The following is a 72089-nucleotide window of genomic DNA, read 5'->3' as shown; positions in this document are numbered from 1 at the left end:
AACAGAAAAATTTACAACACACAACAAAATATCACACATGTGAAACAGCAAGTACATGATGTTCGGGAACAACGTGAAATTCCAGAAAAAAAGCAAATGATTCAGCATAACCATCACGCCGGGTTTCTTCGCTGCCACAAAGTCAGTAACTTTAAGAAATTTAAATTCCGAAAATTTACCTCTTGTCTGTCGTACTAGTATACTTCAGAGTTAGACTTGTAATACAAATTTATGTCTGCAATTGCATGCATTTACACCCAGCAGTATTGGCATGCAAGATACGAATATGCCAAACTTTCTTAGGCGTGCTTCAAGTTCTGTCGCAAGCACAAAATGACGTGCAAAAAAAAAGCGGAAAATCATGATAAAAAAACTAAAAATCAGAACGACAAGAATGAATTGCAACGATTTCACATACGTAACGCATGAGAAGTGTTAATAACAAGCAGCACAACAAAGGGATGGAGTTAAGTGAATTTCCAAGAGTAATTTCATTTTAGGTCTTCGTATATATTTTAAGAACGCGAACCTTTAATACATCTTTTACTTCTTAAAAAAGCACAAAATGACTATTGTGGATGTGATATGTAAGCAAGTGAGACTTCAGGAGTAAGTTGACCCCGCTTGAAAGTAGGAGGGACAGCACTGCTTGTTCAGGTCAGCGTTTCAAGACAATGACTCACCGAATGCTGCGGTCAAGCCGCGGCGCGGAGAAAGTTGAAATTTATTTCCACTAAGCCTTTCAGTTTTCATAGGCGCTATGAAAGCAACGCTATTGACAGTAAAGAGCAGTCGTTAATAATAACGGCAGGAATATGTGTTCATTTATATATAATTTGCAAAAGTCTCGACACTGATGGATTTTGTATGATTCATTCGGAAACGAATGGATTGATATTTACTGATAATATTTGTATTGAAGTATTCCACAGCAGATAGTGCGAATGTTGCAATATGAATAATTAAACATGACACACATATTTGTCTATGATAATTGTACTGTACATTCATTGATATATTTTTGTGTTGTAAAAGCATTTGCACTTGATAATTTGTTAAAGGCAAGACGTTGTGCGACGGAAACGAGAGAAGGCGACACTGGGGCTTCATTTCTTCAACGCTATACTTGAGATCATAAAGATTTTACTGTTGTGGTTTGATTTCATTTCTAAAAAAGTTATTACTAGCTATTGACATGTTCTGGCATTTAATAAGCGTCCAGTTATATTGAGAAACTCACTGCACGAAGTTCTAACCAATAAAAGTTAAATGTTCAACATTCATTTTTCACAGTTAATAGCTTTGCCATAGTAACTAAAACTTGACCATCATAAGAAAATCCGAATTATCAGAAAGGACGAAATTTTTCTGAGCAAATAACAAATATATCAAATTTCAATAAAGACAAATTTCGGAAAAGTAAAAATATACATATTCTTACACACTTTCCGTTCTCCTTAGAAAACTATCAGAAAATGAGGGAGAAAAGAATTAAGTGAAGGGGCCTTCGGCCAAATAGCTCCTCAGCAAAATGTTTCTAAGGGAGTCATAACCAAGAATTTTTTTCTGTGAATGCCAGGCGAAGGTTTTTTTTTCAAGCTCGGCTGGTACATAACACGCCTGGGGCACGTGTGAAAGTAAGCAACGTCAACGCTGGCAGCCAAAATGTGTGAGCCGTCGTCGATGGTAAGCTTGCAATAAAGTAAAGGTAGCAGATGAGTTAATGCGTGGAGTTCATATCGGAAACAACGATCAGACACAGATAATCATCAATACTTTCTTATTATACATACAATAGAATATGAATTTTAACTATTTCATCATCATTAATATACTTATTTGGATATTTATACTCATAAAAAACTCCTATTCATACAAAAATAAACATCAAATTTAAAGAACAAGTCAACACATAATAATATTAAGGAGTTACAGCAATTGACAAAATATACGTATATTTGAGTTGAAGTAAGTAAAGTTCACTTTTTCCAACAGGTTTGGGCATTTCTCGCAAGGTTAAAATATGCAATACAAATAATTAGTACATGAAAGTACTTTCTCGACCCATAATCGATATCATCACAGAGCTTTCTAAGACAACGACAGTGTTTGAGTTCAAACATAAACATTTTTTTGAGCGCCAATGGCTAACTTACCGGAACACCAAAATAATGTCAGTGAAGTATATAAATGACCTAATGCTAACAATTTATAAGGTCATGAAGCGAGCTGTGAGCCCATCTACAGTCATTTTAAGAGGCAATAACGAGCTAAAATTACGATGCTGGCGCGTTTCGTGCCCTAGGCAAAGACAAAAAAGACTGAAAAATATGCCCTAGGTAGATTATCTTGAAACTTGAAATGAAGCCCATGACCGCAGGCTTGACGGTAATAGCAGGGCTTAAGGCTCGTATTAAGGCTTACATGTTTCTAAGTTTTGAGCATCTCAGATTCATGAGTCTGACGAACGAATTAAATTGCACGGCATTACAATCAGCAGACGCCGATACGCTCTAATGATAAAATTGAGAAAGAAATCTTGGAAAGAAAGTCGTTTACTGGTTCGACTTTCGCTGAACAAAACAGATAGATGATTATTAAATTTGTCCGTATTGCATATATAGGAGCTGAAAGCTGACGAAGATACTGAAAATTCAACCCTACTTAAAGCGATCATTGTCATCAAGCTACAACAATTATAATAAGTGAAATTTTAATTAGAGAAACATCATCAGGGTAGTGCAATAAAGTAAGGTGAGCGTACCTATAAGATAAGTCTTCCTCTGACCATCTTGATCTATAGCGGCACCAAGCCAACTTGATATTTTCGATAAACGAAGCTGTGCTCAGCGAGAGATGTCGAAATATCTCTGCATTTAAGCCTGCGATTTACAAGTAGAAAACCAAGAGGCCTACCGTCAGAGTCGAGGTCATCGGCTCTATGTCTCGCATATATTAGGACCTGAAGCTTAATTTACAAGCGATGGGAGAGAGAGGCAACTGGCTACCTCTCACACTCAACTCTTAACCACGTACACGGTAATTCGTTAATATATGAGCCAGCCGATGCAACTTGAATTTATAAGGACGCACACTGTGACCTCAGTTACGAGCTCCGAAAAGACGAAAGTTAGGCTTATGACGATTATGACAAAATTATTATAATTCAAACATAAGGGACTGTTTCTATCAAATTTTATAAGTGAACTTCCATATTTAATTTATAAATATATTGTAAGGAATTTTGCATATTTACTGCTTGAGGCGTATATGATGAAATAGGATTTGTTTGACATATAAATTAAAACCAAACAATTCACAGTTTCCGATAAATGGATTGCTTGATGCATATTTTCAAGTAGTACAGCGGACCTGAATATTTCTCTATAGCCATAAAGCTTTCGACACATAAGTGGATTTCACCGAGTCGAACAGAGTAATATTATATTTCATGTGAAATCCAGCACATTTCCCAGAAAACACATTTCATGTAAAACAGGACCTCATGTAAAACAGGACCTCATGTAAAATAGGACCTCATGTAAAATAGGACCTCATGTAAAACAGGACCTCATGTAAAAGAGGACTTCCAGTAAAATAGGACCTCCTGTAAAATAGGACCTCGTACGTAAAGCATTAATACCCATGCTACGGAGCTGAACAGCCAGGAGAAAGGGAGGGCTCAACATAAGAATTTAGGCAGGCGGTTTTGAGGCGTTCAGTCGGCGAGGTCAACTCCACTCCACATGCCAGCTTTCGGCTCACTTTTGCTACTTGATTTTTCTATAAATGGACAACTTAGCGAGCACTAATTAGTTCTTTAAGCGTAAAAAATTATGAAAATATTTCAATAAAATGGACAAATAGAGTTACTACGTACAGTTTTTTTGTAAGCTTGCGAAAGTCTATATCCGCACAACTGCCAATCTGAGACATGTTTAGTGTATTCAGGGTTGAAGAATAACGAAATATTTCCCAACGAGTACTTTTAAAGTGAAATGTCTGCACAGTTTCAGTATAATATTCAAGATTGTATTTAATGCGGTGAAAATCGCTGAAGCTTACTGGCCTTTAACAAAATATCTATAATTGAACAAAACAACACAATACAATTAACAAAAAGGAAGGTAAAGAAAGCAAAGGTAAATGCACCCAAACATGCATTACACAGCTACAACACGATCGTCAAGGGCCATGGGAAGGCGGTACAAAAGAACCTTAACTTCTCTATTTTCGAGAAACGAAGGCCCCGACACTGGATGCAGCTTAGGTATGTGAGCATTCTCGTATATACCCACCCGGCCAGCCGAGGCTGGGTGAAAGTGCTGTAGTGCAAAGCTCCAAAGCTGGAAAGGCCTTGGATTGTACGTCACTCGGCGCACAGAAAAAAGTGCAGTTCCTTCCATTGAGTTTCTTCAAGGCTTAGGAACCAAAAAAGAATTTGAGTTGTCGAAAGACTGATAAGCGTGGGAGTCTCAGCTGATTGCTGGTTGTGGCCGCTGAATGCCAGTTTGAGCGTTGCGTCATGCAAGCCGTTATTAAGACGTTATTATTGGTTGCTGCACGTTCAATAGTATAAGTATCGTCGTGCCTATGATACTACGATTAAAAACATGATGATATCTGCTGATAGGTGAGGCTAAACAGCTCAATCGAGCTAAATTTTCTCAATATACATTGGGACACCGGAGGAAAGCTTTCACATTATCATTAGGAGCGATGATGTCGACTAAATTTTGATGCCGTGCTGCTGATGATTCTTGTGCATTTAACAGCATTATGCTCGAAGTTACCCGGATAGAAAACTATAGGTGAACTACAAATAAAAGATATGCGAAATATTTTTCATATTGTTTTATATGTCTTGGATAAGGGTTGGAATAGAAAAGTATTACTCCATTAGCTGTAACGGTCATAGCATGACCAGTAATTTGCGAAAATTTATCGAAAACGATCGTCAATTGACCAAGAAGCGAAAGTTAATCGAGGCATTGAGTGAAGAATAGAAATTTCTCCAATGAACTAGCCACCATTAATTGAAGGTTTCTCGGTATTTTTGGAGGCATTAAAGACTCGTACTGAAGGCGTGACCGAGAACAGACCTGCGATTGACCTTCAAGTCATTGATTCAAGAGAAAAAAAGTAACGGCAATTACGCAGACAATCGGTGGATTTAACTAGGGAAGATCACATAAAATGTTTAATTTTAAAATTAGACACGCCGTTTATTTTTGTAACAAGGTAAACTTCTACACTTGATTATAAACCAAAGGCTAAATGTGCTGATACTATCTCCATAAATTAGCCTGGCAGATGTTATATTTTTTATTTTGAATGTTGCAATGAACTAAAGTGTTTTGCATAAAACATAATAATCAACAATATTAAGGCAACGCAGCATTAAGAGCATAACTTGAGCGATTGAGTATTGACTAACCGGTTACTGAAGCAACACCACATGCATGTAGTTTTTTCACAAGCTTTTCAATTATCAACCCAGCAAAACATACAAGTTACACAAGAGCGACATCCACACCAGCAACATCCACACCAGCAACATCCATACTTATTTCAGCAACGCCACACTCATCAGCACGATCGATATTTATGATATCAACACAAAGTAACAACAACAACATTCATTCTTATACCAGCTTCACCACGCAAGCAGAACCAGCACGAGCAGCACAAGCAAGAGATCTGAACTTCAATGGTAAATTCCTTCAACATTCGCCTTAACCTACACCACCACGTACGCTCAGCAGCACCACCAACACCATCAACGACCCTTCATAAGCTAGCACCATCTTTGCTTTACCCATCATATCTAACCATCAACCAAGTTGTACCTTCATCAACCGGTTCGACCACGTCTATTTCATACTTCAGCATCACAAACATCAGCAGCAGCATTAAAAATTACCATCCCTGACTGTTTGGGACCGGGCATCACAAACATTAGAAACCCCATAACAAACACCATCACCTGCCCTCAGTAACACAAAGAACAGAGATAATAAGAACAAACACTTTCAACGGCTTCAACAATCATTAAAATTAGATGCACCATCACTTGTCCTCAGCAACACAAACATCAGCGGCACCATTCTCGCACATGCAGCATCACCAACATACCAGCAGCGCGGTATAGCAATTAGAAGCAACAACAAGAGAGCCAGCATGGGAGGCCTCTCATCTCGGAGGCCAACGAACTTTCGCCGAGACCAAATCTTCTCGGAGGCTCACACACAAAAAATTCTTCGCTCAAAAATGCGCCTATGAAAAAAACTGCCACTGATCGATGGGTTGCGCCGCGGCGAGCCTCCGAACAAGGGTCAGGATGCACCCGTGCCACCCATACACAGCGGTAACTTGCGGGCTTCAACCTTTGATTATAATGATTCAACCATTGAGCATTTCTACCACTGATGCTCCCGTGCCACCCGTACACAGCGGTAACTTGCGGGCTTCAACCTTTGATTATAATGATTCAACCATTGAGCATTTCTACCACTGATGCACCCGTGTCACCATACACAGCAGTAACGCGCGGGCTTCAACTTTTGATTAGCCAAATTATCGCATTGGTTCACTAGCTTCAACTCATCGTTCGAGTAAAGTAATGCAAATGAAAAGTGATGATACAAATTTTGACTGAGAAAATCTAATAATTATTTACAGTAAGTTGAAAAACGGGCTGGAAAGACAGTTCATAAAAAAAATCTGGGTGCACAGTTTCATTAATTTTGTTAATTAGCACGAAAAGTTTTCGAGACGGGCAAATTTTGAGACCCACGAAGAAAGTAGTGCTGAGAAAATCGAGCGATGCCATTGACTATAAAACGATAAATAATAGATATGACTATGAAATATAACAACTAGATTATGCACTCCTGCCGCTATCTTGATCTAAACTCAAGTAATTTACTGAGTATGAATGGCTATATAATAGCGCGCGCAAACTAGGAACGCGGACTGGAAAAAGCTTAACCTATACAGGCCAAAAAAGCAACAGAATGTAAATAAGTCCTGTCATATATTATTTAAGTTAAAGTTGGGCAATCATTGACAAAAAAATATTGAGAGCATCTGCCCCTATATAACGGCTTAATGTTATGCACGCTCTGGAAGAGCTTTTCAACAATCGTTCGCTCTCGTTGAAGCTAACAGGCTCTTTAAGGTAAGTCACGACGCCCATTCAAATGTGCAATAAAAACTTATTTTTATTCGAACGCAATTGGATCGTGACGATCAGCCTGTTTCTGCTATAAAAGGGAAAGCAGGGAAACTGCATGCACATGAAAAGGATGACTATAGAATACAGAAAGGAAGGAATATCATTAGCGCAGATGAAAAAAATCTATTTTTTAAAGTCAAGCAAAATAAAGAGTAGACGTCCGTTCGACGGCATTGCACAATTCATATTTCATCATTAAAATTAATCCTTTTGAGTCGACAACCAAGTTGCGATTTTCGGATAAAGAGTACCGTATAAGATATTTATAAATTGGCTCCCATTACGCATTAGCCTTTTTTCAGGAGCCCTCAAAGTAGTAAGCATCTCCTGTCAATATAATGACCGTTGGAAATTTGGTTTCCAGCCGCCCAATGGCAATAAAATAAAACTCCCGTTTAGCGCCTCACGCAATTTAATCATAGACGAAAGTGGAGGGATTGGAAGGTTACAGCAACGGGTCGGAAGTTTAATCAAACGTTACGGTCATTATAGTAATAGTCTCGCTGATCACGCTCGCATATTGACCTCACGACAAGCTCGGTGTGTGCGAAGATGAGCTTTCGATTAGTGCTCGCAGCTATCGGGCGTTTAAGTTCTTTATATTAACCGATCGAGCATTTTCAATTAGCGAAATGAAAAAAAATAATAAAACCACCGTCACGCGGCGTATTTCTTCCTTCATTTTTATGCTCCAAAAACCATTTAATTTTATAGGTGCTATTAACGATCGAAATCAACCGATTCAGAAAAGTGATAAGCTGGTCTTCAGCGGAATAGATTTTGTTTGAAATTAATCAGTCTAAAATCAACACACAATTTAACAAATATCGTTGCGAATGTTCACCCGTTCTTTCCTATACAGATCGAATGAATCTCTCTCGATATAAAATTACGAATGCACAGCTTTTATTACCACAGGATATTTGAAGCTACAATGGTAAGGTTGAGTAGTAGAGCGGCAATCAGACCATATCCACAGCAATGCCGCAGCCTAACACCAAACTTACTGTTCTGTCTCATGATTTTTAACGATCAATTTTAACGATCAGTTCTGGGGCTGTCAAGTTGTCGCAATATTTAAGTTAACTTTCGAAGCTCTCTAAGCAAAGTACCAGAGAGAGTTGGCACTAACAAATTATTTGATTGCCCCTGAGGGCCACTAATGGATTGATATTGAAATTTTCGAGCATTTTGTGGTTGCGACGTGTGCTCGCTTCCGACTCCAGAGCACCATCAAAACAATGAATAATTAACCACAAAGGTCACTGAAATTTATTATCTGTAGTTGTTTTCAGAGATCTTTTTACTGTTCGTACGACGCATGAAAACTTACAAAGTCTGGGAGAGATAATTCGTAGTTTAGGACCGAATGCAGTTTGTTTGGAGAATTTCAAACATACATCCAATTAAATTCGCGATAATGGCATAATATTTCATAGTGCCATTACGAAAAAACAGTATCAACCTAAATGGTCGTACAAAATTGCCGACTTATAACTTTCATATAAATTGAAACGTACAGACCAAAACGTGGTACTGATACAAACACACCTCCACACGCGTAGTCTTAAGATGTCAAGTGAAACGCTATCGCGACGGAGGTCGATCTCTGAGGTCAAAGTCTCTCAGCACTCAACATTGTTGTCGAACAAAAGGTATCTCAGATTAGCAATTCTCATTTGAACGGAAGGAAAAATAAACTAAAACCCAACTTGGCAGCCAATAATGCAGCTTAAGCTTCAGAATTCTTAGTATTAGAGACAAGTCAAGTTGGAAGTACGAAGTCGTGAGTCTCGCTCTACTCGAGCGTGAAAATTTTCATTTTCTGGGTATGGACTTTTACACTCGCATATTTTTCGGGTAAAGACTTTTACACTCACATACATACATATATTCCGGATAGGTACAGATTTTTACACTCGCATATCAGTTTGGCTAGACGTGGAAAAAATTTCCCACCGGATCACGTTCATTCCATTCGTTTCTTACAGCAAATGCGTGCCCCATGGAAAGAAAAAATATTACAAACGTGCAGACATACAATTTACAGAGAATATGGAACACTACGTTGAAAGGATTGGAACTTATATTAACAGTAATTCAGTAACCGCAAAAATTCATTGTTATACTGGTGAATAAAAAATATTCGGTCTTCGAATTTTTCCATAATTCAGTAACTGCAAAATTTATTGTTATAAAGTAAAGTTTAAAAATGAACAGATACTCACTTTCTTGTATATGAAGATCCTTTGCATGTATATTTGACCTCCGATCTGCACAGCAAATGAAAAAAGTTCGATAAACGATTAGATATGGCCAAAATAACAATACATTGATATTAGATATATACCCAGTTAACATGTTGTCTAAATCTCTCCATATAAATTCATCGTCTTTTAATAAATGGCGTGAATTAACATATGCCTCATGATTGTTCGGATAACATTGTGGCCCGTTTAAATTCAATTCAATTCAACGTAGTAAGATTAAATTCTACTTAGAATGTATTCAAACTGTGAAACGAGAGGTTTTATATCGTTGGTTAAGTATAAAACAATAAGATAGCTAAATTACTGCAGGACATCAATTTATTAGGGCATTTAAACCTTGTAATACAGAGGCTCAAGTTCAAATCACGTTAGCAAGTGGATCACCACAAATTCTTCGATGCAGTTTACTCATCCGGAAAACAAGTTTTTTTTTTTAGATAATGCGTTGCCCAAAGAATTTGAATTGACTTTATTGAAACAGAAAAGCAATCAAGTACATGAGTCATCACTATTATTGACATTAATAGATCTTATCCTAGGCAGACTTGCATGATTGTGTTCAGCCGTGCGCGTCTCACAGTAATACGACACAAAAATTAAAAACTGAAGTTTCCTTCGCATGGTTGCGTACAGTAATTCTCGAGACTTTCGCCTTCACAAAAGCAACATTCTCGTCTGAATGGAAGGCAGGCCCAAGTCTAGAAAGCTGAGCCGGTGAAGAAAGGCCAAGTCAAGTCAATATTGATTCCTTCTCAGCAAATTGACAGTCTGCAAGCGTAGCATGCCGCCGGCTTCGCGTGATGACGCTTGCATTGCGTTCGTCTCAGTGTTACGCTTTAACACTTATAATGTTGGTTAACCCTAGTCAAATTGAAAAATTCTTCAGCGTTATTATCTTACCGAGTGTAGGTACATTTGTACATATATGCAGTCTGTTTTGGGTTAAAGGCAGCATCAGGTATACTATCTTCCTTTTTCATGTGCAATAAAAAAAGCATCGAATGCCTATAAAATTCAGAATATCGAATATTTCTGTCGCATTAAAAAGGTTAGTACCGCTTGTTAGGTATATTAAATACGAGGGTGCAGTTCACCCGTTAAGTTTAGCTTCTCTCCGTGTAGAAAGTTTGGTTCACTATATACCAATTCAACTCAAATTAATCGAAGTTAGAAAAATACTTAGAAGATCAACTCAAGTGATAATAATAAAGATTTCATCATAGCACAATTAACAAGCCCGCCACAGCTCGCACGGTGTTCTTCAATTAGATAATTTGATATTTCCACACAACAAAGTCAAAAGCCGTCTGGCAATTAGATAGTGAAATTTATCAGCTTACGCAAGAGCTGTTGTGTTTTTATATAGCGGTAACGACCCCCACTCAGCGAGCTGGAGCAGACAACATCATGGGAACAGCGAAAGCAGTTCCGGGGGCGTTGTTTTTAGGAGCTCTGTATTCAATCAATAAATAACACATCAATGAGATTGACCTGAAGCTAATTGAATGTTTGTTTAACTTCAGAAGGAAGTTTAGAGCTGAAATTGATGAAGTTTACAGGATAACATACATTTCTAAATGTCATGTAGAGAGCAATGTGCAATTTTGGTATACTTTTTGTGTGCATTTCTATGTTCCAATCGGTACCAATTATACAATCGAGAAGCGCTGCAATTAAAAAAAATCGAATGCATGAATACAACACAAAACAGTAATAGTAAAGTCGATGCATTGTTATTCATTAAATTATTAGTAAGAAGAGTAACTAACACTACCTATATTAAATATTTAGGGAAGCTCAAACTCTGGACGAAGTAACCAACCGCAATGAGATGAAATCCGTATAACCAATAGAGTTAAAGTGCAATTTATGGAAAAATTTGCATATGCTAACAAGATAGACACAAAATTTAAGGTAGAGAATTACATCTTTACAAATAATACCAAATACATTTGTATCAATCACCCGCGACGTAAAAAATAGCAATAACGGTACCAGCCCGCGACGTCATGCATGAATGCTATGCACGTGGGTCCATCATTCAAGCCCACGCACAATCCTGACATTGCACGCGTGTCATTTGACCGGCAATCACGCATTATTCGGCAGGTTGCAACAATTTGCATCCGTTACTCACTGAATGCGCGCGTCCATGCAGCAGCAGCAGCATCCGCTGAGTCGCTTGTGACTAAATTAGTTCAATTTTCTAGAAGTTTCATGAATAAAATTGTGAAGCGAGGCGTACTTTCACTACGAATTTGCTCGAAAATTACACTGAGCAGCAGGAAGTGAGGTGAATTTAGAATCTCGTAAGTGTGGGGCCGAAATGGGAACTTGGTTTTCCTGTAGTCGCAACTTATAGCGTTAGCATAGGAAGAAAACATCATCTGAATGCACGTCATTTTTTATTAGAAGATTTAAAATGTTAGCAGCAAATAAATACAAAATGTCTTAGAGAGGAAATTTGACACACATTTTTTCCCAGCTAAATACCAGATAGTGATAAATTCATTCCATTAGTGACTAACGTATATTCTGATACAGGAGGAAACAAAACAGAAAACGCTACTATTTCTCTCAAACATTCAAAGACATGCATGGCAAAGAAGGGAAATTCAACACAAGCATTCGACAAGCCTTGAAAACACCACATATCAAGCACATATCCAAGCAACATAATAGAGCATACAAATGCCGTTTGCGGCTCATGCAAGAGAAAGCCTGAAAGCTACAATCAAAGTACCTTTAAATAAGGCGCCAACCAACTTTATAATGAATTCATTGATTTCAACACAGCCTAGCTAGGCGATGAATTAGAAACAAGAACTAGAATTTGAAACAAGAACCAACACCAGGGGCCACGGCTATAAGCTAAAAAATTTGCGCTGCAACTTCTCCACGCGACAAAATTTTTTCTCGCTTCGAATCACCGACATGTGGAACAGCCTCCCCGATGACATCGTTGGCGCTGCAAGTATGAACGCGTTCAAGAACAGACTAGATAAAGCTATGGAAAAATATATGTTCAGATTTGAAATGCCTAGTTCCTTATCGAACCCAGTGGAAGTCTAGTAGCTACTTCAAACTATCGCCAGTCATGAAAAGATCCGATCAAATGATACGAGTTTAGATCTATGAACAAGGCACGAAAAGGAAAAGAATCGGCGACAGGCCACATCAGGCCTACATTTCAGCGCCGACATCATTATGTTATGTTTGTTATGTTATGAAAGGTGTGGCAGAAAGATGAGCATGAGCTAAAATGAAATAACGAGCAGCCCTATTGCACAGCACATACACAAGTTTGATGACTGAGTAAGTATACAAGCTATATCATATGAAATAAAAAAAGGTTGAATTAATGTAGAGTTTAAATACGCAATCTTTGTGGATAAAAGAAATTAAATAAATTCGTGAATATTGTACTACGCTTGCCGTACAATATAGCTTGCTTAATTTTTATCTTCATAAGTAGAAGTAGCAGAATAAACTTTAAACAAACAGAAAGTCATTTCAGTGCTTCAAATTTTACATTTTTCGCGTAGTAGTATCAAAGAATCAAAACAAAATAAAGATGATTTTGAACACAGGAAAATATGCTTGTATGATCTCTACTCTTAACAAGATTTCTGATAATTTGAAGCAAAACACAGATAATGGCAATCGCTCGCAGCGATTCCAAGTCTCCGAATGGGCACCACTGAACGTTACGTTTTTCATGCACTGTAAGAATCATAGAAGTTATCGCCATCTGGAGTTCCGTGCCTCGGTAAACGAGTCCGAATATACGACTCGATACTGAAGCCTTTGACGCTCGCCTACGATGCCGTCTAATGTAGAAAATAAAAATGGCCAGTCAGCACGCAAACAGTGGTTTGATTTAACATTCGTATAAGATTTTCAAATTAATATTGAGAGAAGTGATCGTGAAGAAAGCACGCACTGGTTTCGCTAGACCTTTATAAAAGGAATAAGGATACGGAAAATGTCCAATGAGCACTTGGCTGGCTCGTGCCGAGAACCAGTGGTTTTATTTTCTCAGTGGTTTTACTTACTCCAGCTCCGAAACTTTGTCCAACAATTAAACAGAAATTACTTTAAGATTTCATGTCTGAAAAACTGCAATGGCATATTAGTCTGAAATTCGTAAACACTTTGAGGTAAAATAGTTTTGAAACATTGCAGAGCCATTCAACTATTAATTTCAATTATGGGTGTATCTTTTAGATAAAGAAAACTTACTTAACTCAGCGTTACCTTTAACTAATGGGTTCATACGGATCAAACGCGATCAATTAATGCATTATATCTTCCGCGGTCTATAATAAGACATGAAGAATTTCAAATTTTTAACTGTCAAAACTGTGTATTTTTCAATAACTGTCAAAGTGCAGTGTTATGCCCATGAGCTCCCCAGAATTCCGATCAACAGTTATGTTCGTCAGAAAAAGTGCAATTTCAATTTTCTCTTCTCACCGATAAATATTGCGTACCGGTGCAGCAGATGCAATAAAGATGAGGCGAATAACTGCCAGGACGAAACTTGTACGCAAGTGTTTCAGGTTAAGGTTAGGTTAGGTTAGGTTTTCATACCGAGTGGCTGGAAAATAGAGACAGGATAGCCAAAAATGTGCAACGTTTGTAGATAAATGAGCACTAATGATGGTAAAAGGGGCCAAAAAATTAACTAAAAGAAGGATTGAATCAGAAAATAACTCACAGGTAATTGAGTGGTCACAGCAACAATTGACCACTTCTGAGTGGTCAATTAGTTGAGTGGTCCAAGCAACAAACATAACAAATAACAAAGCAAAAGCAATAGATAAGAGTTTGTTCTATCTCAGGAAATTCGAGTCAAAATACGCTAAAGGTCGAACATTCTTCAAATATTCGATCAATAACAAGTCGACCTTGCCCTTTGACTCGAAATAAGACCACAATTTTGAAATAAATTTCAATGTTCAAGCATCAGACGAACAGTAGGATTAAAAACAACAACAAACCCTGAACTGTACGAATGCTTACCGCACCGAAATGTTTTATAGACTGCTGAAGTCTATAAATGTCTCTCGTTCCGTAGTCTCACCTAATCAGCTCAAATTTTGTTTTATTGCGAGTGAAAATATTCAACAATTATTTCAAAATACCATGAATTCATGTCGGCTTTGCGTAGTCTGCCACGCGTCTATACAGATATGAAAACGCTCCGACTTAGCCCAAACATCTCTCTCAAGACCCTCTTATGAAAATGCGTAGTCTGACCAAGACTCATCTTTCAATTCAACAATATCACATGGACTAGCCCAATCACGTCTTTCAACGCAAACACGTCGTCTGGCACTAACAACAACGCCACTTCACATCCATGCAATAGGAACGACGCACGAGAACCGACGTGCAATTCGTATGACCACAAATTTCGCAGCGGAGAAGAACGGCTCGTCATCGCACCCGAAAGCGAGTGCGATCGATGAGAGTTCTGACGCTTCTTGTGGACGAAGTAAGGCTTCGTCGTCACGTAAACTTGAGCGAACCTCTCACGTATACCCTCAACATTTTTCTTGCGACAGTCGTTCCAATTTCTCCGAAGTCTGGAAATGCGCGACGTCTGGCCGTATGTAGAAATTGGTGAGGAAATACCATTGCTTTCTATAAGGTGAAAGAAAGGGAAACATGTACGTGTTGGTCGTGCGTGCACAGTTACGTAGAAACTTGGTCGCTAAATGCACTATGAAATATATTGCGATACGATACACCACATGGTAGACGACCCATACTTATGGATTGTAATTTCAAATTTGTTGGCGAAAATGTTGCACTGGCAAACAGTGTGAAAAGCTTATCCTTCTTCAAGATTCATGACGGAACTGAATTACATTAAAAAGACAAAGACTATAGAAATGCCCTCGCCACGTTCATATGGTAGCCACACGGTCCCTTAAGGTCAGTTCGATACAATGCAAGCTAAGGAGGCGATAGATTCTCACTTTGGAAGTAATTTAAATCACGAATATTATAACAATAGGTCAATGCCCGATCAATTACAATTTGCGACCGAGCTCCAGATTGCTAAGCTGAGGATGGAAATCTGGTTCCTTGAATTTATCTAGAAATATTATTTCTGATGCGCATTTGAAGCAATACATATAAAGGAATTACTCGTACTTTCAAACTAGTTGCAATTGCAGACGAACGTTGTTGTAATTGTTGTAATTAAGACAACGATTACAATTATCCTTTCCAAATATTGCCCTTCCAAAATGTTGTAATTTCACTTTCCAAATATTTCACACTTGCTTTAATAATAGTACAACCAAAGTTCAACAAATTTTTCTTTGCGATTTGCCATAAGTAGCAGCATATTCGTAGTTTATTCGTACCTATTTGAGCTCATTTCTGCAATCCAGTTTGCCATTCAGAGAATTAGCTCCTGCATTACGGGAACTTGATGAGACCTCCCACACGGAAATGGATTAGAAAGTCTTTGTATGGAAGCAGAATAACCCCAAAACGCCATGCAAATTCTTCACGCATTCCAGACTACGCGGGACAATGCAGATGGGGAGAAGGTGCTTTCTCGCAGCTCCGGTTTCTGTGCAAAGCGGAGCTTGGTAGAAAATATATATTTTGTAGGGAAACCAGAAACTGGGAATTACGAGAAATTATATAAAGACAACAACTACAATAACTCAAACTCAAAGCAAGTTATATAACCTTTATCTGAATAAGATGATTGGAAATAATATCTTTAAAAATATTGAAAAATTGCATAATGTAGATTTGAGATGATTATTTCAATGCACATTGTTCAGATGGCAGCTGGTAATTATAACAAACAATCAATAAAACGATGACTTCTTCAGTAAGGATCATTATGAATAAGCTTTGCGGATTATCATACACAACATGCCGAAGACTGGCAGCAATCGAGGAGTATATACTATATATTGTATATATACTATATATTGTATATATACTATGTATTGTATATACTATATATTGTATATATACTATATATTGTATATACTATATATTGTATATATACTATATATTGTATATACATTGTTAAATAATAATGATATCACATGGCGTCGTTCCATATGGAAGCATTGTTAACATATTCAGTCCAGACTTTTAAGGCTAGTGGTTCCATAGCTTCAGCCCACTGAGCTTGGATATCCTAAATTGAAAGGCATACCTTGTTCTTCGTAGCTCTCACTTCAATATATTCAACTGAGCACTCCTTGCGTCGTAACATACAAATGCAAAACAGTTCTTCCACTGCGTAACTAAATTAAAAGTTCATCAGGATTCAGTGCATATTTCACAATAATTTGGTAAATAAAATTGAGTTCAAATATATCTAGGAGCCTTAAAGACAAAGCAAATTTGGGTATTGTTCACAGTGATTCCAAAACTTTGATATCATCAGCCCCCAGTTGGCTAACGCAAAGTTCAGATTTATGAATATTTTTTGATAATATGACTCAATTTGTATTATACTCAGTAAAATGAACAAAAAATAGGGAAAATTTATCAAACTGGTTGCAATTTTTTTCACAGAGATGATCAAAGATCATTCAATGACATTACTTAACTCGAGCTTTAAATGAGTGTGCGTTGTGTCGTGCGTTTATCGTCATTAGTTTAACTTTAAGCGCATTATTAGATGTATATTAATTTAGGAAGAATTAAACCATTTGTATAACGATAAGTTTGATAAGTAATCAAGCATTTACTAATTAAATTACACAATTCTTTATAATTTTCAAGAGCCTACTTGGAGGTTTTCAATTTGAACTTTAAAAACATACTCTCGGGAGTTTCAATATTTCGATAAATTAATTACGTTTACCTCTAGACACCCAACGATGGCAATCAGGGGCCATACTTTCAAAACTCGCTAAGTGAACGTATGTACTTACGCTCTAAATTCTTGTCTACAATTGGTGGATTTTGCTCGAAAGGCCGTCAATGATTGGCTGATGAACTTACGATCTCTTAACTTTTTTTGAAAGTATAGGCCCTGGACGACGCAAGATCGACTAAAGCTTAGCCTAGATCATGACGTAGGTCTTTGGTATGGCAGAGGCCTGCAAGCCTCCCGGCCGCTCCGTTATAATGTACACTTTCTCCGGCGGCACACATGACTCATTTATTTGCCCTTTCTCACACGCAGTGCCGTTCCCACGGGAGCACTCCACGTTTGTATTTGTAAATAAAACCATAACAAAAGCCAAGGACAATTGCATCGGAATGGCTCCATTGTAAACTACTGTTTCTGATTCTTTTTATATTAGACGGTCTGCAATGGGCAATTCTAAGTGTAAACTGCAACTGGCAAACTAAGTGTAAATTTCTAAGTGTAAAATGAATGCTCTTCGAATGTCGCCTCAAATAAATTGAAAACGAACAGAATAACCCCCTAATGACATGAGAACTGCGCCGCACTGGAAATAATTTACATTTACTGCAACTATGGAAGAAGACGTCGAAAATCGAATTCCTTTGAAGAACAAGATGATCATAAATATGAGTTAGTAAATATCGTTATGCATGAACATCTTAGCAACGAACCAAATATATTCATGAAAAGATTGGAATTTTCAAGAAACTTGAAGTGCCCTTAAAGTTCATGAGAAAGTCACGATAAAGATTGCGTAAATCTGCCAAGCAAGTTCGTCGTAGCCCGACCGAGGGAAAGCAGACGCTCCCTTGCCAAGGGTCACCGCCCATGGAAACGGGGCTTTCACCCAACGTGCGCGATGACGACATCAAAAAATCTTGACGCAAAACAATAGAGCACTAAAGCAATAAGATAATAGGCAGACATGACTACTATATTAATAATTCGATCTTGGTACATCGTGTTGAGGGTATAGAACTCAACATATTTGGGGATGTGAATTTATGAGTAATCACGAGGTAATATGGTATTTATAGCAAATACAGTCAATAAGATATAAACCTAATCTGTTTGGTTAATAAAAAACGAGTAACTCCAACGATTGGGTGATGGAGGTGGATGGAATTGGGCGGATGGAATAGAATTATGCGTACCTTCAAACAAGGTGGGCTGAGATAGCATACTAGCTATCGAGATCGTCGAGTATGACAGATTAACTATAGTAGCCCAAACCGTTGGCATAATAAACTAATCGGTACCTCCAAATCCAACGGTAAGTTTACTAGAGTAGTGAGAAATTCTAACTATTATATTCATAAAAAATAATCACACTCTTGGTGTTATGAAATAATGTTTAACCCAGAAGGTTGGAGGTTATGTTTAATATAATGCATAACTCAGAAGTACTAAATAAACTAAAGATTGGAAGTAACAACGGGTAACAGGTAACATTAACCGGCGGGTAACTGCAACATGGGCACAACATTCCCACTCAAAGGGAAATGATGGAGAGTGGGAATGAAAGTTGCGACGATCATTTAGATTAAAAAAGGCATTAAGTCAGGAAATTAATGGTGAAAACGCATAAATATTGACAAGCGATAAAAAACGGGAAACATATCTACGCTTCCGGCCTTATGGTACGTAGTATCCATGAATTAATCTTTCAAATATACGTGGCACGGAAAGGCCGTACCATACGAAATCATCACGTATAGGGCAACTATGTCAAGCTATCGAGTGGTCTAACCTTTAAAAACTCAGTGTCTATGTGACACTGAGTCAACCATGACAATCAAAGATCTAAATGAAGATTTAAAGGTCGCGTTCGCAAAACAAGGCATTCGCATGTCTGCAGTGAGATTGACTGAAAAAATGGGCGACATCAAATGCGGAAAAGGGAATAAAAAGGCCGAAACTTAATATGGTTTTGAAGATAAATATTAACAAAATACACCAATTTTCTTTGTTTCATGACTGATACAATATCTTGAATACATTCGATAATGCAATTGGGGGCCTACAAAAAAGGTAACTAAACGGTGACTATACAAACGTTCCGACGGTGCAGAATTCAAGAATTTATCAGCATGAAGAAAATCAAGAATTATCAGCATTTCATGAATTATCTACATGAAGAAAATAGAAATGCTTCTATCTGCTGTTACTCAGCAGGCGGTGTTTCTGAAAAGATAAGTATTAGCAAAAAGAAAATAATAAAAATATTTGACTAACCAATGCCAAAGTGTTGATCAGGTGACATATAATAATTCAAGTAGAATGATTTCAACGACTAAAATTCCCAAAACGATAAATTTCAAGCACAAAGCTCAGTCAAAAAGCAGAAAAATCGTTAAAATGCAGCAAAGGTGTCGAATGCTACTGCCAACCAATTTTCTAAACTTTTATTTCATTTTCAAGAACGAATTAATTTAATTCATTATAGAATAATTTCTTCTTACCCAGTCAATATCCTATTTGCATGCGCGGGGTCTCGGGCTTTTGGCTAATTGAGCACCTACAAAATCCAAATTATTTTTGTTGAGTTTCCAACATTAATTAGTGTGACGTTGAAATTAAATTCACGTAAAAACTATTATGCATGAGAAATCAGTCAAATTCTGAGCATTAGTAGGGATTTTTGTGTGGGCGTAAGGCTGTGATGGCTGTGGCTGCGAGTGCCATGACGTGTAACTAGGTAACGGTGCATCAACACACCTTCTGCGCACGCTGCTGGCAACTCCCTGCCTGACGTGCTCTGCATGCGACCCTGCGTTTGATAACACCGCGTCTTGCACAATATCACTAATCAGAATATTGCACAATATCACAAATGAGAATATTGCACAATATTACAAATCAGAATACTACAGAATGTCACTAATCAGAATACTACTACAGAATATCACAAATAAGAATATTGCAGAATATCACAAATCAGAATATTGCAGAATATCACAAATCAGAATAATGCAGAATATCACAAATCAGAATATTGAAGCATATCACAAATGAGAATACTGCAGAATGTCACAAATAAGAATACTGCAGAATATCACAAATCAGAATATTGCACAATATTACAAATCAGAATACTACAGAATATCACAAATAAGAATATTGCAGAATATCACAAATCAGAATACTGCGGAATATCACAAATCAGAATATTGCAGAATATCACAAATCAGAATATTGCAGAATATCACACAAAATCAAGCTGCATGTTCAAAGAGTCGTCAGTATTATCAAAAATGTAATGAGAAAATGTTTTACAATAAAAACAAGATTTATCATAGAGGAAGGACAGCAGTAAATGTATTACCATTCAATCACAAAGCAAGGCTTCATTTATGTTATAATAATGGAAAATAACCTCAAGATGGGATAAAATCATCATGGAGCATCATCCAAACGCAGGTTCTCTGTTAGATTTACAATAACATGTTGAGCACGAAATGACGCAATTAACGATAACGCAAAATAATGTTATCGATAAATAATGTTATCGATTATTTTTATTTGCTGATAAAAAAGATCAAAATAGCAATGAAGACAAGGTTATTTCTGTCGCATCACAATAATTAAATAAATCTCAACGCAATTACGACAATCAAAGTATGACACAATTTCGAACGAATAAATTCCAATAGGATCGAACGATTAATTTCTAACGTCGAAAAGCATTAACCTTTTGTAAATCTAAGGAATGCAGCAGTGTTATATTGTCTCAAATTCAGCTCGGTCGACGTTCATCGTGACACAAAATTAGTATGGCAACCTGACGAAATCTCAACACAATAGATAGCCAGCAGCCATGTACATCGTAACTCCACAACTGCCGATCGCCCACGTATACAAGCTTTCGACGGTCATGCTGAAATGCGCAGCTTCTTCTTATGCGGGCAAGAACGGCAAGTAAGACTTGAATGGAAACTATCAAGGGCCGACCGGAAAGAGCGGAAAGAAGCACGCAAAAAGAAACAATTGCTAGCAAGCGGAAAGCAAGCAACTCATCAAAAATTAGGCAGGTAGTGCATATGTGCATATAGGAAACATGATAGTTAGATAAATCATCATAATTAAATATTAATGGTTATCATCTGAACATGATATAACATCTCGTTCTTGTTCTGAAGTTCAACGGTTAAAGTATTTAATGTATTTAAAAACACGTAAATCGTTATAAACAAAACTTCTAAATAATTCAAAATAAAAGCACTATTCTGCCGAATTTTCAATGCAGCAAAAATTTTTCAGAGAATGTATGTTCGTTATCGAGAAAAAAAGCAAAACCATTTTCGATTGCACATCGTAGAATTCGAAATATCGAAAGGTATTATTAGATTTCGAGCGAAAATCATATAGAACCTAACACACAAATTACTTAAATAAAGCAGTAGAAACATTCGCAGTCAAGATTCGAATCGAGAATCAGGCACCAGAACAGTCTTTTTTTTCAAGTCTCGGTGCCGACGAACGGAGGATCAGGCAGAATCATGTCAACATTTCTTTTATGAGTGATAATTTCCCTTCCCACGAATTGGGGCATATTTCCTGCCAGCCTCAATCGCGGGGTTAATTACGCCGTCATACGAGTTTTGGGGGCTTGAATTAACCCATGCATGGTCTAGCGATGGCGGGTTGAAATATTTGGCGAGACCAATATATCGTTTTGAATTTCAAAAAGATGTCGGATTAGAGATGTCGGTATTAAGTTCCAAAATCTATAAAAATTCATGCATTCAGTGTATGAAATTCAGCCAAAATAACACATTTGGCCAAAATTTGTTTCTTACTTTTTAGATTTATTTAGAAAAACTTCAACACTCATAAATAAGTTTCCAAATGTATAAAAATAGAATATTACATGAACACAGAATTAGTTGACAATTTAGCTGATGCTAATCGACGTCAATCAGCGCAAGCGCGCTGGTATAAATGCAGCCTCATCTTTTCCCGCTGCTTCCGATGCCGCAAAACAGTGTCAAAATTTCTTGCCAACATTTCTGAGGAGGAGGGGTAGGCCTGAGAACTGTTATACCTTGAGCAGCACTTCCTCTGCAGCACTGCAGCAGCAGACCTGCAGCTTACTGCTAGTGAGCACAACCAGAGACCTGCAGCGTACGGTGAGCGCAGTAGCAGACATGCTGCAGACACGAAATTCACATCAAGTGCAGCAGCAGACACGCAGTTCACAGCAAGCGCAGCAGTAGACACGCAGTTCACGGCAAGCGCAGCAGCAGACACGCAGTTCACAGCAAGCGCAGCAGCAGACACGCAGTTCACAGCAAGCGCAGCAGGAGACACGCAGTTCACAGCAAGCGCAGCAGCAGACACGCAGTTCACAGCAAGCGCAGCAGGAGACAGGCAGTTCACAGCAAGCGCAGCAGCAGACACGCAGTTCACGGCAAGCGCAGCAGCAGACACGCAGTTCACGGCAGGCATCACGCAACCAAGCGTACGCGCGTACAGCGAACTTGCGACTCACGCGTGGTGCGAGTCTCGCAGAAATAAGCGCCAGTGAGACCGGTTAAATTTGAAGGCACGCGGTAATCGATAGCTATTAAGCCATGTGTTTTAGGCCCGGTTGCGTTTATAGCGCGTGTTGTTCCAGTAAGTTTCGTTTATTATTCACCGATGTTACCAAATTCAAATTATAATAGGCGTATGAATAGGTATGATATACTTTATTGCAGATCATGAGTTTTCTTTCAATAAACAAAACCTACAGATAACCATAATGCTTCAAATATAATTAACATCAGTACCGTATTAAACTTTCCCATTCCACCGCCTAGCGATAAAGGCGGGCATTAAAACATTGCATCAGCATAAATTAGCGATGCAAAACGGAATAAGAGAAAAGTAAGATCGAGAATGAAAGGTTAACGCGCCTCATGCGTAGGCTTTCTAAACCTGGCTTACGCAATACGGGCAGCGGGGCCTCAAGGCACGACATTCTTTCGCAGCAGAACATAAATTTCTATGCAGACACACACCATGCAACATTTCTTGTCAACTTCAACGAACCCCGAGGTTGGAATAAGAGAAGCATATTGGAAGAAGATTCTATCACGATGGTATCCTCATTTTACTTTCGATTAAACCACGAGTCTTTTCAAATTTAACAAGGGTTTTCATTGCAAGGGGAAATGCATTTGCTCGGCCTATACGCCTATATTCGATAGGTGCTGATTTTCTCTCTTATCAAATTTCTAAAAAAATAAGTTTAGAACACCACTTATAAGATTAAGTGAATCAGAAACAGTATATTTACACATATCTAAATAGCTAACAACTTTACTGGTTCATTTATATCTCGGTTTAAGAAAGGTAAGAAATATATTCTTGAGAACTGCATGCTATGATCGTCAGTGAAAGCTTCCATTCAGAGCGCGAGACAGACAGCGCAAGACAAGCTCAAACTACAACCTATTAAATTTACCTCTTATGAACCAAGAAAACCTGCTATATGTATCCTTCAGTTTAGCCTACCTACTACCTTCGCCTAGTTTATTACTAGTTCTTCGTTTAGCTAACTAAACACAACTACCTTTCGCTTAGCTTACTAAATACAACTACCTTTCGCTTAGCTTACTAAACACAACTACCTTTCGCTTAGCTTATTAATTACAACTACCTTCGCTTAGCTAACTAAACACAACTACCTTTCGCTTAGCTTACTAGACACAACTACCTTTCGCTTAGCTTACTAGACACAACTACCTTTCGCTTAGCTTACTAAACACAACTACCTTTCGCTTAGCTTACTAGACACAACTACCTTTCGCTTAGCTTACTAAATACAACTACCTTTCGCTTAGCTTACCAAACACAACCACCTTTCGCTTAGCTTACTAAACACAACTAACTTTCGCTTAGCTTACTAAACACAACTAACTTTCGCTTAGCTTACTAGACACAACTACCTTTCGCTTAGCTTACTAACCACCACTATCTTCGCCTAGTTTACTACTGGTTCTTCGTTAAGCTTACTAAGCACCACTACTCTTTACCACACTTGAATTTCGTAAATTTTACGTTCCTGCAACGAAGTTGAAGCCTTTTTGCGTTTATTTTGCGTTTTCAATTAATACGTTTTAAATTCTAGAAAAATATCTTGATTTCGAAGGCTTAGTAGAGCATCGTTATGAATAAATACATCGTTACTGCAGCACTAATAGAAATAAGTGAGGGACGAAAGCATGCCTTCTGCGCTATTATTTTTGCGTAGAATAACCTATAAGCACAGTAAGAGGTCACCGCGCAAGACTCGTGAACGCATGAATAACTTAATTCAAAGGAGCATTCCTCGCTAAATACACATTTTTATGCGTAAATGACCTACACTATCAATTTAAGGGGAATATAAGTTCAGTATTTTAAATTGGAATGCTTCGTAAATGAGTGGCAGAAATGCGTAGCAGTGTTCGTGTGTGGTCGGCTGACGAGCGCACATAGGTAATCCGAGTTCAAAATACAGTACAAATATTACAGGAACGCAGTCAGCTCGCTATAGAAACTGCTAACCTCATAATAATAAGATGACGTATCAGGTAAATTTTAAACTTGTAACATTTACTTTATTTTCAACTATTTTTAATAGTATAGTTTGGAATAACAATTTTTTTAAATTTTCACAACGATCGAAGGCATCTCGTTCAAATTCTGTCTTAACAAAAATGAAAGCATGCGTTTTAAACTCGCTCGTATTTTAAAGTCAGGGTATGTATAAATTCTATATTTTTTTCGATCAGCAAAAGGGATTATTTCCGAGTTCCAGGCACGGATCTCTATAGACTGGTGTGCTCTTCTCGCGTGCAAATGAGAGCTATATTCATTAATTTCATATATGAATGAAGCTTGAGTCAAGTTGTTTGTTAAAAAGTGAACGTTTCTTTGAAAATAGACTATTTCAACAGAATGGTCACTAGCTACCTTACATATGGCTCGTTCATTTATGCAGCAGAGAATGATTCAGCAGGAATCAAATTTATAGCGAAGTGAACGTCAACTAAACGATGCAAGTAGCAGGAGGTTCAGGGTAATACTTTTCAAACTTATGATCTATAGCATTAATATGAAGATCAACCTTTCAGTCAGCTCAGTGTAAATGCCTCATAATAATAAAAAAATTTTGCAACACAAGAGGTCAATCTATTCATTTTTTCGAGGTATCAATATAAATAGCGAAAAAAATCGCCACGCAAGAATAAAAATGTTGCACTCGAAACCTGTAGAGGAATACATTAAACTACGCTAAAAAGAAGGAATGGGGAATCAAAATAAATTTTATAAAAATAAAATACAATATTGCTAGTCACAAACATCACTCCGGACAGTGAAAAATATTTACTTCACATATAGCAGTACCCGACACAAAGCCGAGGTTTCGCCCACCTCACGTTGTACATGGCATGGAAGTAGTCGGAAAATGAGCGTCTACGTTGGTTTAAGCAATACAGCGTCTATAGACACGCATGACTGGGCATTCCTTAGCGAGATTTGCACCCCTGCCGAGAACGACGCAGAGGCAGGACGGCGCTGTGTGTACGAGGCAATGGAATGCTCCGACTTCACATTGAGGAAAATTAGATTGAAATTTCAAGTTTGCTGAACAATTTTAGTGGGTGCGTATATAGTTATAAGGTATACGTTATCAAACTTTCTTGGTTGTGAACTTGTGAGGCTTTAGATGCGATAGAAATTTATGCTGGGCAGTGATTGTGGCAGAGAAGTTGCGAGTGTAACATGTGAATGACCTTCAAGTTGTTAGTTAATGGGCATGTATTTGAGCGGCAGACTTGAATGAATTTTATGGAATGTTGCTGAGAAGAGCAAGCTCAAGGCACGAGCCAAGGCAAACATGAATCACAGCCGCAATGAAAGATAACGACAAGTCAAAATTGTTAAGTAATCTTTTTATTTATTTGAATTCGAAGCAAATTACGACTTCGGAGTGACATTGATAGATTAAAGTTCTCGCACACGCGAGAATTGCTTCACAAAAACTGTAGCAGGAAAAAACCCTTCAAAATCATAACATGAATTGACAAGTGGTATATCGAACATTTTGAATATCTGAGAGACATAAATTTCATGATACATGAATAAAAAATTGTAAAAAGAACAGGAGCATTATCGAACTATGAAATCGTTCCGAACAGGAACTGAACTGAGAACTCTAATGGATACATGGAACTAGACTCTAGGAACTTTTATAGGAGCTTTACTCGGTAGAATATTCACGTACATATATAGGCCTCTTTAGTGCTTAGTTGACGAGGCGTAGCCTTTTGAAGCTTAGGTGCTAATGAAAGATGGCAGCTTAAGGCTTCACTGGGAAAGGTAATCTGATTGAGAAAAAAGTCGATGCTAAACACGCCGGAGAAGAAAGAAGAAGAGGAATGCTTTACATGGTTTTTATTGCATCGCGAGTCCGTGCCTCCTGCCTGAGCGTGCTGATAAATAGTGATCACATTTGCCATGGTTCGTTTACAAGCTACAATGAAACACTTTAGCCGTTCACCTTGAATGTACCAGCAACATTATACATGTTATCAAACGTGCATCGAAATAGGTTAAAATTCAATGCACTATTTTCAGACCGAACACGTAGTTTTACAAATAATAACTCAACAGAAGCAACTTCTGAGCAGTGCATGATAATTATCGTTTCTCATAGTGGAGTGCATAGAGTGGAATCGTTCAGCATAACTTCTATCTAGCAAAAGAACGAAATTCATTACGTTAAAAATGAATATTTTATCGCTACATGCATTTATATTTATTTATTGCCATTTCAACTGAAAGCTTCGTCGCAATATTCATTAGTTAAAATAAAATAATTTATATTTTTGCCATATATAAATGATTAAATAACAGCAAGAAATGAAGAACATTTGCAGACAATAAATGCCAAAGATATCAAGCATTACCCCGCAGACTCCGTCACCCGGTGTTCACTCAATGGCGCTCGAGTTCCGCTGTTAAAGCTAAACAAGTTCAAAGAGACCGAGCTAATTTTATTTAAATTCATACCAGCATAGACGAATTCCAAGATCGGTTGGAAGGATTTATGCAACTAAAAACCAAGCCTGCATCCTGGAGTGAAAGTTTAATTGTCGTGTCCATATGAGAGGTTTAAATTTCACACTTATGGGAATATCTTGTTTCATTTTAAATTCGATTAACCCATCCGATATATAAATACATTATATTTCGGAAAAGTTGTTCAAACGACCTCTCTTTAATGTGGTCATTACTTCCTAGGTCCATTACTTGCCGCTGAAGTTAGGGCAAATAAAGAAATTACAGTAAGCCTATGAGCAAATTTTAATATTTCTTCGAAATGAAGTAAAATGAATTTTAGGTTGATAACCGCCGGGTCTACACTCGTGAGCAATAAAACTCGTAAGCAATATAACGTCTTCCCAGTAATACACAAGCATCAGCAACGGATTTGGACGTAAATTCATTTACGTATACACATACATCAGCAACGGATTTGGACGTAAATTCATTTACATGCATAAATTTATCACACGGCTGCGTTACCTACTTCATGGATCACACACGAGTCCATTGAAATAATATTCTCTTAAAGCAGGTACGGAGACAAGAATGTGCACACTCCAGCTATACAACAAAGCTCAGAATGTCGGTCGTCACGCCGAGGTGTGCCATGCATGCAGTCTCAGGAACTGCACTCCACGACGCACGCCATTGTTGACACGTCATTATCAATCAGAGACAACAATCTCTGTTGTCTATAGTATACACTACATGATAAGACAAATATTAGATTCTATATTAGTTTAGATGATAAGACAAATATTAGAAATAAGACAAATCAGAGACAACAATCATAAGGTCTGGACGCGTTGGATGCATATGCGAGTGGGGACGGAAATTCGTGTAGCCATTGTTTTGAGACGAAGGAAAATGTTAGCGATCACTGCAACATTTGTATTACTTCAAGTAATACAATTGAGGAATTGAGTATGAACGCTCAAGGTCGTTTCAGATTTGTAATTTTTACCCAGATTTTTTCAAGGAGTTATCAAGAAAGAGAAAAAAATAAAATATATTAGGGAATTATGTCAGTAGTGGAATATATATAGCACGCTTTCCAGCTTTTAGCATTTTACAGGCTCTCGTGTGTTTGATTCATGTCGTATAGATCTGATTACGAAGTTTTAAGTTATTTAAAATTGGATGCATATTGAACTCAATAGCTTTTCAGAGAGCGTCATGGTTGCCGGATGGCAAAATTATAATACGGCCGAAAAATTCATTGCCGGCCAAATTTTAACATTCATTGCTAAAAATGTAATTTTGTAATTTTATAATTTCTGATGTATCAATTAAGTTTCTCGTTTCATATTCGTTGAGAAATACAACTAGTATTAGGCCATCATGAATTTTGCCGGCCAACGCATTTGAAAAAAGGCCAAAATCGTAGAATTTCGCCGGAAAAAGACTCTCTGACAATCCAGTAGAGTGCACACAGTTTTCATGCAAGAGTACTAAAGTTACGCGCGCAAAGTGCAGTTGTTCCCGAACGGTTTGTAAACACTCCAATTTAAATCCACATAAATTGTCATTTATGGCTGCATCCTAACGTGAGCGATACTTAGAATTTCGACAGTCATGAGCAGGAAATAAAACTCAACGGACGGAAGGAAACGCCGAACAGTAAACAGCTGGCTGCGATTGCGCTGCGCCTGCTTGAACTTCAACACTTCTCAAACACTTTCTCCTGACGCAGTCGGAAGTGCGAACCAGTTCCTCATACGCGCACCAACGAAAGTTCTCGATACAAGCTCCCAACACAATCTGAGAGCTGTGCTATGTACAGCAATAATGACCCTGCTAATGATCCCGGGACTTATCATACAATGGATCAAGGAATTCCGTATACGGGAAATAAATAACAAGCACTACGCAATAGCACTCCACACTCCACGAACTTCGCTGCAATGCACTTCTAAAAACTATAACCAGTAAACCTATATTCGCTGAAACTGGACTGAAATTAATGCAAAAATGCATACATTCCATACTGACAAACACGAAGCAAACAATGTAATCCACGCCAAGTTCGCCAAGTTGCCCGAAGCGCCAAATGAATAATTACCGAGTGACATTTCGACAGTTGTGACTAAAAGCTTGCAGTCAATCGACACGATCCATTTAACGCAGTTTATGTTATAGGTCACATTTAGGCAAACTCGGCAAGCGAAATCGAGCGACATAATATACGTACCACACTTCAAATTTTGCTTCGCTAAACCAAGAAAGTAACTCCTTTTAAAGAATGGGAGAAATTTTATACTACTTCTGATTATATAGTTAATTATAACATGGAAAACGAAAGGCTTTAATGCAACATCTCTGAGCAAACTCGACAAAAATATGAACATTGAACAATCGTTGTCAATGTGTGCGCTTGGTTACGGTGACTTCTTACATTATTCCCGTACGTACACCATCTTATGATGCCTACCGTGTATTGATGAACATTAACAATAATTAACATAAGGGATAACGAAACATATACTCATGTTTTATAATTTTCATTTTATTATAAGAAGAATGACACTCATTAACATAAGGTTAGCTTCATTGACTAATATATGAATTTTTATTCGAATAGTAAATAAATGCATAAAAATCATTGTATTTTGGATGCTTCAATGAGAACATTACCCTTTTTATTATAAAACCAAATTGATATTTCAGTAAAATCATAGTAACTTGAAACATTTAATTCATCGACTAATTCCAGCTAGAGGTCCGAAGTGCAGGGAAAATTCTATCATTGCCTTCGGATATTTCCAGGAGCCAAACGAAATTACAATGATAATTTTCAGGGCACGATTGCTACATGAACTGCACGCACGTATCGGCTTCCTGCTACGGTGGGTGTTGCTGCTACGGTGGGTGTTGCTGCTACGGTGGGTGTTGCTGCTACGGTGGGTGTTNCGGGTGAGATGGCAGTAGTGCCGTATGATGTCGCTAAGATCGCGGGTGAGATAGCAGTGGTGCCGTATGATGTCGCTAAGATCGCGGGTGAGATGGCAGTAGTGCCGTATGATGTCGCTAAGGTCGATAGCGCTACAGGGCCGCAGGTCTCATATGAAGTGTGATGAATCTCACGCAGACAGTATAGCTTTCACTATATCGAAGTCGAGGGCCAGCAAGCACTCGAATTGTTTTCCATTTAGACGTCGCAGTGAAAATCTTCTTTGCTATTATGACCAAGTTCAGTTATCGTAGCACACGCAATTTTAGTCATTACCGTTTTAGAAGCATGGCTACAAATATCCCTAAGTGACATTATCTTCAAGAATTGCGACAACGGCATCCCAAATTTGATAAAAACGAACTCGGTATTAATTAAGTTGAGCCACAGATTGGTAATGAATAAAAATTATTGGAATGAGATTGACGCCATTAATTTGGACCTATACATCATATAGGAGCAAAAACTAACATCGATTTACAACTGAAAAGATAGCAATGATATGAAATTTTAGCAAAACTCTTTGGACAAGAAATTTCAGAATCGCTCATCAACAAATATATATTCCATTTCCCCGATAATTCTACTTGCAAATAATTCAGATTTTGTCTGGGGTGAAAAAATGACTACGTCGCTTCCTGGAGAAAAGCCCGTGCACTACTCCCCGATCGTGAGCCCGGAAATGAATCAAGGGAACTATTAAGGTCCAATAATCAAATGGAATTGCGTGCGGATGACATTTGAGCTGCAGGAACCATCACAAGTGATATACCTTCTCGAACTATCCTTGAGTCTGGCAGTGAATTTAAGAACGAAATTAGTTATCCAAACCTGTTGTTACATAGTGGATTAAGTCTGAATTCGTGTACGCAAGGTGATTAGATTAGACCTCACAGGCAGCGATTGAGAATTCAACCAAATCTAACAAACGTTCGATAAGGCCTGCCAATCCTTCTTCCTAAATTTGAATTTGCATGCGTCACATTGGCGAGTGACGTTTAATAGGCCTAAAGTTAGTACAGACATTTCCAAGCATTTCATTGATAACACTGACCAGTTTATATCAAGATCGATTTTCAAATATTTTTGGAAGACGAAAAAGTCGGCTCGCAACGCCAGAAGATACGTTTGTCTACATTTCATAGTCCCGTAACTACATTCAATGATCCCAATTAGTTTCACAACTTGAACATCGAGTCAATTTCTGGTATAAAATTAGGCACCCACGTCTGATAAAAAAGTAAACAGCGAATACTCGATGGCATTTAAACAATGCTGTCGCACAGTCCGCCCGACTGCCTTGAACTCTGAACTGTTGCGAGCCTTTTTATTGCAATAGCAAGGAAGGTCGTTAGCTGCAAGCAACAGATATCCGAGACGAAAATATTGCACAGTGCTAGGCAGAACTAAGGATAAGTCACGAGAAGAAAGACGTATGTAATGCTAGACATTTACATCCCAAAGCGCTACTAAGGTTGGTTCAGTTAGAAATTATTTCTAGTAAGTTTGATTCTTTGTTATAATTTTTAATTAATTAACAGACGTTAGTTGTAATTATAATTATTTAGGAAATTTGATCAATGTCGCATGTATACAGCAGACGTTTAAATTATAGGTTTTAAGACCACAAATGCCAAGTCTGTAGTAAAATATTTTGATTTGAAGGAACAACGTTAGTACGTGAAGATCTGGAAGCCACTCTTACTCTTAATCTTTACAACTAATATAGGAACTTGGTCATATAATAATAAATATTATTGAAATAAACACACTCACCGTCATCGATAAATTCATCTTTTGAATAATAATCTTTGATTATTCAACAGTTTTTACTATTAACTAGTTCATGACACGGTAGCAAGTTGATTTAAATAATGCTTTAGGTACGTTTATGATTAAGTTCAGGATCGAGGATGGCGAGGAATAATGCCAATATTAATGCAAATTCAATCAGCTACTAGACCAGGCACTAGTAATTAGCAGTAACAAGGAATGGAGCAACCTCATCGGACAACGAAAGGCATTTTACAGACCAGTGCATTATCAGTAATTTACACTGTTGGATGACAATGACTCACTCGTGCACGAAATTACGAGCCATTACCATATTGCATATAGGTATATTAAGGGGCATACATTATACAACGGCATGTCCAATGATTTCCTTCTAGATAAAAATCGATCGTTGAGAGCAACAAGGTTTTAGTGTTAATACGGCTAAAAAATTGTATGGGTAAACGAGTCACCAATTGTACGCAAGTAAAGAAGCGAATAATTTAGTCTCCCCGCGACCAGATCTGTGTCTTGGAAGCGATGATAGCGTGTAATTTGAGACAGAAACCAAACGCTGAACGGGACGGCAACAAATGCAACTCATCTCACTTCTCAATTAAACAATAGATCACATAATTACCGTGTCAACACTCAACACACGTTCCAATGTAATTGGGTCATTACGACCAAACAAAAACGGACGAGCAAAAACACTCATCCTGATTGACAGCAATGAGGACATCAATAAACGAATGGATTTTAATCTCTCCTTTGTAACGCCGGAGGCTGCTAGCTTGTTCGGCCGTTCTGCTGTCCTTTAGGATGAAGCTGGAAAATATCATCCATTAAGACAGGAGTTCTCATTGAATATCTTAATTTTCATTGGTCGAAGCTGTGCTTACTTGGTCGTTAATGGGCTAGGAACCCTACTATTGCAGTAAACAATAAAGAATGTGGCCCAGTGGTTGGGGCAGGGTGGCCCAGTGGTTAGGGGCAGCGTGGCCCAGTGGTTAAAGTTAAGAGTACCAAGATTGACGCACTAGAGAGGCGCGGGTTCGATCCCAGCTCTGTTCGCCAGTTTCTGGTCAGAATCGGCAAGGAGGCGGTTAAGCACAGCAGAATTGTAGCAGTGCGTTGAGAGTTCGAGACCTCAAAATGCTGTGAATGTTCTGCGATGTTGAGAATCGGCGACAGGCCTACGGCCTAATAAACGCTGAAACCGCTATTATTATATTATTAATATAATAAACTATGATTAATTCCTTTACTGAAATCAGAGAGAAATCTCCACTGAAATAAATGAGATTGATGCTGATCCTTTTATGTTGTCGAGCAACAAAAATACTAGCACGCTCCGTCGTTGACATTGAAGTGAATTGCAGTGAACAATGAATGACAAAGCTCAAAGCAGAAATTATAGAGATAAAAAAATGTTTATTAACAAAGACTTAACGTTCGGTCATCCAATTACTTCAATACAACACATGATTGTCAATATAACATATAATTTGCAAATTTTTCAAAGGAAATATTTTGAAGCGTAGCATTCTATCCCATCTCCATGTGCACGCTCAATGCATAACGAAACTATATAAAGGTATTAGATAATTTATTTTTTGGACAGACAAAAGTTTTAGCGTCCTAAGGCCCCAAACATGCAACCGAAGAATAATGCTAAATGTATGACAAAAAAAAAAACCATTGCTTTAAAGGAGACCTTTTCTAATTGAAAATTGCTGCAAATAAATCTATTTGATTTAAATTGATAAATAAAAAAACATTGATTCATTATAATTGGATAATTCATTATAATACTTAAATTTTTATTTGTGTTCAGAAAACGGGCGAAAAATCCTGCAATAAAATTTTACGTACTCAACCACAAAAGTACAGAGTTTGGCCTCGATTTTTAAAGCTTTTGTGAACTTTAAGGGTAATTTTAATGAGCTTTATGTTCGCACAGTAGCGTGAGCGAGAGTGTGTTGCATTGCGGTACATTCAAGGCGCATAAGTAGAGCACGGCTGTGCACAAGCTAACCTAAATAAGCAATCGTTTGCCTGTGATTACCGTGACCAGCCAAGTCAACTTCTCACATGCAACCTTACAGCGGTTGTGCTCATGCACCCAGGCACGTCTACACAGAATGTCAACAGCGCAGTATTTAAATATAAATTTTAAATAATAATTAAAAATAATGAAGAACCTCTCAGATGCCCCAATTATATGGCAATGAAGGGTCTCTTACTATAGGAATTCGGTAAGACAGTAAACGCTAAGAAAATTTACCGTAGTTCCTGCGCAAAGCATTCGGAGACCAGCTCCAACATGAGTTTAAGAATTCTATAAGACAAGTATATACATACGTTATTGATTGTTTCAACCAATTTGCGCGGTGAACATCAAAACAAATTTAAAATTACCTAAATGTATTCAAATTTGAATTTCAACTGTAAAAATTTAGTTATAATAATTTATTATAGTTGCAGTGTAGAAGTTTAGAATTAATGCTGAATCTGGTCTCCGGAACATTTCCATTGAAAATGGTAAATTTGATAGTCATTTTCTTTGCTATTAATTTATTATTTAATTTATGATTTAACCGATCACCTGACCTTTAGAGTATTTCAAAGTTTTGCTGTTGTGAAACCTGAAACAATCATACACGTGTAAGGCTGAGATAGTCACAAGTAGACCAGGCACGGACCTACGCGGACGATAGGTTGCACGGAGCGTGGGAACAGCAGCCGCGTCCGACGTTATAGCGCGCAACCCACATACTGCGTGACCGCCGGATAATCGGACGGGTTCTTGGCTGAACTGCTGCATTCTTGCTGTATCGTAACGAGAATGCAGTTAAAAACAGCTAGATATCATATATAACCTAGAGAATAAATTACCCTAAGAAATTTATGTTTGAAATATGAAAGTCAAACGAAATAATAATTAGAAACGTGCTAATCGTACTTGACTAAGCTGAGTTACAAATCGATTTTAGCGGCATTGTAAGACTATTTTCATAATGAAGAACTTTTGCGCCCAGATTCAAAAACATTATCAAGTGCTCTCAAATAAATACAATAGATATGAAAAATTGTGATTAAATGCTAACTAGAAAAATTGAGCTATTAAGAAATTTTGAAACGTACATTCAGGTTGTTTGTTATTTAAATACATAATTTTTTAGATTTAACTTGCCCCATGCGTGTGGAACTAACAACAAACTTCGCAGCATAAACCAAGTGAGCAGCACTATTTTTATGCCGGTTTTATCCATAAATCTCTGCAGGGTGGTGGCGCGGACGCTCGTAAACAGGCTACCTACTAACAGACAAATATTCTTTCACTTCGGTCACGATTCTATTTCCAGTCATCTTCGGCCGTACTATCAAAACTCGTAGAGCAAACATATCAGTTTAAATACACGGTAGGTAGATTTCTCGTCTGTGATTGGTGAATTCAGCTTGAAAAGCCAACGGTGATTGGTTGACGAAGTTAGGAACTTGTAACTACTATTGATACTATGGTCCTCTGCTGCGAAGCATAAACTGAATGAACAGGAATAAAACGAAGAAAAAATGGCACAAAATAAAATGCTTTCAACCTCAAAGGCCCGACCTAGAAGATTATAATAAGAAATGCGGAATGACATAAATTAACTAGACAAATTTACTTATGTACCAGTTTACTCATCTCTTACTTTCATTCAAGAGTCACATCATTGATTCGTAACAAACCAGTAATAGAATCGAAGTAGAAAAATCACAAATAGATCCGAAGTAGAAAAATCAGTAAATGAACCGAAGTAGAAAAACATGTCATAGGTGTCGCTCAGGATAGCGATTTAATAATACAAATCTTTTAGCCATTGAATCTCATATTTATAATTATTGCAATCGCGGTTTTAAATTCCACTCCTGTACGTGACTGACGTGAGCTATCATGACTATTGGTAAATCTCCACTGAATTGATTCACTTTTTCAACACTTTAATTTAATTATTCAAACTGCTTTTAAATGCGTGACTTAGTAAAATGTTATTAGCTCGTGTCACTATCTCAGGATTATGAAAAATGTCCACCTTCATCAATTAGAATGCGACTGCATAAATCGGCCGAGTTACATACAAGACTATGGCTACATTGGTACTACTTATGGCCAGCTGCGCCGGGTGTGATACATTTTTACTTGTCCAACATTGACGTAGCTTACATACTTGCATTTTTCTTTCTCGCATTGCAGCAGCTACAAGCTTTGCTGACAACTTAATTAACTTATTTGAGAGATTTCATTCGGAGCCGCAAAAGCCATTCACAGTTATCATATCGCACATCGGTCCAGAATGATCTTACACGTACTCTGGTAAATTCACCCACAGATCTCATGCCGGCAAACTAAAACACGTACCTCGTGCCGTCAAACTCACGTATCTCAGCAGCGGTTGATAAGTAGCGGCAGGCAAGCGCGCATTTCTCGCGGGTTTGCGCTCATTGAAGCAAGACGGCAGAGCGCGGCCGCTATCATCGCGGATATCGCGGCCATGGAAAAAGTCTCGCTGGACAGGCAATTTCAATAGCATTGCCTTGGACACGCAGCGCTCATAATGTCACTACTTCCTCGACAATGCATTGAAAGGATTTACCAAATGGTAGCGCACTTTAAACCAGGAATATGCGGTACATTTCTCGTAACGTTAGAAAGCTTGTTAACAATATCAAATCCACAAACCACAGTTCCTTGGACCCACATTGACAGATTGACCGACACATTTTTTTGCTCCAACGAGTGACCGAAACTTAGGGCCCAAAAAGTTTTATGTGGTTATCAATTAGGGACCAAATCTCTTGTCGGTTAAACTTAAATTTATGATTGAATGGTGAGAAATTGGCTAGTCGGTATGAATGGTTTGAATAACTTGCGATTCTTTCACCACTATCCGCCGACAGTTATAGGGGTATTGAGAAACACGGCACTACTGAAATTCATTGGAAGTTTCCCTGTCTCTGATAACCTTACGCAGTCTTTCATTGATATCTGCTGCAAACCTAAACCATAACTTGTCATTGGCGACCCTCACTCGAAGACACTTCTCATCAGGGTTAGGAGTCAACACTAGTACACTACCGTACCAATATTTAGTCGGCACGGCTATTCGTGGAAAAACAGTCCAGCTCAAAATATATAGTCTGAAACAAATCGAAGCATCAAATGTGACACAGATTGAATTTAATGCCAATCTTAAGCATTAGTGATAATTCCATGTATGCAAAAATTTAAATCAAGACATTATACAATAACGTGCATGTCAAACTTGCAGCTTCTGAGTTAGAAGTACAGCCAAGCCTTCTTAACGATGTTCCACACTTCCACGTTCCACTACTTACACTGTTACACAAGACATTCCGGTTCTTCCATCAATTAAAATTGTACCTGCGTATTTAGTTTAAACCCAGTCTGGAGCTACTCATTTTTTCAGAGGTATTGAGGATTATTCTACAGGTACTGAGGGGTAGAATAATTGCCCGCAGAGTGCTCACCTTACAAGATGTGGGAAGACTGCATTGAGTACTGCAGTATCTCAGTGGGGTCACTGAGAATCTCTGAACTGTTTGGCACTTCTTCAGTTCCTACTTTGATCGTATATCAGTTAGTTTACCACTGCTACCTCACTGCCTTCAAATAAATCGCGTACTATTCTTGGACAATCTGCCAACAAACAGTTCTGTTCGATCAGTAGAAGTCAGCTGGACCGAAGGAGCGGTGCACATCCGTACGCTAAGACACCGCAACACTTACTGAACGATGACCCTACTCAACCCTAGTTTGGCTATGAGCGAGCAACCAGCTTGGCAGGTTACCTCGCGGGGTGAACATTTCTGCCATTCAACTCCCCGATAAAACAATGCCTGCTTCTACTATTCCATGGAAAATATATGCATAATTTGATGTGTTACTATCAATTTCAATTAAATGTCACAGGTAAAAGACATCACTTAATCAAGGGGCATGGAATGCGAGTAAAAATGTTAAATTATGTCTTAGTATTAAATACGTTCAGATACTTCCTCTATCCTGTAATCGTTCACCGATTGCGGTGGCACTTGAACTGCTGATCGACTATAGTTACGGCGTCCAGCACGATTTTTCCTTTCCGTAGTATTTATTTATCTCCGTAGCCTTTACTTCAGGCAAATCCAAGCGCCAACAGTTGTTCTAGCTTGACACGAGTTATGTCCAGCTGCACGTAAGGAGTCTCTTGAGAAAATACAAGAATTGTTTTGTACAGTGTCGGCAAAACTCCGGTGCTATTTCAACAATTGGTCGAAATAATTACTTTAAAACTCAATAACAACCTGGTTCTTCTCAGCGGAATATCAGTTCTACATTTCCATGTCTAAATTTGAAGGTATAAAAATTTATTGCCTTACTTTTATCCATTCATAGCAATGAGGAAATTGAAGAAAAATCTTTTTAATTTTTCCCATTTATTTTCGAAAAAGAACTTGGTACAAAATTACATTGACAACCAATAACACAGCTAACCCATGTACGTTCGAAAATGTAATCCATAACTCACCAAAAGAATTATTCCTTGCTAAATAAATATCAAGTTACCATGAGTAGTAAGAAGAGTAATGGCACGTAAATGCACCACACATACTACAAAGAAATAGATGAAACTCGCGTTAATAAGCGTCATGTTGAAGGGAGGAAAGCCGTAGTGATGACGTACTAACACGACAGATCCTCAGGCTATGACTACAAATAATTACAACGTAAAATACAAAAAAAATAAATAAACGAAAAAAACTCGAATTGACTTATAATGAAAATATAAGGGACCAGATAATAATTGTACGAACTTTCAAATATGTACACGACCCACAAGATGAGGCGAGGAAGAAACGTAACCAGTCCTATCGACGAGAAGCTTTATCAATCTTCACAGCCCGGGACTAGCAGTTGGTACAATTGACGTGCTAACCCTTCCATCACCTCAGGATCACATTGCAATAATACTGATGCAGTGGCACCTTACTCAACACAAAGATAGAATATGAGTATTATATTTAATGGTGCTGGTCGCAGACTAGAGGCCTTTAAGACCCGTATCATCCTGCTAGTGTTTAAGCACATGTTAAATAGCGACACTTCGCAGCAACTCTAACAAAACGGAAGTAACGCAGCCGATCCCATTGAAACACTACCTTAAGAGAAAGAAATTGTAGTGAAAAAGTGCTCCAATTAGGAAAATGAATTTGGGAATCGAAAAATGAAAGATTCAACTTCAAGCTTTCGAAACATCAAAGTTGGTCCAAGCTGTCTTGCATTCGAAGTTCCGATAATTTGCTAGTCACATTCAGCGAGTTCAGCAAGAAAAACTCGGCATCTTGGCGTCCATGGCACAGGTTATATACAAATGGTCTAGTCCCCGAACTAGAAGCGCATTTTCAAAATTACCTCCCACACTTCAGCCGCGATTCAAGCATTGGACAATAAAATTAATCTACTTATTGCATACGAGATCCGGACAATATTTACACATCATAATGGGAAATCCGCAGAAATACGATAACTACATATTGTTTAGTTATTCTGACCAAAATATGTTCCTAAACGGTTTGAAAAATTCGCAATACTAACGTCTCTGAAAAATTATTTTTAATTTCCGACAGGATCAGTTATCCTACGAACTGACGGTTATAAATTCTTTAAGGATTTACAAAGATGTTAGTACTGACTTGTTCGGTCATAAAAATAAGCAAGTGGGAGCAACAGAAGCAATTAAAGCTAAATCATAATCAAATCGGAAAGGATTCAAGAAAATAAAGACCATCGACATACAATGGTAGCTCGTACATCTCCTATGAGGACAGTGATTTAACCAACTGAGACTATTTTCAACAGGAAAGATGCTAAAAAGTCAAATGTCGGAGCCGTGAATTGCGCAATTAGCAATCGTTAAGTTGCCCACAGGTATCAGGTACCCAGAGTTCGTTTAAAGACATTAACTCGAGCCATGCTGGAAGCGCCGCCTTTATGAATGCGACCAAGCGTCTTCCACCAGGGACACCGAGAAATGAACTGAGCTTCCCAAGGTTCGAACCCACGACTAGCTCCTCGTATATCGGTACTGAAATCACTGCACAAATAGCGGCACTAACCACTGCACTGCAGTCACACTTGGTCTGCTATGGAATCAATAAATTAAATAACAAATTTAAAGCACTTTCAGGAAAAAAATCCCATTTCGTATCAAGATGCAACTTATCGTAGCGTTTAATTACTAACCAAAACGAGAAAAATTAACTTGCATTGCACCAAAAAACACTTGTGTCATAGAGGTACATGAAATGCGTACTATTACTAAATAAAAGTTCGGCAACATCAATACTTTCATTTCTGAAAGCAATTAATCAAGATGACAAATTGAGACGTTACAAGGAAAAATGGTAAGGATGTAGTTGCAGATAAATTTTGTTGCTTTATTAGACTAATGAATGAATCAGACATCGTAGAACAAAGGTGCCGGTCATCATAAACTAATTATATAATAAAATGAATATTCCTCTGACATAGTTAAGCCCTTCAGATTCTACAGAAAACTATCTAAAACTAAATAAAAAAAAATCCTCTTCAACACTTAGAAAAAAATAAAGACGAAATAAAACATCCTCGGCGCCTTTACAGACGCAATACTAATGAAAACTAATCGTCCAAATTCTGGAAGGATGACTGAACAATCCATCCAACAAGGAATCAAAGCAATAAGTTGAGGTTAGTATGAAATTGGCAACTCGCAAAGTTATTACACAACAACAAAAACGCAACACAGGCTAACATCTAAATCAAAAGTAAGGAACACTAAAAGTACCTTGTGCGAAAGTATCAAACGCTTCTGATTTATTCAATAAATGCGCAATACCTCAACTACGAGGCGTAAAAGCCACCAGAAAAAAGATCATCTTCACAGTTAGACGGCTACTGGGGATTCAAACCTACAAAAAACGTACACGCATATGCACTTTCTTCAGCCGAGGATCTTCTAATGCCTTCATAGAGACAAAGCTTGGAATGAGATTGAACTTGTGATGCAAATTAGTGTACAGAGAAATCAAGAAACCACCATGTGAATGAATCTTATAAGGTTTTCAAAGAAATGCGAAACTCAACACACAAATTTATGCGAAATTGTAAGTAAGAAATTCTATTTAGTCCTGATCAACAAAGAGAAGAGGCATTACAAAATATTCGGGTACTTTTAATTCAGGAATTATCGTGATAGTTATTTATCAGGACGCGTACGTAATCATTGCACAGCGAAGCAGTGAGATGGTGGCTGAGAAACACTCCAGGGAAAATTCGTCACGCTAAACAACAACTATCACGAGATGGCGCTTGTGCCGCTACGCTTGCCACCTCCTAGGAAAGCCCTAAGCAAATATCACAAAATTGTTAACTTAGGCATGTGGTAATTGCAGCACGCGATATCTCAAGACAACTTCACTAATACTAATGGAAACTCTATCAAGAAACTTAGCTTCAAACTTATCATGACTTGAATGCGATGTCGCGTCAAAACTTGATGGGAATCCCATCCTAGTGTCAGCTGTTAAGCTCCCTAACAATACTTAACGAAATGAAACTAGGAGCAAAAAAAAATAAATAAGCCAGCCAATCATCGAAGGAAGTTTCTCGGCACCAAAGAAAAAATTAAAGAATGGCCAACAGAACCAGAGAAATAGCATAGAAAGGAAATGCTCTAATGCCATTTCTCTTGATTCACTGTACAATAGCTTTACTTCAAAAAAAAATCGACTTTAAAAATAACTAATTCGAAAAGTCATCCGAAGAATAAAATCTTCACGAAGGATAATTAACATATATACGTACCGTGAATGCAATAGGTGAAAAAAACATTCAGGTAAACTAGGGCACCGTGAAACAATCCGAACCATTTGTGATTGCCACTGAATCGTTATATTCTTCGAAACAAACGATTGCTATAAGTTATTAAAACGAATTCATGGCGATTGAATAAAGAAGCAAAGCTAAATTATTGGTACACAACTAACAAGAAGAAAGACTAATGTTAGTGTTCGCTAGCATTTGATTTGAAAAATAATCACGTGGACAGGAGTAAGTTGATCTAATGGTAACTACAACCTAAGGAATGGACTATAAGCAAAGACCAAGGGATAATCTTTCCTAGGAGCGCTTGGAGGCAAGTACAGCGGCGTACGACATGGGAGAATGGGGCTCCCCATCGCAACTCGAATTACTAATTCCACTCAGGGCTTCCATACTGTAATTACTGCGACTGGAACGCTTGGAAGCGTCTTGACCTTTTCTTGCCTTAGCGTTACAAGCACCACTAACAAGAACAGGATTCGACTTAGGTGTTCTATTAGTAGGCTTGTCACCACATGCAGAGGACGCACCAAGGCCCAACGAGGGTTTATCAACGGAGGAAACGCTCGCAGATTTCATAGCGGAGGGAGAACCCGACATCGAGGCAGCACGTGATATGCCACTGAAACTGGCAGATCTCCCACTTGGGACGATCGGTTCAACGAAAGCCATTGATTTGCCTCTTCCAGTGTTTTCCACACTTGCACATGTGTCTGTAGAGGTTGACGCAGCGGATGCTGTAGCGGACAAACACGGTGTTTGGGTTGAATTTCTCTCTATTCTATCGAGTGCTTCTCCAGAAATGACAACAGTATCATCTTCAGGATAGCAGCTATTGGAGAGTTGCTCCGATCCATCCACCACATTATCGCCGCCAGCACCAGCAGGGTCAGCGAGTGTAGACGTGTTGCTCGAGTGCGAGACGTCGCTAGTAGACAGTGTGCCCGAAGTAGTATTAGTAATGAGAGCCTTAGCGGCGCTCACAGCGTACGTTATTGTAGAGGTGAGTTCGTTCGAACTCACACAAAAGTCTCCCTGTTCATAAGGCTTCTTGATCCACGTCCCACAGCCGGCTTGCTTGAAGCCCTGAACCATGATGCGCTTGCTCTCCTGCACACACAAAATAACATCACAAAGTTGAAATTATAATTTAACAGTACGTTCCATTCAAGATGTCAATTTTTGATTAAAGATTAGTTTAAATTTGAAATATTCGTTTAAAAGAATTGACACCAATTACTTTGCTTCAAGTCAGAAATGACTTTAAAAATATTGGAATTCCTGTGAAATCACTATGACTGCTACTGTGAAAAGTTGGCACATTTTATCCAGCAGCAACTACTTATTGACGTGCTACATCTAAATCAAAAGACTTTCAATCAAACTTACCTGATATTTTTCAGCCTTAGCTTTGATGCCATCATAGGGAGACTCAGTGGCCTCCGAGAAGGTAAGGCCTGAGCCTGGAGGCATCCTCTGCACGAGCTTTAGGAACCTCTTCAGGAGGCTACGCTTGCACAGCCGGGAAGTCTGTTCCCCTTCCTGCTTGCCCGTCATGGCGTTCAGGATTTCAACGTTGTCGGTTACTGCACGAGGAAATTGCGATTATATTGTTGCACTTCATTTATGCATTCCTTATGAAAAAAATTTCAACATTAACTCGAACAAAGGACTTGTAATACCGAATCAGTGTAAACGAAGAAAAAAATATAATGGATGTGCTCGAGAAATACTTCAAATATGCATGGAAATTAAATGCATAATAGAAAAATCTTGATGGGAGCAGGAAAGTGACTAACCGCAATCCCAGTTAAGAGAGAGCGACGGCGCTTTCTGAGGCTGTCTGCTCTCAACGCTGCTTCCTTGGTTCATCTTGGGCTTGTGCATCTTGAATGGCTCGGGTAGCCCCTCCAGACTGTTATCAATGCGTCCGCATAACGCTCTGAAAAACGCGGTTAAGTAATCAATACAACTACTGCAATAAAAACGCTCTGAAAAACGTGGTCATATAATCAATAAAACTAATGCAATAAAAACGCTCTGAAAAACGTGATCATATAACAATAGAACTACTGCAATAAAAACGCACTGAAAAACGTGGTTATATAATCAATAGAACTAATGCAATAAAAACGCTCTGAAAAACGTGGTCATATAATCAATAGAACTACTGCGATGTATGTTCAATCTATTACAATACTTTAGTAAGCCTCTGAAAAGTTGGCAAAGCAACGCGCATTGGGCGCTGTCGCATATGATCTTGAATTTATGTTCATGATATTTTTTTCGTCGAAAATACCACTGTAGGGAGATCTACTAAATCCTTACTACTCCTTACTACTACTAAACCTACATCTACTTTGTTTACCGGTTTACCCCCTTCTTTTCTATTCGGTCTGAGTCGGCATTAGAGAGCTTTATGCTTCACATGCAACTTCACTATTACCTGCCTGCTAAGTAAAAGTACGACGCACTGCAGTTTCATCATCTCTGCCTTCTCCAAAGTCTATGAAACCGAACCACTATTCACAACTCGGTTGTTTACAATGTGTAGAAAGTTAACAGCTGCCAGATGCATCAAGTGGGTGTGCACAATGTGTAGAAACTTTTCACAGCTGCCAGATGCATAAAAAGTGACCTAAGAGAAGGTGAAATATATCATTGACGACTTAAACGCGGGATATAAGCAAGAATAGAACTGTTACAAACATGTGTAAATTAGGAAGATTTCTGCTATAATGTTTTTTCTATGTCATCAAATAAGTGCAGGATGCCGAATCGTCATTGATTGCGAAATAGATTGGCAGATAACAATCGCAACGTAAATGGCAATAGAGCAATAATAATAAATTAAAGAAAAAGGAATGATTATTCTTTTTCTAAGCCAAAATAAAGGTAAATGCCAGCAGGTTTGTACCTTGATAGGTATGGTGCCTTCGCCGGACTCTATCTTGGTCCTGAGGAGACCTCGACACTGCCTGTTGGGGTGGGGATCCGCAACCTCAGCTTCTTCCTCGTGTGGGGAGAATATTCTGGCATCCCCACAAGGGGCCGTGTTGATGTATAGGTGGAACTTGTAGCGGTCCTTCACCTTCAGGAAATGTCTATACTCAGAGTCATCGGGCACCTGTTCTATCACGCACGGTGTGTCGGGCGGCATCTCTGGAAAAACAATTGACTGATGAAATTATTTGCAAACAGACGATCTCGCGATAGTTAAAAAACGCAAAATTTTTAATACATAGGGGATTTTTAGCTGTGTTCCAGCCAAACAACCGTATCAGGGATGAGTGAATAGCAGAAACCCGAATTTATCGTGACTCCAAAACACCTAAAATCAACTAGACTACAGGACTAAACGCACAGATGATTTACATAGATTTAAGAGGAACTGACATTAATAGATTTAAGAGGAACTGACATCAATATTTAAGAGGAACTGACATCAATAGATAAAGAGGAACTGACATCAATAGATTTAAGAGGAACTGACCTCCGCTAATGATAGCATTATAGAGCTCCATCTGGGCCAGGAGGAAGTGAACAAGGCATCGTCTGGACACAATTTCAGCGTGGCAGTCGTTGAGGCACTGGCCACTAATGCTCAGTCTCTCGCCATTGATGCACTTGGTGCCAGTGCTGACGCTCAGGATGAAAGTGGCATCAGAATCCTCGTCGTCCGTGACCACGATGCCCGCCAGTACCTTGCGTTTAGCGATGGTTGGGTTGTTGCTCGTCAGCTCCATGAATTTCTCGCACACGAGTCTAGGAATAAAACAAAATGGAATTAAATATACAATTAAAATCACGGACGCAATAATAAATATTTTTTGAGAACGGTGAAATATTACGAAATGCAGCTAATTACAGAGACTATTAAAAACGGATTTTGTAGAAATACAAGCTAATTGTAACGTATAAATGATAATTTTAGGTACTGGTATAAGGAAATCAGTCCTATCATTCCTTCAGTATAATCATGTAATAATGAACTAGATACTTGATGCTGTACAGACAGTAAATGAACCACTACGTCTCTAAATCGTTTTTTCTACAAATTAATCTAAAACGAGGCGAGAAATGACCAAGACAAAGACAACTAGATAAAATAAGAAAGTATGACACTGATTTACTACCTAAAAAATTTGAAAATTGCTTGCAAGATTCTTTGAGACGCTAGTAAGCAGATGTAAAACGATGGACACGACAACGATTCGGTATACGGCGAGAAACATTAAGGAACGGGACAAAACCAGACATTCCGAATGCGTGGATTGAGTATTTAAAACTTAAATCCATGATTATTTTGATATGACCTTTAGTACATGATAAACAGAAAAAAAATAATTTATCACATAAATAATTATAATAATTTTTCATATAAATAATTGAAACTAACACAAGGTAGTTTAAGAAATGTCTGAAAATTTGTTATCAAAATTTCATATTAAAGATTAACTATAATGTTATGAATCGTCATATCCTGCAAAAATATGTAAATTAGGAGTAAATGTAAACTCCTATTTTGCTCGCGACCTCTCGTCTCGATATCGTTCAAGATTTTCACCTTAGTTAAAACAAGACTCGCCTTTTATCGCAAATCGCGATCAAACTTTCAGGATTTTTGCGTCTCGAATAAATAAGAACAAAACGCAGATGTTCAACATTAGAGCTAATTATTATCAATGAATTTAGTCACTAACATCTTATTCTAACATGCAGCATCGTAGATATGTAAGGACTATTTCTAACAAAATAGCGGGTTTTCCATAATGTAGTGTCAAGACCGAAGGTTACCTCGAAGGTGGTAGTGTGTGCGACGGGTTAGTTAGCCTCCTGCCTATTCAGATGCGTGTCCCGTATGTTATTTTCAACCTATTATTCATCTGTGCTGTAAATAAACTGTATTTGAATAAATGCTTGTGGGAACAAGTCTTCACTAATACTCCGACGAAAACTCTTTATAAACTGACTTGGTGAAGAACCTGATCAAGTTATTACAAGATACTTGGCAACCTTAACTTAACAATTTCATTCAGAATCGTGTTTGCCACATGTTACTCATATCTACAAGCCTGAACAGTGAAAATATAAATTATGGTAGGCTCAGAGCAATTACACTCAAGAACCTAATCGCTTACAGTATCATTCATAATTATTTCTGATGCTTGTTACTCACTTAGCAACTTTATCAGCGACGGTCTGAGGCATCTGGAGATGCACCAAGGAGCCGAACTGCGTCTGCTGTAAGGTGCTGTTGGAGCTGCTGGCCACCACGCCATAGATCACGCTGAGGGCCTGACGAGCAGCCGCTGCACGGGCGTGCTTCTTGCTGTTGCCTGCAACAATAACGACTACAGTGGCACCAGGACAATAATGACTACAGTGGCACCAGGACAATAATGACTACAGTGGCACCAGGACAATAATGACTACAGTGGTGCCAGGACAATAATGACTACAGTGGTGCCAGGACAATAACGACTACAGTGGCACCAGGACTATAATGACTACAGTGGCACCAGGATAGAGTGAAGTAGCAACATAACAGCAAGGGTTGCTTCTTGCTATTAACGACTACAGTGGTACTATTAACGACTAGCAACATAACAGCAAGGGTTGCGACTAATAATAGACTAATAATTGCAAGGTGGGAAATAGACTAATAATTACAAATGCAATAGGAAGAAACGAAATAGCAAATGATGAACGATCACCGGAAATAGTTTGACAAAAGTTATAATTCTATAAGGGATCACTGTTTACAGAAATGACATTTATAAATAGAACAATTGTCCTCTAGTACTAGTGATGTTTACCAGTACAACTACTGGATTTCATTGGTGCAATAAAAACTCGTACGATTATATAAAAAATCTTTCATGGTCTAAGATAATGTTCAAACGTGATTATACTGTGTGATGGAAATATTAGCTGTGTCGGTGAAGATATTTAATATCTTACAATAATTCCATATATATATATAATATCTCATAATATATATAATATTACCTGTGCCAGTGAAGAGCTTCTTGTCGAAGCGCAGTTCATAAGTAAAGACGCGCGCGTGAGGCTCGCCGTCTTCCCTAACTAATGTGTACTCGCAATCGCCATGCATTTCGTTCAGTAACATAATAGGGTTCTTGTCAGTGACCGTGGGCCCGTTGTAGACTTTGCTCACCCCAGAAGCCTGGGCAACTTGGGCCCGTTTGCTGGCACCACTTCGGGCTTTGGTAGAATGAAGGGTAACGCCGTTAGACTGGTCCAGCGCAGAAGTGGAGGAGCTTGGAGACACTGATGAAGATGCGCCTCCTAACATAGCTTCTGCTCCAGCTTCTGAGCAGTCGCCGCTGCTGCTGCTACGTGAGCTGTCCCTACAGCCACCCGAGGAGTTGATGCCACTTGCAGCAGAACGGCTACGTTGCCCACGAAGAGTCTTGCGGGAGAGTCTCATGGCCAGAGGAGACTCAGTCTCTGCTGCTGAACCACTGCTGGCCTCCATGTCTGTCATGCCGCTGCTCACGACTGCAGCAGCGGCTGTAATGTCGTCAGCTGCGGCGACAGCGGTGTGGGCAGGCATGCTGGAAGTTACCTCGGAGATGGAAGTGTTTATAGTCGACGAGAACGAGGGAACCTCTGAGGAGGAGGACGTCGGATGTGCAGGAACAGCAACGCCTCCGAAGTTTCGGTATTGTACCGTCACTGAGTTATCCGCGGTCGCGCTCGACCCCTAGAAATTAAGTTATGTGAGTAAGAGTATAAATATACCCTACGGATTTCACAGTTGAAGGCAAGCCCCTGAGCATAGTTTTACTCAAAAATTACAAAAATTAATCATACTTGTAGTAAATTTATTTCATTCCAAATCCGAACCATACTGAAGATCTAATTTACTCGCTAAATTCATTACCGCTCACAAAATTAAAAGCAAAGCCGAGCTAATCTAAATTCCTCTAAGCCAATTACGAGCTCGAGCTTCTATGAGAATATATACCATTTAAATTATAAAATATGTCAATGGTCTTCATTTGAAACTAATCTGGAAATGAATGAAATTGAAATACTGATGAATATCAAAATAAACTGGCTCCATGTCAACACAAGATCTCACCATGTACACGCCCCTGTGAGTCGTGGTCCTGGAGTCGAAAGTGCCGTCAAAGTTCTCAGTGCGGTCGTCTTCAGTGAAGTCCGTGGTCACGCCGTGGCTGCGCAAGACTCATATCAGTATTCTTAATAATAGTCGACACACCAATAGACTATTATTCTTATTATAGACAAGTTAACAAGACTCATATCAGTATTCTTAATAATAGTCGACACACCAATAGACTATTATTCTTATTACAGACAAGTTAACAAGACTCGTATCAGTATTGTATACAACAGTCCACTATTATTCTTATTATAGACAAGTTAACAAGACTCTATTGTATACAACAGTCCACTATTATTCTTATTATAGACAAGTTAACAAGACTCGTATCAGTATTGTATACAACAGTCCACTATTATTCTTATTACAGATAAGGTAAGAGTTATTCATAACAATCATTATAAATGCGCTGGTGTGCTGAACACGATGCTGTTCAGTACTCAGTTTTCATGTTAATTTTCCAAATTTGAAGCAGGAAAGCTGCTCAGAAATTGCAATTGTTCCAAGTTATACATTACAACTTTCACTTTTTTCCAACAGTGACAGATTGTAATATTTATTACCATCTATCTATTTATTACCATCATTTTAATATTTATTAAAAATACTTTCAGACTTCTTAAGGGGCAAGAACATTGAATTACAGAGAGCATCCCATCAGATGAAGATTTTGGACGGTTTTACTATAATTTCTTATTAATAGTACATATAAATGCAAAAATAAATATTTATTTACAAAACACCAATGATTTATATACTGTTAATTATCATCTATTCTATGAATCAGCTACTATGAATAAATAAAAGCTCATTAATATATTCCTTAATGTCTCAGCCCAGCATTGAAGTTGATTTATATAGTATCACTCAATTTATGTTATTAATACACATTACATTGTCTCAACAGAATCATTTTAAACCACAGATATTGAATAAAATAAGACAAGATTTTATTTTAAAATCCCTGCCAGGGCAAACAAGAGAGGGCGCCGTTCAACATCCAGTGCAACCCTCGTTACATTTACATCGTGACAGCAAAAACTACACCACAACACTTCTACTTTTATTCAATTACCAGCCGCCTCAATAGCAGAGCAGCAGTAAATAGCCAGTAAACTTATATCTAAGCTCAGTGTGGGCGATGAACTGATTAATTCAATATACTACAACATTATATTTAAAATATCACATCACCGACGATCACATCAGTATTAGGATGACTGAGATCAAGTCACGGTCAGATCGATGAGATCGCGTCAGCGTGTTCACTTCCAGGGCCCATACTTTCAAAACTCGCCAAGTGAACGTAAGTACTTAAGCTCTATTTTCTTGTCTATGATTGGTGGATTTTGCTTGAAAAGCCATCAATGATTGGCTGATGAACTTACGATCTCTTAACTTTTTTTGAAAGTATGGGCCGTGGCCTTCAGGAGGACCCGAATGAGGTTAAAACTTTCGACGTAAAAATTCAACTCCTCAGTAATTCCAAAGGTTTCGTTGGTGACAAGAAGTTATAACTTAAATAAAAGATAATTCTATCATTCTACGCCCACCACATAATATGCCTAGGGATAAAAGAATTGGAGAACTGTAGCAATAATATATGCGCATGCTAAAATTACCATTATCTCTACACAAAATTTAATTAGCGAATTCAAGCAAGACTTAATTAAACGGTCAAGAAAGAGAAAAATTATTAGCATCAAAAATACTTGATAGCAATTACTCCCGTTAGTAGAGAAAGTTGAACTAGGAAAGAACTGAAGCTTTCCAGTTGAGAATCTTCGGAAGACGAGTGTTCAATCAAGCCCTCAAGTTTTCCAAAGATTTTTCAGCAATTCTCGCTGAAATCCTAATCGGTGCACGACAAAAAAATGCCGATTCTAACCGTTAATACTGATTGTACACATGTAATTAATATGAATAAGATTATCTAATAGAAACAATTACTCTAATGTTCATTTAAATCATTTCCATTATTCTGTCAAATCAATAAATTAAAAATCAAATACAACGTACAATCGTCAGCGGTAAAATGAATATTTACAAGCATCGGTCATTTCTTATAATTAGCACAACAAATGCATTAGCACCATCAAGACTTTGCACTTACATTGTAATCATGAACACTTGTGACACGAGTACACGTGATCAGAATTAAAATAGAGATATTATGGGTGTACGAATTTCCACGTAATGTGAATAAAGCGAGATTCTGTAGCGTCATCGCATTGGATCAGCGAGAGTCACAACAGAAACAGGAAATCTTCGCCGCGGTCATGATTTGAGCCCACAAAGAGAGAGCTTAGATGAACCAGTAATGTCTCGTAGAATTTAACTAAAACCCAGCACACAGTCTAATGCCAAACATCAATTTATCAAGAACTTCGATCAGGCAGTTAACGACATAACTGCTATGAGAAGTTAAAATCTGATTAGGCTATTTATACATTTAGGAACCACAATATATCGAAGTCAGTACTAAAAATGAATAAAAAAAATGACATGGTTAAAATCATACGGTGACAGCAATACACTGCAAAAAAGCATGCATTACCGACGTATTTGCCCGCCATAAAAACTACTTCTTTAGTTGCTGTACTGCCTTCTAGAACTGCCAATGAGATGAGTCTAACTCACCAAGAAGTTTCTTCATTTTTTAATTCAAAATTCTTCATAGCTTTGTAGTTGTCCTTGTTGGTCAACGACGGTTCATTTATTAGCGATGTAGAGCCATTAGTAACTACCACAGAATCAGAGTTATTTATTTGCGACTCATTCCACAGTTTATTTTCAAGTGATTTCGTTTTTTTGAAATTACTTCCTTTTTGCCCTTCTTGTGTCAGCGGTTCGCTTACAATTTGTTCGTTATATACATCGGTTGTGAGAGGCTTTTTCTTCTTTCTCCTCTTCTTCTTGACAACCTCGCTGTCGAGAGGTCCACCAGCGACATCTGTTAGTGCGTTGTGAGCCTCAGCGACCTCTAAATCTTCGGTCTTCGAATCCTGGCTGGAGCCTTGAATTTCCTTGGCAGCAATAGCACTACTAGATTCATTACGTTCACGGACTACTAATCCATTTGCATACAAGTCTTTCACAGTATTCGACCGGTTATAGCTATTCCAAGTCTCTGCACGATTATTATTTTCGATTATTGCTTCAACGAGACGCTCTTCGGGAACCCGAGTGTCATCGGAATGTGCCACTTCAACACTTCTAGGAGGATCCCCACCCAACTGGGCCCCATTGCAAACATCAGGATCGACAACTCGTTCACGCACTTCAGAGGGCGAATGGGTTGCAGATTTAGAAGCTTGCGGGCGCGCAGTAGTGGCGACATCGCCCCACGAAGTCCGACGCATGGGAGTGTTCGCAGGCGAGACAAAATCTCGCGTTCTGTAGGCCGTGGCCATCGGAGGCCGCTCGCGCCACGAACTATAGCTGTTAGGAAACTTGTCATTTCTGGATGCACACATCAATGGCAACATTATCGTCGTTTGCGAAGAGAAAAAGTATACAAACGGCTTAGAGTGAATACGAGGATTCGAAGCTAAAGTTATTCTATCATTTGATGCCACCGAAGCTCAATCAAAATGAAAAATCATGGGCCTGAGTCCTCGCTTCATGATCCCGCTGATGGCTTTTAATACACAGCTTAAAACGCAATGACATATAAACTGACATTAGCGGTACTACTCAACAGGGCAATGCGAGAGCAGAGCCTGACTGACATTGAAAAATTGCACATGAGAATATGAAAATTAATTATCGCACGTCGGTGATTAATTTTTTCCAGATAAGGAATGGATATTACTTCAGTGATTCCAACAAAGACGAGGATTGTTCATCAGGATTGAAAGGAAGAAACTAATTTAAATTACTTCGAAGGATTGTTTGTGAAATTGATCATGAAATAAGTGGAATCTAGATGAACCGGAAAGCAATTAAAGCTACCAATATGTTTTGTTGTTGATGTTTGGAATGTGCAGCGATTTTTCATTGACAATAAATGCTGTAATAAAATCAAAATCGGTGCGAATAGTGGCAAATGATGTAAGCAACTGAACTCTCTGTACTGAGAACAAAGACGCTATGGAGAAAAATTGTATTCGTTACTGAAACCAATGACAAGCGCTAAAGTCAATCAAGCGAAGACTTTAATGCAGGGATAAATTATTACGTTTCGGACATGTGTATTGATAAACGCTAACTTCCAGGCCTGCGCTTCCGAATAGGATTGACGCTGTTCATGCATCCATAAACAAATGAGAGAAGCGACCTACTGAGAGACAATACAGGGAAATTCTTCGACTGCGGGAGTTGTAAACTCATCTTACCCAGGATTGTGCGTTGAGAAGGCCTGAGCAACGTTATCAGCGTAACGGAACTGTATGAAGGAAGCCAGAGCTGCGGACGCTGCGTTGTGCTTGGCCAACTTCTTGCTTGGACCCGTACCTCGGTACTCAACGTCTTTCATCTGCAAAAATAACATGACATTAATGTGCAAACACATGGTAAATTCTTCTGCAAACATATGGAAAATTCTTCTGCAAACACATGGCAAATTCTTCTGCAAACACATGGTAAATTCTTCTGCAAACACATGGCAAATTCTTCTGCAAACACATGGTAAANACCGAGTTGAATATGGGAACAAGAACGCAGGGTATAATTGAAATTACCGAGTTGAATATGGGAACAAGAACGCAGGGCATAATTGAAATTACCGAGTTGAATATGGGAACAAGAACGCAGGGTATAATTGAAATTACCGAGTTGAATATGGGAACAAGAACGCAGGGCATAATTGAAATTACCGAGTTGAATATGGGAACAAGAACGCAGGGTATAATTGAAATTACCGAGTTGAATATGGGAACAAGAACGCAGGGCATAATTGAAATTACCGAGTTGAATATGGGAACAAGAACGCAGGGTATAATTGAAATTACCGAGTTGAATATGGGAACAAGAACGCAGGGCATAATTGAAATTACCGAGTTGAATATGGGAACAAGAACGCAGGGTATAATTGAAATTACCGAGTTGAATATGGGAACAAGAACGCAGGGCATAATTGAAATTACCGAGTTGAATATGGGAACAAGAACGCAGGGTATAATTGAAATTACCGAGTTGAATATGGGAACAAGAACGCAGGGCATAATTGAAATTACCGAGTTGAATATGGGAACAAGAACGCAGGGTATAATTGAAATTACCGAGTTGAATATGGGAACAAGAACGCAGGGCATAATTGAAATTACCGAGTTGAATATGGGAACAAGAACGCAGGGTATAATTGAAATTACCGAGTTGAATATGGGAACAAGAACGCAGGGCATAATTGAAATTACCGAGTTGAATATGGGAACAAGAACGCAGGGTATAATTGAAATTACCGAGTTGAATATGGGAACAAGAACGCAGGGCATAATTGAAATTACCGAGTTGAATATGGGAACAAGAACGCAGGGTATAATTGAAATTACCGAGTTGAATATGGGAACAAGAACGCAGGGCATAATTGAAATTACCGAGTTGAATATGGGAACAAGAACGCAGGGTATAATTGAAATTACCGAGTTGAATATGGGAACAAGAACGCAGGGCATAATTGAAATTACCGAGTTGAATATGGGAACAAGAACGCAGGGTATAATTGAAATTACCGAGTTGAATATGGGAACAAGAACGCAGGGCATAATTGAAATTACCGAGTTGAATATGGGAACAAGAACGCAGGGTATAATTGAAATTACCGAGTTGAATATGGGAACAAGAACGCAGGGCATAATTGAAATTACCGAGTTGAATATGGGAACAAGAACGCAGGGTATAATTGAAATTACCGAGTTGAATATGGGAACAAGAACGCAGGGCATAATTGAAATTACCGAGTTGAATATGGGAACAAAAATTCAGGGCATAATGCAATGGAAACGATGCCTACGAGTGTATTTAGGTGCTCTTCGCCTGTCGCGACTCAAGGACTATTAATGATGTACCCCTCCTCAAGCGATCTTTTCGTTGTAGCGGCCTAGCATTGACGGGGTTTATGAAACGGATACGTAGCATGAAGACCGCCGCAGCTTGCAAGTTAATGCAAGTGCGAACCATGCATTAACTTGGTGGGATGCAAGACACTGCATCATAAGCTTACCGCTCGTCAGAAGTGTGACTGATCGTAAGATAGATCATAATAAGATGGATCATAATAAGATGGATTATAATAAGATAGATCATAATACACGTGGTATTGAACGACCGAGAATCCACTATCTCAAATTGTGGAGAACGAAGCCAGCAGCACTTCCAGCAACGCAAGGTTTAGTAGACCAGGCGTACGTACGTAGGCCTAGATTACGGACAACGAGCGCCAGGTTCAGTTACGTGTCGCCAGACCAGCGATATTATTGGTGGACATGCGGAATAAGGCTTACCAGCGTTTTTTGTCGTTCAAGTAAATCGTGGGAATTTGACTGTCATTGCCACATTTGGGACTTGTCCCAGGAGCATGTATATGTCGCGTGAGTGATAAGAAAAGAAATAATCAGATAATGTAAAGCGAAATTAATTAATCGCGATTCGTAGAATACGAGAAAATAAAATTCGTTCGCGTCTTAGAATATAATTCAACGAGTCATCGTAGTTTGCGTTAACGCATACAACTAAACTAGTTTTTTTTCAGAGTGTCTTTTCATAAGCATACGGAACAGATGTTATTTTGCACACATAACATATCGACATCTCAAGAAGAACATGGAAACAGCTTGCTTATCTATAAAGGCAAACCAACAGCTTCACCCACACCGGTTTTTCGTAGCACTCCTAAAATTAAGTTAGTTCATCCTTCCTTATCGTCATTCAAACAAAACTGAAGGATGTACACTCTGATTAATCAATGGTGTAGAGGTGATGGATTAAACGTTATTTTGCAATTACGTATTATACTTTTATTAAATATGTTGTCTTTCAAGAAATAATCAGAGTTAGAATTGCAAGAACGTTTCTAGAGAGCAGTGGGAACGACGTCTTGAAAGCAGCATCTTGTGTCTCGTCCCAGTATTGAAAGCTAATAGCTGCCTATTTGTCAAGCAATGAATGTGAACAAGTGCTGCAGCTTTCATTGAAGAAAGACATCACATTGAATTTAATGTGATGTCTCGTGCATCTAAGTATTTTACTCTAACCGTGGTTTAATGAAAACTGAACCTGCCACTATACCCACGATAATGGCCCAAGCAAGATGCACCAATTGAGTCAACCTAGAAATGGGTGCTGTTACCGTTCAACTAAGCCCTAACACATTCATATGTACATCACAGATGCATGAGCACAGGGTCAAACAGCGATCGATCTTATGTCACGCCATTCTCTCATTCAAGTGAATTATTATTCCGAGAGCTGTTTGGTTATTTCATAAGCAACAAGAAAACAAGCACACAAACTTACCTGAATTTGATATTGAGGGCCTCTTAGAGAAAGAGGATTAAAATAACTTCCGGAATTTAGGTTGACATTTGAACATGTAAGTACCGTGTAAACATTGTAATGGATCTCTAATTTTAATCACAACGAAAACTTTGACAATTGGAATGCGTCGAAAGGAAGACTTTCAAAGATTGGGTTGTGTTGATAAACATTGGTACATCAAGAAAAAGCAAAGCAAATTCCAGTAAACGTTATTACATGTAATGTCATATACTACATGAAATCAGCATAAAGTATTTTTACCACGAAGACCACAACGCTGTATTTTCTCCAGCTTGTTATACCTTTGTTCATTTCGTGCAAAATGAAAGAGACTGCTTCAGGCGCTGTGATGCAGACATCTCCGAGCATCGAACTATAGTTGACAATGTCCGGCCAGTAAGGTGCTGTTCAAAATGAGCCAAGAGCAGAAGGATAGACAAAACGAAAAACGTGTTAGAAAATAAACAAAATGCAAATACGAAAAAAAATTGCGTTAAAACAAGCAAAACGAACAAAAAATAAGTGCGGTACAAATCAAACCACGGCCGTAACTCATTAGTGGAAAAAAACCAAACATTAAAGGGGTTGAAAAAGTTGCAAAGTAATCAACAATGAACGCAAATTGGTTGAGTAAGCATTAAAAAATGAAAGTGAGACGCATGAAACTTGCGAAACAAATGTTTAAAAAGAAAACATAGTGGAATTCCGAATTCATATCTTGCATGTGACTAAAGAAATCATTTATGATCTGTCAATGATTTGATGTAGAAACTGTCAATGGCATTTCTAATACAGCATTGAACAGCCAAAAGCAACAAGAATCCATACAAGTAGCAACAAACAGAAAATGAGAAACAATATTTGCATTAGCAACTTTTAGATACATGAATAAGCCGGCCATATTGTGTACGAGAAATGAGACGGTTTTTCTAACGGCAGGTTTCATTATCAATGCAAAAAATCATCAATGAAGCTGCCTCCTGAAAATTAAAGTACACATTTTGAGGCTCCTACATAATTCTGACTCAAGTAGAATAGAAATTTATTGTAACAAAATATCTGCAGAAAACTAGAAGGTAACGATAAAAAAAGCCCAATCAAAGGATTGAAGATGTGCAGAAAACATCAAAACTAAAGAAGTACCACGGAACAATAAAAAGACCCAGTTATACCTTAATTTAATTAAGTCCCATCATACAAAAAATTCAAGTTTTACGAAGACTAATAAGGGCCTGAATACCGATAATATGAATGTCCATTCAAGACAAATTTAGCCTAGTAAGGAAATGAATGAAAACATCAAACCTAACTGATAGCACGACACCACATGTTATCACGGCACAGCTAATAAACTCGTATGTTGTAAAGCATTTCTTCAAACATGGGAAGGACAGGAGTAGAAACGGATTAAAGAATTTCTCAATTTGTTACAAATAATTACTGGTTACTTAAAATTCAAGTATTTCATGTTAGAGAGCTTAAATTAAGCGATGGAAGCTTGAGCCTCTCCACAGCGTGAACACTTTAGAAGTTCATCATATCAATCGAAGCCCCATTTGCATTGTAAAGGGAAAGATTCAAATTTCAATTATAGGCTTGTAAAAAATAATTGACAATTTTCTCTTGGTTTTAACTGACTTTGCGCATGAAATATAATGCTGGATTGTTGAGAATATCAATTGATATGATATAGCATCAGCACCTATGGGTGATGCCAGTTACTTTGGCAAAGAGACAATTAAAGCCATGCCCGTTTAGAAGTTATAATAGAAGTTAACGTGCAAGATTATGAAGAGCAATTTCAATGCGTGAGAAAAAGCAAAATGCTACATGTCAACAAATGCTAACCACTATTCACAGCAAGTAATGAAGCAACGAATACAAATTAAAATTAAGCGAAACCTAATAATTGAAACGATAAAATTAAACCAATTTTTTTTTAAATGAAGTCAAGACAAGAGAGAAAATTACAACTACCGAAGATTAATTCAAACCAATAGAAGACGAAAATTATTCAGAAGCAAAATTACGTGGCTAAATTAACGACGAGACTATAACGGGAAGGAAATAATCGATTTTCTGTCTCAAGGCCCGAAAATCATTGCGGCCAGCATCCAAATATACAAATCTTCAATGAATTGGACAACACAGTCTTCGAGCCCTCACCATTATAAAATGACTGCGAGGAGATGTAATTCAATAACACATCATAAAAATATCCATCGCAATCAATCACACAATTATATTCCTTAAAACCGACGGCTAGATGAATAATTTTTCGACAGGAAGTTAGTGTGAGTAAAAATATCGTTCTGCAGCAGCCTGATATATTTCTAAGTGATGTTTGTACAAGTCAAAACCTGTAAAAGCACACAGAGGAAGCTAATTCCCAAACGGTAACCAATAACAAGAAGACAGGAACAGGAACAGCGACTAGCCGGTTTTCGATATGAGGAGCAAAAGCAGAGAAGCCAGCCATGTTAGTAACCGAACTACAGCCCTGAATACTGCAAGTAGCAAACAATACCAGTGTTGTCGATGATCTAAAATTACCTGAACCATTTTGATAGATCCAACCGAGTAGTGGCAGAAATGCAAACAAAACCTCATCTCATAGAAATTTTCCAAATTACGTAGATAAGATTTGAATTGTACGAGAATAAGAATTTTCACCAACCTTTATTAGGATACAAGAGCCTGATTTGTTCTGGCAAACCAAGGAGGCACGGCTCGCCACCTGCAATGTGGACAGGCAACCAATGTTGCAATAAGATCATAAAATAAAAACTTTGACTCTGAATAAACGCGCGAAATTTCTCGCTGGGAAATCTACACAAGTCAAGTCATATCAACAAAACTAATAAAGACATCTGTAATTGTTGCACACGCAAACTGTGGGTTAAAGGGGGGTCTCTTGCTAAAGACTGAATATGAAAAGATGAACCCCAACTCAATTTACACGTGTCGTATATTGCCAGGCAAAATTATGAGATGAGATTATGAATACAGACTTAACTTGTGTTCAAATTACAGAATGTCCGCCACATTTGTATCGTAAAACAGAAATGTTGCGCAAGTGAGACGAGTTGCATTAGAAAGCAAAGTTGCAACTGGTCACCATTCGACACCAGGGTATCCTCCTGGCGCCGCTATAAAGAGCCGAAGTTCTCGTCAACTGAGCATCAAGTGAATGATGAGCGCAGGCTGATATCAAATACATGCATCTCGAAAAAACGCGCGGTGGGTATGGTAATGTAAAGAAAAACGAGATCTCCACACAATCCAACATCAGAGAATTGAATGTTCTCACACAGCGTATAGATGTCGAAACGAACAATTATCGATACGGCATAATTGTATTTCAACGCGAGGGTTCAGGGCAAACACAAATGGCTTTTGATCAAGATGAGAAGGCGACTACGGTTTGCGGGAAAAGTATTACCTTTAGGGTACATAACTAACGGCGGAACACGATTTACGCATTTTGAAATTCATGATCACAAAAATAATGGATAAAAATTGAGAAAAAAGTCCATTTCCCAAAAGTCCATAAACTTTTCCCTGTGGAAATACTTCAATATCGTTACTACACTAACCAACCTAATCGAATCTAGATATTTAACATGGTAGACAAGGACTAGAGATGAGTCGTGTGAGATCATGTTAAATTATTGCAAACAAAACTGACAACATTAAAAGCACGAAACAATTTAATTTATTTCTATTTCGCAGAAACTGAAATAGAAATAAATCAAATAATCAGGGAATTTCAATCAGGCAGATTAGTTCAATTATAAACATACCGCACAATAGATCCAGACAGTGCAACACTTATTCGAGAAGCAAACGAAGTTTACCAGAAGTAAATCAAACCATCCATTCAACGACCTGTCCTATGCGATTTTTGCTTATCTTTAATAGTTTAATACACCCTAGACTTAGTACAATAATATAAGTGAAGCAACTTAATTCTTCGGAATAATTTAGGAATAGTAATAAAACGGACATTTTTGAAGGTGAAATGTTCAGACAGTAGAGAAAACGAGATAATACAGTTAAGTTAGGAATTCTGAAGGTGGCTTGGTGTTTTAATCCATTACAACCTGGCAAACAGTCGATCAATTAAATAATGTTCATATAACCACGTCAGGAATACAAGTGAATTTCTATATAGCAATAAGAAGAAAAAATTAACCTAAGCGAGGATTTTTATGGAAGCTTAGTATCAAATATGATGCAGGAATAATACATACAAAAAACGTATGTCCCATACCTGGATTTGTGCCAGCATCAAGTCCAGCGTCTTGAGCGGAATGCTTGTGACCTCTCAGGCCTGGGTTCACTTCATTGCTGTCAGCCGTGGCATGCAACTGAGGACCCACGGGTGCAAGAGGTGCTCTGAAGTCGCGGTCCCTCCGCTCGGCCTGCGTGTCGTGTAAATTTCCTTCAGCCCCTGACGGGCTTATAACTTCAGCCCCAGCAGGGCTCATTGCTTCAGCCCCAGCAGGGCTCATAGCTTCGGTTTGCTCAAAGCCACCACCCTGAGCGTGAGGTATACCTGCACAATTTCTCGAGTGAGATTTATCATCGCGAAAGGGGGAGTGGTTACGAGAATTAGGCATCGATGAACCACGATTGAAAGTTTTGGCTGGCTTGTAGTTATTTGTACTCTTGTAAATCTTTTCATTACCGTAGGAAGAATGCTGGCCTTGAAAGTGATTGGCATACTGGTTGTCGACATTTTCATGAACCCGGGAGAAATAGTTATCAACATTGTATCTCTGATGGAATCTCTGGTGATTCAAGATATTTTGCTGCTCCCAAGTTGAAACAGAACCATAATTTTCAAATGAACCATAACCAGAATGACGCGGGCGAGGATTCAAACCAGGGCCATTGCGTACCCCGAACCTAGAAAATCCTGCAGGTTGTTGGCCGGGAAACGCAGGTCTGGGACCACGGGGGGCAATTGGCCTAACTATTTGGTTGGAATACGCATTAAAGCCCCCTGTAGCCACCGTATGTGGAGGCTGCGAGAAATGCCTAGGCAGGATCGAGTGTTGGAAGTTCCTAGGCATCTCATGCGACCCCCTCCTACTGCCAGCATGAGTGTCTTGACTCACCACGTTACCATTACTCAAAGCCCACTTAGTTCGACATGAAAGTTGCGACCTCTGACCAGGCAGCGATGATGCACCAGTCTCTTCATTATCTTTAAGATTAGGTTGATTTTGCGCATTACTGAACTGACGATTAGGCTTCTGCACATTAGGAGGAGAAATAGAATTTTCTTTGTTGTAATTCGAGACACTTCTGGTCCTAGAACGAGAAAATGAACTAAGCCCGGATTCGCCAGCACAGCCGTTTGCATTGTAAATCCTCTCTTGAGGAGCTGCAAAAGATGTCGAATGATGAGAACTTTCATTTTTTGGAGCGTAGAGACTAGCAGAATTATATGGCACCCCATCATGATGCAGTGAAGGGTGACCGTGGGCGTGATTAGAGGGTGGTGAGGTTAATGATGGTTGGATGTTGGCTTGAGAGTGATGATTATTATGCCGCTGCTGAGTGAGTTGAGTGGCCCGTGTTTGTGGAACAGGTTGAGCGGGCCTGAAAGCGTAATTATTAAACCCAGCATGATTAGGAGGCATTTGGGCACAGACAACGTTAGGCCGCGGTACATCCAAGTCTCCAGGGAAATTGCGTGCATGCGAGCCGCTACGAATCGAGTCAGAATTTCGTACATTGGGAACCGTGAAATTATTTGACTTGAGGCAGCCTTGAGAATGTGAAGCCTCAGGTATAATAGGAGATGATGCATGTCTGCTGCTATTGCTGCCTTTCTGTCCATCAGCATCATTGTTGTGATGTAAAGTTTGACTCAAAGTCTTGTCATGAACCGTGTCGAGGAAACTGCTATATTTAACTTCTGGTGCTTCAAGCATTTCTGAGCTTGAAGCATTAGAAGTCGGTGAATTACGAGCTAATTTGACTTGAGTCTCGTCGGGCTTGTGAGTAGAATTGGCACCTGCCACTAGGCGAGGTTTAACAGTGCAATTTGTGGTCCCTTTGCCTGTGCAAAGAAGAGAAGCAAGGAGTTAGCAAACATGCAAAACGAAAAAGAAGCCAATGCAACAAGAGGAAAAACATCTCGTTTAGTGATGGTTGAAGAAGGAAAAAGATAACATGCATGCATGAACAAACTGGGCGGATTTCACTTTGTATTTTGGTTAATAAATTCAATCGTTATTTCGAGAGAAAATTTCTAGTGAAAAACCCTCTTTGACATTGACTTGGGGCTTCACTTGATATAAATGAACATTTATAGCACATATCATGATAAAAGGAACTGATAAATAGCAATAAACAAGCTGAGGAAAGCATCACAAATCACATCAAGCAAAACAAAAATTATGTAAATAAATGTAAAATTCAGAAGCTAATCAAGTTGAAAAAATGATTATTCTACAAGATTACAACTAAAATCAAAGAAACCCTTTGGGGAAAATTGTTGTCAATTAAAATGACCAGTGAAAAATTCATTTGCAGAAAGAATGACAAAAAAACTAAGATAATTTGTAAAACTCAAATCATAACATTCAAAACAAACATAAAAACTTCAGATTAATAAGCTCCTTAATTTGGCTTTGAAGCAGTGAGAGTGAGAGTCCATATCAGGGATGTTAGCGGTCAGAAAATGGGCAAAAAAACTTGCACAGGCATTGCCCTACCTAAGGGTCAAATTACAGTCAAATGTGAGCACAATAGCTGACAGACATTCAAACAGTTTCCAATAATTTCAAAATGGTAGTCTTATGGTTGCTTGTCATTCTTTAGAATCTGACAATCATGCATGGTGCGTTCTATTTAGGAAAAAATTCCATGACTTTATGACCTGGTTCTAGTAATCTTTGAATGTCAACTGAAAAGAGAGTAGTCGGCACAGCATAACCAAACCTTGCCACAATACATATGTACATGATGTGTATCAAACCTACGCATCCACTTGTATATTTATTTGATCTTACAATTTTCTTACGAATCCTTTCTCTACTGGTTTCAAATGGAACTGCTTGGCATTAATGGGTTAACACACGCAGCACAGAGAAAAAAAAAAATTTTCAATTGTTTGCAAATTCCATGATTTTTCATGTATTCCATGACCTGTACACACCCTGGACAATGTGAAGTAGAGAACAGGAATGAGTGCATAACACAACAGGTGCTTGAGCAAACTGCACACGAAGTTAAACCATGGTTCATTAGAGCTCATGATTGAGAGCAGCATGACTGTTTTCTAAGTTAAGCATTTACTTGAATGATAAATTTTTATTGAACATGGTCATAAAAAATGGATAAAAAAATGGTAGAAATTAAGATGTCCTTCTGGTATTGTATAAGTTACCACTCAAATTGAACAGAAAAACAGGATTAATTTACATTAAATCCTTATAAGGAAGCGGAAAGCAACCAAGCCGTTATTTTTGCCAGATTTTTGCTAACTTTAAGATGCTATTGCATAGAATCCATCATTTGCAGCTGAAACTATAACTATGAGTAATATGCAAGTAACATCAAATTGAGATGTAATTCTTATCAAGTCTGAAACATGACACACAAAATTTCAAGTAAAAGGTTCTTTCAAAATTCAATAGGATCTCATAAGAAATTCAGTGCTACTGTCTTAGGGAATATCATTAGGTTACACTAATGTATCATATTTTGAATGTTAAAGTGGTAGGCAATGATGCTCCATGCAAATGGACATATTTCTAAAACCAAGTTTAGCTGACAAGAAATTTAATAGCAACAATACAATTTTCAAGATTTATACTCAAGAAAATCTTTAACTGCATAAAATTAGCAAATTATGAGTTGCAAACATTTTGAGCTTGATTCAGCAAATATTCTCCAATATATAATATCATTGTCATAAATTGAAGCCAAATCTTAATCAACTCCAATACTTCAACATACAGCAAGACAGTTTTATATTCAGGGTTATTCTAAATGATGGTCCCAATTTAATAAATTTGCATTTATTCAGGTATAAATTCAAAATAACTAATCTATACACCAATGAAAACAAACAGATTTACATTTTTCTGCATATTTAGAAATATTTCATTTTTCCCCTCATGCTGCACGGCAAACATCTAAACGGTAGCCAAACTCGCCCCACGCGAGAAAGAATATCTTGTGTTACTGAGTGCACCGTAGCAGTGATACGGTTCTTCAGATCAAACAGAGTTGCTGGTAGAGGCGGGACGTAAACAGAGTTGCTGGTAGAGGCGGGACGTAAACAGAGTTGCTGGTAGAAATGGAGCTAACAGTTTCATTGACATAACCAAATAAGAAATGAGTGCAGAGCCAGATTTTCATTTCCTACCTGTCCTACCCAACAGTTAGGAAGTGACCAATTCAGAAAGCTAAAAAAAATTAAAACGCCTAATGTTGCATTTGAATAGGTAAAAATAACTTGAATCCTTCTCATTCAATTGGCATTTGAATTATCTGTTCAAAATTTATACTTAAATATATAAAATTTTTATAAAATAGGGTCCATCATTTAGAAAAACCATGTATAATACTCTAATGAAGTCATGTTGAATCTTAATTTGATTGTATCCACACAGCACATTGTTGAATCCTGTAGTCTAGAGGGAAACAAATTTTAAGCTTTAGGCCAGCAGGGTAAAAAAGCAAGGCAAGGTGCATCAACCCATCACCAACATTGACCACACCATCACTAAGGCAGACAAAAAATGTGCCAAAATCACAACTGGCAAATCAGATCACTCATGAAAACAAACAAACCCCGCACTGGAGCAGCATCCTAAAGGCCCATTACACTCCTCTGCACACCATGAAAATTTGTGGAGCGCCTCTCCTCACACTCTCCATAACCACGCTCCACATTCCTCTCTCACCCTCTCACTCACACAACACGGTTACAGAACCCATCACTCCACCACCACACTCCTCACCGACCACACACACAACGTACGTATACAAGATGGCAACTCCAAGCACCCAAGCACACCGCAAACTCCTGATTACAAATGGCATTAGCAAAGCCTTTGATGCCATCCTGCACCTCCTACTACTAACAAAGTCTACAATACAACACTACATAGCAACACTAGATGCTGGTTTGCCGATTACTCAATAGGCAGACAGTCATTTGTACACTACAATGGCACTACCACAGCACACAAAGAACATACCGAATGGAGTACTCCAAGGATCAGTCCTCTCATTAACCCTTTTCAATCTCTACATGAACATTCCAGCCCCACCAGAAAACATTTAAATTTCATCGTACGCAGACATACATCACAATTACATTAACACGCGCTTTAAAACACATGGTCCACACAAGTATAACCTTACATCACACTACCGTACTAGAGGGCTGATTTAAGGTGTCACCATCACCTATATTTCCATGTCTTTTGGGCCACACAAACAGAACATCAAAAACAAAATGCAGACCTAGGCTAAACACACTTGGATCCCTCACAGGAACAACATTTGGACACAACAAATAAAGCCTCACACTAGTGTAACAATAGATATACTCACTGCTGGACTATGCCAGTCTAGCCTTTGTATCCATAAATTCACCCTCACTCCACAACCACCTATAAACCAATCAAAACACAGCACGCAGCATTGCACTTGGTGGCACCTGAACCACACCACCCAGCCACGTCCATGCAGAAACCAAATTCCTTTTTCTGGAAGAACACCTAGCTATAGGAAGCACCCAATTCCTTGCATCTGCACTCCACAACTCCCTCAGCCTCTGCCATCACTTTCAGCATTTGGCACCATGCACCCATGCACCCAGATAACAGCTAACACTCCACACAACTACTATCTAAATACTATAAAACCTTACACCCGCCCACACACCCAGCCAACTTGAATATATACACACCCACATGTCTCACCTGGAGCGCACTCTCAAATCTACCAATCAGCAATATCATATAGACAACATGCCACCAGACATCAGCCATACAGAGCAGCAGTTAAACTATGCTGACAGGTGCAGTTCAGCAGAGTACACTGTGCTCACAATCTCTTGCTATGGTATACTCCTACAAACATCACCTGGACAGCACTCATTTCGACCTATGCCCCCAATGTCATGCATTCTTCCACACTGTCAAGCATCAACTACTCGAGTGCCCAGAGCTGGCAGCATCCAGGTTATGGACTGGCATAACATCCATCACACAACTTAATTAGGTCAGAGCCAGCTTGGGAGGTGACTTTCCTGCGCAGCGCAGGTATCCTGGCGTGACATGAACTTTGGGAACAACATCATGCTCCATAATAACATAAGCAGGTATCCATACAACTGGCAATGGAAAACTGCACAAATACACCAAGCATGTGCCTTTTATAGCAACACCCAAAAGAATTAAGCTTGCATGTGCTGTGCAGTCAAGACAACAGGTGTATGCTGTGAGCAAGCAGCGTTCATGCATGCTGTAACAGGATGGAAATAGTGATAGTACTTAGCACCAACTCGGTTATCTCTACAGTGAAAAAGTTTAGAAAATTGTGGCAGCAACAATGCAATCATTTCCTTCTTTCAGAAAGGAATAAATAACCAGCCAATTAATCTACAAGCTCTGAAACAAATAAACAAGTTTAGTTAGTTAGTTTAGTGGCCAAATGTTTACTAGCGCTTCAGCTATTTAGCTATCTCGCACCGAAAGTCAAGATGAACATCACCATGGAGGTGGAAGGTCTCAATTATTCATCACCCACAAGGGGCGGAAGGTCTCAATTGTCCAGCCCGCTGAAGCTGGCTTGAAGGAAACAGCGTTAGCATCTCAAAGAGACGAAGTGACAAGGAGGGACAGGTGAAAAGCAACAGAAACGAAGACAGTCGAACAAGAGGTCGCTTACACGGGACGTCGGCCGCCCGCACGAGAGAGACAGAGAAGGGAAATGCAAGGAATCCTGCCTACATAATAACTTAATGTAAGGAATCCTGCCTACATAATAACTTAACCCCACAACTGAGACCTGCAGTCAGACATCGCGAGCTCAGCGGTGGGGCGCTCAGGAACAATCCCCCTAGGAACGCGAAATCCCATAGGACTTCTGACGAGCACAGACACACGTCAGAAGTCCCCCCTGAGGGGACAAATAAACAAGCAGAGCCTTAATTAGTAAAGGTTTGGGTTGAGAATGTATAAAAAAAACATTAGATATGAATTTACCCCTGTAAACAAAAATATTCAATTAATTAAGAACTAATGCGTAATTACAAGGCATGTGACCCAACTTCCCAGAAGACATAACACACACTCGTGTAGAAGATCATGCCTTGATCAGATGTTATATACCTATCTGTTCACATCCATCTTATTTTAGTGCCTTTTTGGGCTTCATTTCAGTAATAATAAACCTCGGTCATGCCTCCAAAAAAAGTCAACAGTGACAGTAGACTTTAGTGAAAAGGAACTGGCCAACAATTGAATTGAAAAGGGAAAACCATGCAGAGTGATATGACTCTGATTTTGCCACCAAGTGCATCATCAGGCATTGACTATATTGATTTTAACAAATGAACAGTTGAAAGAAGCTAATGTGTCAAAAGGAGTGAATAATATAACAAAGCAAAAGACTCATATATAGAGGGAATAATTATTATATTTGTATATGGTACATACATGAGAAACAGTTGGAAGGTTCTAGTGCCAATGTGGTATTCATTTGCAAGAAGGCACTGAAGATTTGCAGAAGAAAACACTTCATTCACATTTTCAATGTATTCCTTATGTGTGTATACAGGGTGTCCCAAAAAAACGATACCCAACTTTGAATGGCTGTAACTCGAAAAGTAATAGAGTTAAAAATTTTTGAAAGGTCAGAATTCGTTCCCTACCTTTTTCTGCATCTCTCCACCAAAAATCAGACAGATTGATGTAGCCATAAGCGTTTGATAGAACTTTCAGTGACATGTGCTAAAATCGTGCTTGTGCAAAGTTTTAGCAATATCATTTTGCATAATAATTACATTGTCTTGACATGTTTTCTTTTCACTGTTTTATTTTTTAGCGCATTTTCTCATTTATGAAAAAATGCGCTATTGTGCTTGCCATGTCCGTCTGTCCGTCTATCCTTCTGCCCGTCTGTCTGTCCGTCCGTGACTTCATGTTTTCATCGAGGAGAAAATGCGCTTTCTGTCACTCACTGCAGTGAGTACTGAGTTACATTTTTTGTATCTTTGGTGAGACAAAAACATGGCATGGCAATCTTTGGTGAGAGACAATCTTTGGTTTTGAAATTCTCTCTCACCAAAGATTGCCATGATTGTCTCACCAAATATTGCCATGGTTGTGTCTGACCAAAGATTGCCTCTCACCAAAGAATAAAGATTGTCATGATTGCCTTGTGGGAAAAAGTTGGAAATGGAAATCTTTCATTTAAAAAATTAAATTTAAATTCAGAGCCATTATGTCCTTAAATTTGATCATTTTTACTAGTTTGTAGTGGAATAGCCCCAACCCAAATAGGTACAACACAACGAAATACCTAATCAATGGCTTAGTGGCCGGTGGGGCAGGATAGATACGAGACGAGATTTACAATTCTACAAGAAAGACAAAAGATATACGGCGATTATAATATGGTACTTCGTCTGGTTGAGAACGTTGAAATTTGAAGAAATTTAATTAAACGGATCATTCATTCACTCATTGGAAATGGAATGATGGTATTACCGTATTAGTATGTAGCTACGGTAGAAGCAAACTCAAGTAGCTAGGAAGTAGGCTAGCTAGTAGAGTATTTTTCGTAAAACACTTGCAAATACACGAGAATTCACCAATCGCGTGTTTGGTCTTACCTCGAAAAGAATGATCCATGATGCTGATTTAAATATTTTCAGGTTAATCCATCTTGACCAAGTGGAGTTCTGCTTACATACACAAGAACCACTACCAAACAACCTCGATCCGTAGCGGCAGAAATGCAACTGAATCTCTGAGGTAATATCTACGAGTAAATGTGTATTAGGCAACACTTTCATAAAAGAATTTATCTCCTACAAAATTGACTTCCTAATTTGCGTATTTTTATTCATCTTTGATCATATATATTAGTAATATTTGTAGCAAATGATTTGAAGGATGATATGCTACCTGACTTCTTTCAAATATTTTAATACAATCAAATTAAGCTAGAGTCGCAGTAATTTACGGATCTTTAACACACTTTCGACAATTATGGGATAAATTTTTAGAATGAATTCACGAATCTTCATAACAGATTTACCAAGCTTAAGTTTTTCGAATCAAAAATAATCTTGCCAAATTTAAAACGAAGTTATATGATCTCGATACGCTCCAACGCGCGTTAACCACATCGGCACTTTACGGTAGGCCTCGAATTTGTCCTGGATTTTGAGCGGTGTCAAAATTTTTTAGTTCGTTAAAATTTTAATTAGTGCGCATTTAGCATTTTTAATGTTTCTTTGAGCATTCTGATGATGCCCGTGGCTACGTACAGCAACTAATGGATTATTTCAAGTTCATTCTGATGGATTTATTATTGGCAGATTTACGTGCAGGTAATCTGCAGATAAATGTGTTTTCATTTTTCTCGTTTGGGTTCGCTCTCGAGTCCACCGATGAGTGCGGAGAATTATCAACAACATAATGAATGTTCAAATGTTTTATTGAAGCCTTTAGTAAAGATAAACGGCGCAACTAACTGCCGAAATCAATTGAAATTATACGAATTTATTCTCGGTCTATGAATAAAGGAATTTCAATATAATTTATTCCATATACTACGAGCAAAAGGTTCACATCACGGGAGAGTTTATCTTTTCCTGCGTACAGCTAGTGCGCCATCAACAAAATGAACAATAGCAGCACAGATCAGAAGAATCCCAAGCACCACGTTCGATGCATAGTAGTTGTCTTTGCTGTTCGAATACTCCGCGAGCATGTAGCATCCCGCAGCTGTCATATACATCGAAAGAACTCCACTGAGTATCGCCTCCTCAAACGTACTTTTGATCGAAATGAAACACAATTTGCAGATCACGAAAACAGGAGTCACCGTAAGTGCAGTCATGATACAGCCTTCATGAATCATCTTTATACCCTGCGCTTCACTTGTCACAGTTAGTATCAAAGCTATTAGAGCCAACGATATTTCCACCAACTTGAAAATGCCGCTAACGGAACCCAGGTACGAAACGTTCACCCTTCGCTTGAAAGTTTGAGGATGCCAAGTTCCTGCAGCTGTCGGGTCGTGGGGTTGGTCGTGCTCGCTACTCTCTCGATTCTCAGACGTCGACTTTACTGAAGGCTCCTCCTCCTCTGCTGGACACCAAGGAGATGGGTAATTCACTGGCTTGCTGTTCTCATACGTACTCTGGACATGATTCTTCGCTTGAAGTTCAATTTGCAGGTCAACACACTCGCTTCTTTAAATAAAGTTACGGTTTTCCTGGCCAGTCGAGTCGTATATGGTCTCTTGCAGCTCAGTTTATTGTTGGATCTAATTACTCTCATGAAGAGGCAACTAAACGCGTTGTCGTTGATCCGGTTTACCTATGTAATCTTGGACAAAAAATAAGATTGTGTCTTCACGAGATGAGTTGCTATCTTCAAAGTAATTCATTTTGGAGGCTTCAGAGAATTATTGGTCCAGAGTTTTGTGGCGAACCCGAAAATCGAAAGGCGTTTTTCACGCCAGTTGAAAATTCTAGTTACGTATCAATCTTTGTATCAATGATACTAAATTTTTTTATCGCCGTAGGCTGACTAAACTTCAAATAGGACTAAATGTCACTTAATATATGTATTTAAAAGCAATAATAATTTTCATAAAGTCGATTACGACTAGCTTCTACTTGCTTTTTTTCAACTCCGGTAAAGTTTAACATTGAAGAAGGTGGTTGGTTTTCTCTACTAGTTGTTCAGAAGCTACAGCAGCCTTCCCTCTTCTGTAAATAATTAATCGGCACGTGTTATGTTGGGGAGTAAAGACTGTAAAGCTCAGATAGTTTATTGTGGTTGAAGAACGTAGACGCCCACCGGCCAAGACCTGTATCATTGATGGCCGTTAGAATCGACATTACATGAACACAATGGAATAACAATATCGAAATGATACAGAAAACTCAATTAATATTTAGCTATGACAGTTACACTGAAATGTTTCATCATATTATAGGAATTGAATTCTAGTGAAAACTTAGCTTCTTACCCCTTAGCTGATGTTAATTAACCCACACGACGTCGTTCAGAAATTGACTCTAATATAAGTCACTTATAATATACACGCGCTT

At 38.4% G+C, this 72089-nt stretch overlaps 1 protein-coding gene across 1 annotated transcript; it reads right to left on the bottom strand.

Moving 5' to 3' along the window:
* Nucleotides 1–42310: 42310 nt before the first annotated feature.
* Nucleotides 42311–69685, bottom strand: LOC108675996. Its single transcript, XM_047880051.1, has 14 exons — nucleotides 69633–69685; nucleotides 61032–62831; nucleotides 59436–59495; nucleotides 53620–53806; nucleotides 51923–52723; nucleotides 49238–49334; nucleotides 48139–48856; nucleotides 47306–47465; nucleotides 45620–45891; nucleotides 45044–45288; nucleotides 44601–44632; nucleotides 43926–44068; nucleotides 43516–43712; nucleotides 42311–43236 (listed from the first exon to the last, which is right to left on the bottom strand). Exons 1-14 carry the CDS (start codon nucleotides 69649–69651, stop codon nucleotides 42424–42426), a joined length of 5544 nt encoding a protein of 1847 aa, XP_047736007.1. The 5' UTR covers nucleotides 69652–69685; the 3' UTR covers nucleotides 42311–42423.
* Between the last annotated feature and the right edge of the window lie 2404 nt (nucleotides 69686–72089).

Source organism: Hyalella azteca, unplaced genomic scaffold, assembly GCF_000764305.2.
Source record: "Hyalella azteca isolate HAZT.00-mixed unplaced genomic scaffold, Hazt_2.0.2 contig4534, whole genome shotgun sequence".
Lineage (NCBI taxonomy): Eukaryota > Metazoa > Arthropoda > Malacostraca > Amphipoda > Hyalellidae > Hyalella > Hyalella azteca.
Note: the sequence above shows the minus strand (reverse complement) of the source record. Positions and strands in the feature narration are given on the sequence as shown.

What these genes read in the sequence shown, in the direction of transcription:
- LOC108675996 (XM_047880051.1), bottom strand. An exon ending in TTCTCAACGCACAATCCTGG is followed by an intron (nt 52,724 to 53,619) that starts GTAAGATGAGTT and finishes GTTTCCTAACAG; the next exon opens with CTATAGTTCGTGGCGCGAGC. An exon ending in CTCTCTTAACTGGGATTGCG is followed by an intron (nt 43,713 to 43,925) that starts GTTAGTCACTTT and finishes TTCCTCGTGCAG; the next exon opens with TAACCGACAACGTTGAAATC.